We start from the raw sequence: 72,089 nt of genomic DNA on the forward strand, positions 1-72,089 counted from the left end.
ACAATTTAAAATGCTTTGTTTAGTCACTTGTAGTTCAATAGTCAAAGGTTTACTCTTTTCTTACTTTTGAAAGAGAAATCGATATCTCCAAAATAATTTGCTTCTCTATTTTAGATGATGCTGGATTTAAAATTTAGACATAAGGCTCTCACTCGTTTTATTGGCCTGATCAGGATTTGTCACTTAAGAGTGCGATCTCCAATAGTAGAAGATTTTGACAAAGATAACCCATAACACAGTATGACACACATTTATGAAGTGTGACGTGGGCAGGCCTGTTTGAACTCACTCCCTCTTACTTATGTAGTCTATTCTCATGTTGCTTGAACTCAAAAAGTACAATAATTAAACAAATCAATAAATATCCACTCTTTATCTGAGATGCTGTAATCTCGGACTGAAGTGAAACATCAAATTTTGGACCAAAAATAAAATAATAATGAGCAAATGCAAACTGTATCTGACATGCTTGAGTTGCAAAACAATAAAAATTATGTCCTAAGCAGCAGTAGGGGAACCATCTGCTATTATTAAATTGTCATGTCACTGTCTCTGGAATATAACTCAATTTGAGCACTAGATATTCTGGGGAAATCTGTCAGCAGTTGACTGGAGTTTTCCTGAGTCAGCTACTGCAACTTCCTTTACTTGGGGGTTATGAATATTGTGACTGATGGATTGCAGCTGAGGCAGAATTCTGGTGCATGTTTGTTAATGGCATGTTATCAGTACGTCACCAGGGAAGAGGGGGTGGGTTGTATTGTTAATATGAATGGTTGCATTTCCACTACATGCCCCATTAGAGGTTAAAATGCTTTTTAATGGAATGTGACTGATACTTAGTGAGCATGTATGGTCCCTACATAGGTACTGGGGGGAATGCACGGTCTTCCTATTGCTGTGGATACTATGATATGTATGTATGTATAACCCTCACGATATTAGCCACCAGAACTTTCTAGAGATGGACTGGGGACACATTGAATATTTTACTGGCTTTGGCCTTAAACATACTTCAGCAGACCCTGGATGTACTCTTGGCACATGTGGATCAGAACAGCTACTTCCGGTGCCACCTCAATACTGCACCCAGACTATGTATGCATTTGATGGAATAGCATGTTTCCCTAAATTGCTTGGTTTGATAAATTGCACCCATGTTGCAATTAGGGCCCCAACTGCTCCATGGGGGAAGTGTTGCCATAGTAGAAAGGGCAACCATTCCATCAACTGCCAGGTAATGTGCGATGCACAGGGGTTCATCATGAATGTGTTTCTCAAGCATCTTGTCAGTGCACATAATTCTCATATTTAGCACACTAGCTTACAGTAGCTCCTCTTCCTGCATGGTCAGATGCTCAGTGGTTATTTTGTGGGTAAGTGGAATTTTTTTATTATTTAAGTTTTTATTCATAGCAAAATGTATTGCTTAATACTAAACCACTTTTTAATTGTTTTGTTTCCCCTTTTTCATTTTTTTTTCTTCAGTTGATGCAGGTGCAGTGGTGCAGTGGTTAGCATTGTCACCTCACAGCAAGAGGCTCTCTGGTTTGATTCTCATCTGGGGTGCCTTCTGTGCAGAGGCTCCATGTCCTCCCTGCATTCGTGTAGGTTTCCACTGTGTGCTCTGGTTTCCTCCCACATTCCAAAGGCATGCATCTGGAGTATTTCTCCCTGGGCCTCCGCTGAAAATGAGCTCTGCCCAGTTGGACTTTTCCTGGTAAACAAATATTAAATAAATAAAATTCCATTGCAGCCATGGCTCATGGCACCAGTGAGAAATCCAAGTGGAGCTGCAAATGATAGTTTTAATACAGCCTTTTTCTAGACTTGTTTTGTCACTGAGAGGGTATTTGACATTCTGAAAAGCTGAATCACATGCTTGAATGGGTCTGGGGGTGCCTTTCAGTATGACCCAGCTACTGCATGCAGGATGTTTACTGCATATTGCATTCTGCATAACATGTTCGTACACTGGTCTGGAGAGGAAATGACCCATGCTGTCACTGCAGCCAGTTCCAGTACTATTATGACTAATGAAGACCAGATGGCAGATGCAGCAAGAGATGGGAACCCATGTGACAGCCTTGTGCACAGCATAAGGCTGCACAGGTAAAGAGGCAGCATCTAGCCCAGAACTATAGACAATAAAAATTCCAACTATTCGCTGTCTCAAATCACCTACTTAGAGGCGATCTCTGCTTGACTTACAAAGCCATGTCTGACCCAGCTCTGTTAGAAATGCTACATCTAAAGAAATCCCAATCTCTCCACACCACACGCTCCAGAGACCTCAGCCTCATTACCACAATCAACAGAACGTGCTGGAGGGACAGGTTCATTACCCAGAGACTGCCCATTCTATGGAACAGACTTCCCATACATGTCAAACAGAGCACTTCACTAGCCCTCTTCAAGAGAAATCTTGATGAGTGAATGGGAAATAGAAAATTCACCCTGGGGATCACTCCAGTGGCTCTACTCAACAGAGGTGCTGGGAATTAATGGGTGGCACAATGCCAGGGTAATCCTATGGGCTAGGCTTGTAAAGGCTCCAGTGCCATTAGCCTAGTACACACCTATGAACATATGAACCTATGACATTGAAGCTAGGATTTCATTTCTTATAACAAACATACAGAGTCTAATTAATGCATGCAGTGACATGTGCGAGCTATGCTGCATGGTGTATTATCTGCTGTCACTGCTCATCAGAGAGTCCCACTTACCTTTATATATATTTTTTCATTTACGAACAGGTACTCATATTATCGTTTACAAAAGTCATACCTGACTACTCACTGACACATATTCTGTGATACCATAAGGAATTGTATAAGGAGTAATTAATTTTTTTAACTGTTATGCACAAGACATTTTGCTTAGGGACTGTACTTACAAATGCATGTACTGAATCTCCTGACATGGTAAATGCAATAAAAAATGTTGTGTCTATATTTGACTGATTTGAATTTGCTAAAATGTCCAAGCTTGCATTTAAAATTAGCTCATACATTGAACTTGAATGGAAAATGTATAATGTTCTGTTTTTGTTATGCAATATTTTCTCAGTGTTAATTATTCCATATTAGAGATGGTTTATTGTTCTCTGTTAAGGTACTGCACATCAGATTATTTAATTTTGCCATACACAACTTCTGCCCTCAGAAATAAATCATCAGTTGTGCAGTGCTGAGGATGAAGTGGCAACATTGCTGGTGTAGATGGCAGGATATTCATGTAATCATTTTTTTTCTTAAGGAGTGTTTCTCTTAATAGTATGTAATATTACATACACAATAGTATGCAATATTTGTTTTATGTCCTGGGTAATTGTCAGCTGTACCATTGCTGCAGTGAAACTCTTGATAATGAATGGGCCATTAATGGTATAAATTAGCACAACTGAATGTCATACTCTACACTTTTCTTTCCGGATATTTCCTTTCATTGTAAGCACTGTCATTATTCAAATGAAATGCATGCACATGCAAAGTGTGTTACTACTGGGTTACATTGCGCACACATGTACTCTGCAGCATTTTTTTAATTAACTTATTGTATTTCAAGTTACATATTGACATCAGTATATAGAAGTCATATCCTATATTTCATATTGTAAGTACCTAAAATGTGTAGCCTGAATCACAGTAGGTCAAGGTCAAATGTGCCATATGCAACATCTCCTAAAGATAGGGTAGGTGAAGGTGCATGTGATGATAAGGAGGGTGTGTCATGTGAGCTGGATTGGGACTTGGTGCAATATTATGACCTACTTGATGCAGGGCATCCTACAGATTCTGATCTCACAGTCCTGCTGGACCAGAACCTCGAATGAGAACTTCTACTACATGTGGATGAATGCTGATGTGACCTGAATGAATTCTGTTGTGTTTGTTTTTTCACCCACTATTTCCCATACCTTCTTGTGAAACACTTGTAGTGTGATGTGATATGGTCCCTTATGTCTGGACAGTATCCTAACTAATCAGATGCTGGTATATGCTACTGTATGCTGTGTATGGAGTTGTGTAGTACACATACCATGCACACTCTAATCAATGTCATTATGTGTAGAACTGGAGGGTTCACCTGTTAACAGTAATTGTCATGTGTTACATGTAATCATTCCCCTTCAGCATTCATTTCTCTATGTAAACATGTTATGGTGTTCAAACCAAACTTCTTGAGCAGATATATGTTGATGTTGCAGATGTGAGTAATAGCCAGTGTCCACACCACTTCTGATTATGCCAGTACCATCAGCCATTTCATAGTTATCAACTGAATAGACAGGAAGTATTTCTTACCAGGTTTTAAAAGAAATAGTGTTTGATCCTCCAGTAGTGCTTTGGGCAATTACATTGTGTCTTGACTTTGCTCTGGCACATCCTACCATATCATTCACCCTCTTCATTCCACTGTGTTAATGTGCAGTTCCTTCCACCAACAGCATTTATGTCCATAACCACTTGGTTCCAGGCCTTTGCCTACTCAGACTGTTTGGGTCCCCCTTTTCCACAAGGACATTTGCCATATGTACTAAGGACGCAGTTCTTCTCTTAGCTAAAGTTATCCTTTCTCTGCCTGGATTCCTGCTGCTGCATCATTCATTTAACTAAAACAATGTGCAAAAAGTAATGTACTGAAGCTTGAGCCACTCATCAGCAAAACACCACTGCAATGAATGCTTGACAGCTTTCATCACAAATAAATCAAAGATGTGAGTACAAACACATTTACGGTGATACAACACACATATTTAACATGTACGCCATCATCCACAAACGCATAATATTATTGCAAACACTTATCATTAATTTGCCATGTTATCCCATTGCTGACAGAGTTGCTTGCTTTCCCTACCACTTTTTTGTATTTATACTGACATTTTTCACTCATGAGTGACATTCATAAATCTTAGAGTAAAGCAGCATGTATCCTGACATCACAAAACTTTGGCAAAAATGGAGAACATCAGACTTCACTCTCTTCAAATTATGTTCTTATATCCTGTGTAGCATAATGTACAAATTCCGAAAAAAAAATCTATTGCAAACATACCTTTCACATTGCCATCAGTACTAGTTCTCCATACATGTCTATTGGTGCTGTCATGAATTCCCATTTATATCTGACACTCATGCCATCAGTGTTAACATGAATCATCTGCATCTACAGTCAGATCAATAAAAGGCACAATTCTTCTATAAATATTGCTGCATAAACTCAATATGAACTGCTTCCCATTAATTTCTACCATTTACTGCTAGTTTTATCTTACTTTATAATGTTCATGCTTTCCTGAAATACTTGTTGCCTATATCGTGTAATTCCAGCTTAATATGGTGGTCTTAAACTTTCACAAAAATTCAGGTTCATTTAAGCATTTTGCATGTAACCTAGGCTGAATTGCACTTATTTCTATGATTCTCAGTAATATGTGAATGTATAAGTCAACAAATCCACCTAAGTAGGCCTCAAGTAGCTGCTGACAAGCTGCATACAGTGACACTGAGACAGGCTGTTCTTGGGAATACACAAACAAGCCTAATATATCTTAAATGCCCCTATGCATAGAAAAGGGAAATTTCAGCTACAGTTAAGTTTGCATAACCAGGATGCTTAATCCATACATATCCTGTATATTGTGGCACACTTCATTATCACCTCAAATCGCTCAGTAGTTTATATTACAGGATAATGACATCAACTAGAAGATTTGTTTATAAAGTAAAGCAAAAAAATAAGACATAGTAAAATAAAATAGTAAAAAAAAAAGACTGACTGATGTAGTACTGAAAAAGGCAAGCTTAAATGTAGGATTAATGTATGATCTTCTTGTTGGTAAGAAAACTTACATAAACAAACTAGATAGATGGTATAATACTATAGCAAAGTTGGCTACCGATGCCAGCTACGGATTCCATCACTGTCATGCTCTCAAAGAACTCTCATGGCTAGAATTCCCCAACCTACTAATTTTTAATCAGCTCTGCATGGCCCACCAACTACTCAACTAATCTGAAAAAACACCCAATTTCAAAGACCTACTTACTCACTATTCCAAAAACAGGACCCTGCGCTCCACTAACAAAAACCTAATAAACATCAATAAAAGTAGCAATAATGCTGGTGACTCACTATACTCAAACAGTATCGCCAAAATCTGGAACTCCCTACCCATTGATATTAGATCCACCTCCGGCACCACCAAGTTTAAGAAACTGCTAAAAGATCACCTAAGATCTACCTGGCTCTGGCTCATGTGCTAACCTTGGATAACGTTCCCTCACTCAGATACAACCTCTAACTACATCTCTATCCACTCTATAACTCCTGTAACCTCCTCCTCCCTTACCTATATCCCCTTGTCTTCCTCACTCAGATATAACCTCTAACTACACTTCTATCCACTCTATAACTCCTGTAACCTCCCCCTCCCTTACCTATATCCCCTTGTCTTCCTCACTCAGATATAACCTCTAACTACACTTCTATCCACTCTATAACTCCTGTAACCTCCTCCTCCCTTACCTATATCCCCTTGTCTTCCTCACCCAATATAACCTCTAACTACACTTCTATCCACTCTATAACTCCTGTAACCTCCTTCTCCCTTACCTATATCCCTTGTCTTCCTCACTCAGATATAACCTCTAACTACACTTCTATCCACTCTATAACTCCTGTAATCTCCTTCTCCCTTACCTATATCCCCTTGTCTTCCTCACCCAGATATAACCTCTAACTACACTTCTATCCACTCTATAACTCCTGTAACCTCCTTCTAACTTGCCTATATCCCCTTATCTTCCTCACTCAGATATAACCTCTAACTACACTTCTATCCACTCTATAATTCCTGTAACCTCCTCCTCCCTTACCTATATCCCCTTGTCATCCTCATAGTTGTAAACTGTATTCTGTCAGATGACATACTAAATGTACTGTAGAGGCTTAAGAAAATCTAAGACATGTTTTCCTGTATTTGTACTTTATGTGCTAATCTCATCTGCCATGTATATATTTTTGTTGATTAATCTCCTATGCATATAAATTGCTTTACTAATCTCTGCTAGACTGTCCATAGATACATATAATCTGTATATTAAACTTTTTCTTTGTTGTACTAGACATGTATTAGTAAAAACGTACTTTGCTGGAGCTTTTCTTTTCTGGCCTCTGCTGAAAATGGACACTGTTGTCCATCCCAGTAAACAAATGTTAAATAAATAAATAAATAAAAATTGTTTATAAAGTAAAGCAAAAATAAAATAAAACAGAAAAAAAGATTAACCGATGCAGCACTGAAAATGCAGAGAAAGGGAATATTCAGCTACAGTTAAGTTTGCATAATTACAATGCTTAATCCATATACTTCCTGTATATTGTGACAGACTTCATCACCTCAAATCACTCAGTAGTTTATATTAAAGGATAATAACATCAACAGGAAGATTTGTTTATAAAGTAAAACAAAATAAAATAAAATATAATAAAATAAAATAGTAAAAAAAAAAAGATTAACTGATGCAGCACTGAAAAAGGCAAGCTTAAATAAAGGATTAATGCATGATTTTCAGGTGTATTGTTCAAATAAAGACAACAACATTATATCACAGAAACAGAAATACATATAACCATCTTAAAAAATAATGATTTCATAACTGAATTTTATTTGATATGGCAAAGAAATGTAAAACTATTCCTTAAAAATATCTATGTGACAAGGCAGTTTACTAAAATGGCCCTATTTGGTAGATGGGTTTGGTTATGGTGATGTCATACCCTAAAGGGTGTGGTTCCAAACTGCACTTACATTCTTTATTCTGGTACTAGCACCTTGAAAGATAGCAGCACATGTGATGGTACAAGGCTGAGCTCCAAGCTGGTCTGACAAGGTGGCCAAAATCATGGTTTACCTCTTAAGGGAGTCATATCTGGACAAAACTGAGATATCAGTATGCAGCACTAAGTAGAAAAGATTGACATCTGGCAACAGTTGGGTGAGTACTTGTCATCCCTAACAGTTATCATCTGCTCTGGGCCCCACTGCTGCCACATCTACAATGACCCACAGAGGCACAGACCTGACTGGCTGGCTGAATGGGTAGACCAGGTAATGGTAATAATGTAATATTTCTATAGTAAGTATTTTTTTTTACATTTCTTATAAATATTATCAAAATGGGTTTAAAAAGCACACTAGATACATATTGCATAAATGCAATATGTATTCAATATGCATTGCATAAATGCAAGTTAATGCAAGAAAATGTATGTGTAAGTTCAAATATGTATCTATATGCAATTCAAAGGTATGAGAAGACTTAAACATATGTGTAAATAGAAAAGCATATGCATACAAATATGGTATGCTTATGTGCAGACATGATTTTGTGTATAAATACAAATGTATATGTATGAGTTAAAAATACATATATATATATATATATATATATATATATATATATATATATATATATATATTATATAGATATAGAAATATATACAATATATAATCAGTATCTAAGCAATCTAACTATATATAGATATATAGATATTTATACACAAACAGAAAAGAATATATTTGCATTGCCACATAATTTTATGTACTGTAGTTATTACATTGGTAATTACATGTATTACAGCCAGACAATTTATAGAAAAAATATTTAGTTTGTGCAGGCCACAAAATATTTATTTAAATGATAAATGTATAACACATTCATTTCTTGCAAAATATTAACTGCACATACAAAATGGCTGAAATCAGGTAGCCACCACACCATAGGCAGGGTGGAGGTAATGGCTAATATAGCAAATGAATGAGGATACTGAGAAATACACTGTTTGCTTATTTATGCATGTATGTGTTTCTACTCAATCCTCTGATTTGCTTACATTTATTAAATAGCAAAATATCAAAGCATGGATTGACATGAAAATGTTCAAATACATTCATTGATTCTCAGCTAGAGCGTTTTCTGTGTGGAGACATGCGTGAATGGGCGTACCTTCATTGAAGGCTGTGCGTCAGGGCCGGCAACTCGGCACATAAAAATCTACTGCCAATCATTAGTGGACCGGAGTTCCGCTGCGGCAACCCCTAACCGGAAAAAGCTGAAAGACTGAGAGAGAGAGAGAGATTCATCTGTAACAGTAAATATGTTTTTTGTTTACTTCAAGTATAATTGGAAGGATGTCATAACTTTTTTAAAGTGGTACATTTTTATTTGTGCATGGCTTGTGTTCAGCTCGTCTCTTTGAGGGGAAGGTAAAAGTGTTTTGCTTAGTGCAAATTCACATTACGTTACTTTAAACTGCAAGTACAGTATGCAAGGCATAGAAGAAAGCAGAACACTCAATCGCAATATATGCTAAAATCAAAGAAAGTACCCATGGAGACAAGCTATACCAGACATAAAAATGTAGCAGTTTGAAGGAAGTGATGATGTCCTTTTAGTTCAATGTGCAGTGAAGAAGGAATACTTATTAGCAGAGATGGATTTGGTACAATAAATTTATGAAAATCTGTGTTTTAATGGTTTCCTGCTTAATAAATGAAAGCATATAGTAAGATTCAATAGAAATGTGCACAGAAATAAGCACACATATTAAGAAAGTGCAAGAATAACTTCAGTGCCTTGGTGATTAGTATGTTTAATCATGGAAGAAAGATTTAACCACACAAGTAAGATAGTGAAGCAATCATCCTCCATGTCTTCTCTATGCAGCAGCAGAAGAGTTATCCTACGGTAGCTCTTAGGAGGAAAGGAGATTGAAGAGATTGACTTTTAAGTAATAAATGAAGATTTTTTTCTATGTTTTACATGTTTTGTAAGTGGAAATGCAGAACTAATTCATACAAAAAAGGTCATAAATATAGTAAAGTTCTTTTAGTAGACAATTGCAGCACAATCCATATCAGCCAGCAATTTAAAATATATTACCATTTCTTAGGTTACACCAGCATATCTGTAGAATCAACAGACTTCAAATGGAAAAATCACCAACACTTGATGCAATAAATTGATTGTTTCAGTTTTTCCAGTAGTATTTCCCAATTTTTTCCTAAATAAAGATTTAATAAAAATAAAAAATCACTATTAATAAAGATTGCACTGATGTTTTACATTATGAATCCATTTATTTCTCCATGTCTTGTTTGTTTCAACCCCTTTTTCCTTATTTTAATTATGCATTACTATGTCTTTCTTTATTTTCTTTCGCTCCCATTTCTGTTCATTTTTTACAGGTCCAGACTCTGTAGAAGCAGCCAAACTATGTTCCTCCAGGTCAGGAAGCATTCACCCTCTGCCCATCCAGGTAAGTCCCCATGGGGTCAGGGTTGTGGCATTGGTCTGGCATGTGGCAGTCTGGCAAGCCTCACAGACCATAGGATTCAGGACTTGGTTAAGGATAAGATGGAACAGGCAGTGTAAAGACATCCTCAGCCAGTCTGGGATGTTCTTCAGTGGGTTCAAGACTTGTTGCCCTGGTTGGCACACATCACTGCACCACTACAGGCCTCCACGCCCTCAACATCAGGGTCATCCACTGCAATATCATCAGGCAGTGGAAAAGATTGAGATCCTGTTAATTGGGTGTCCTCCTGAGCCTAACTCTCACTTCTCACCTTCCCTAATCCTCTATCCTACTTCCTACCCAACTACCCTCTTATATAAAAAATTGTAAAACACAGGGTTTATTCTCCACCAAAAATACAGTACTTCTCTCCTCTCCTACCTCCTCCAGCAAAACCTTCTTGATGTGTTTCTTCTGTGTTTCCCTCTTTGTTATGTCTCCTTTTTTTCAGCCTTTCTTATCTTCCTCCTTACTTTCGTTCAAAGAAACCAACAGGATGTCCACATAGGAATACCCCTACATAAAACATATGTTGTTGTTGTATCTTTCGGCTTTTTCTGGTTAGGGGTCACCACAGCGGAACTCCGGTCCACTAATGATTGGCAGCAGATTTTTACGTACCGAGTTGCCAGCCCTGACGTACAACCTTCAACAAAGGTACACCCATTCACGCATGTCTCCACACAGAAGGTGCTTTAGCTGAGAATCGAACAGGACAACGTCTTGCTGTGAGGTGACAATGCTACTGCAGCACCACCACCGCAGTCTCACCCCTACATAAAACATATAAAAACCCTTTATATTTTTAAAAGTTAATAAATATTGCTGCACTGCATGCTGCTTGCTTTAAATACTTCAAACATGTTTGCGCATAGCTGTTTTCATTCATAATACTCCCAAACTTCTGTAATTAAAAGAACACCTATGTTTTCATGCAATACTTTGCAAATACTTAAGAATTCACTTCAACAAGTTTTCACATTTGCCAAAAGTAGGCATTGTTTTCTAAACACTTTTGTGTTTACTTAATCAGAATGAATAATTTGCTATAACTGAATTTGCATATAGGTATAATGGTACTCTTCATGAATAAATGCTATGACAGTGTGAACCTCTGGACTATGAATACCATCCTAAGAGTTTAAACTGGGATAAGAAATTAATATCTGATGGCACAGAAAGGGACTCAGAAGTTATCCTTTAGATTATTAACCCAGTGAAGAACATGACAATTTAGCTACAACTTGACTGGTACTCTCTTAATATGTCTGAATACCTTGTGTTTGTAAAAACTATAAAAAAGTATTTTATTGTGTATTCAGCCATTGAGCTGTATATTTTCCTTACTGAAGTACTGTCATATTACTCTTAGTCTTCTAAGAAAAACATGAGCATCTTTTACACTTAAAATCTAATTGAAAATATTAGACAATTGCCCTAGTGTAGTTAGAAACTCCCTGTACATGTTTACTCATGTGCGCTAATCCTTACCTTATACCTGCTGTAATGCCAACCCTACAGATTACCTCCTGAAAAACACTTTCAATAACAGTACCACTACTCAAAGTATTAGTGGTGGTGTTAGGTGTTTGTGTTTTGTTTAACTGATTACAAAAATGAGACTGTTTTCCTTTTAAGATCAGTTCAATGTGGGGTGTAGGTGGTTTGTGTTGTTTTTGTTGTAGTGAATCTGGGATTCTGTTTTTCAAGGAAAGGATATTTTGTAAGTATTTTTCATGTTTTTAATTTTTGAGAAGTCATCTGTTGGGATTAGTGAATGCACTTGTATAGTTAGGTAGTCTGTCACCTTTGGCGCCCTCTACAGTTTCCCAAATTGATGCTACAGTAAAATTATGCAAACACTGCACACTGCAATGCTTTAGCTGTGACCACAAATGCAGGATCAACATTCATTTTTAAATGATGGCACTTTATTCTTGTACCATCAGCACCTGCAATTATTCTACCCAACATCTTTAGCCCAGGACATATGCCCCCTTTTCTCTGCCCTTGTATCATTTGCCAACTGCATACACAAGGAATGGTGTAGTGGCTTATATCAGAGGGTGTACAGTAGAAGCATAGTACAGATCTTTCATGCAGCCAAGTCAATGTGAGGCAGGTTTCCACAGTGATTAATAGGGGAACCACCTGCCTTTGGCAGTATAAGTTGGATATGTCAATTTAGCAAAAAAGATTTGCGATATTTTGGGGTATTAAAAGGATTCTAGATAACGAATCTACAGAAGACTGTGAGCGAAAATAAAAGGCAGACTAGTGGGGTTTCAGAAGATCTGAAGCTGTGTTGGATAGCTGTTGTCCTATAAGGACAACTTAAACTGAGTATGAGAAAATGTCTTGACAAGCCAGAGGGATTCCATCTGCCTGTATAAAAATCAGTTGCAACACTGACACTTGTAAGTACTGAACTCTGAACTGTTCTACAAATCAATATGAGAGTTTTCCAAAACTGTTCAACTGTGCTCTGAAAGTTTTACATGAACTGACTGGACTGGTATGAATTTGCAACTATGAAAAATATTCACAGTATATGTATGAGCTTTTTTTTCTGCTGATCCTCAAGCTATACAAGCACTGTTTTCATTATCTGTGTAAATAAACCAGCATTTAACAGCTGTCTGGCTGCCTCCTATGGCTGTTTCTGTGAATAGAACCCCGCTAAAGATAGTACTCTGTATGTGTGTGTGTGTGTGTGTGTGTGTGTGTGTGTGTGTGTCTATATATATATATATATATATATATATATATATATATATATATATATATATATATATATATGTATATGTATGCTCCCTATTGAAAAGTTGATGCTTGGAATGCAAAGTATCGAAATGCCAAAAAAAAAGGCAGGAAACACAGGAGAAGAGCGAATTTTGAAAATTCTTATCCTCCTTTACACTTCTTTTTGCAGGAGGGGTGGTCGCCCTGCAGCCACCCTATACCCCCCAAACATATACAGACCAACTTCAAGATCGTCATAGGTTCATAGGTTCATAGATAGGTACTACGCTATCAGCCCAAGGGCCTAAGTAAACCCAGTCAGCAAGGTTCCTTGGCTTACGCCACCCAAGAAAGTTAATTTCCTGTGCCCCTATCGAGCAAAGCCACAGAAGTGATCCCTGGGGTGTATTTCCTATTTCCCATCCACTCATCAAGATTTTTTTTGAAGAGTGCTAATGAGGAACTTTGCTTGACATAGATAGGTAGCTTGTTTCAAGGTATAGGAAGTCTCTGGGACAGGAATCTATCCCTCCAGCATGTTCTGTTTATTGTGGTGACAAGGTTTAGGTCCCTAGAGCGTTTAGCTCAGAGGGATTGGGATTTCTTTAGGTGTAGCATGTCCAACAGCTCTGGGTTTAATCTAGCTTTATATGTTAGGCAGAGATCTCCTCGGAGTAGGCAATATTTTTTTGAGATGGCCAGTATAGGGCATCTGTTTGAGGTCAGTAATCCTCTTTGTGAGGTACTTCTGTGGCCTTTCCAGCTGCTGCAGATGTCTTGTGAGGTACATTCCAAAAGGGGTGTTGTACTCTATAATAAGTTTAATGACTGCCGAGTAGAGGGGAACAATGACCTCGTTTTTCCTGGATGAGAACCCTTTTGTGATAAGGTGTGCCACATAGAAGTATTTCCTTACTATCGTGGTGATGTGATTATCAAAGGAGAGACTACTGTCCACCTGGGTCCCAAGGTCTCTTATCACACATTCGTCGTTAAGTAGACTGTGGTATTTCATGGGTACAGAGTTTTTACCAAAGGGGATGACAATGCACTTTTTGGCACTGAGCTTGAGGCCATGCCTCTGACAACAGGCATCTGTCTCAGTGAGGCCCTTCTGTGGGATGTCCACACCATTTGGGGACTCAACTATGGTCCTAGTTTGCAGTCATCTGTGAACTTCATTAGCCAGAGGCCTTCCGTGTTAGCCTGTACTTCAGAGAAGTAGATACCAAACAGGAGAGGTCCCAGGACTGAACCTTGTAGTACTCCACTTGTCACTGGTTTGAAGCCAAATTTGGAGTCTGCAACTTTTACAGTGTGGGTTCTGTCAGTGAGCCAGTTGGCAACCCATCTTGTGACATAGGGATTTATACCTAGTTTAATGTGTTTAGCTATAATTCCAGAATGGGGGATGGTGTTGACAGCCTTGGCGAGGTCAAGATGGGCTGTGTGAACCACCTTACCCTCGTCTACTGCTTTGGTGACTGCCTCAAAGAAGTCAATCACCTTCAGAAGGCATGATCTGCCTTTCACAAACCCGAACTGGATGGGGTACAGAGTTTGGAGGCTACCAATGTCTTTGTTTATGAGTTCCATGATGATATATTCCATGGCCTTGCAGAATAGGCTCGTCAGGCTAATAGGGCGATAGTTCCCAAGATCAGTGGTGGCTCACCTTTTGTGGAGTCGGATAACTGTTGCTGTGCGCCATTCAGTGGGCAAAAAGCCTGATGTGAGACTATAATTGAACATGGTGCTTAGGTTGGGAGCCAGTTCATTCTGAGGTTCATGTAAAACACAGCCTGGGATGTTGTCCGGTCTCATGGACGCTGTGTTTTTGGTTTTAGAGAGTGCAGCTTTTACCTGCATAGATGTGATTATATGGACTCTGCATTCTTCCTGTATAGATATGGGCCCTTTAGGGGGTGAGAGGGGGGGGGTAAATTTAGCACTGAACCTATCTGCCAGGATGTTGGCAATATCAGTTGGTTCTGTAATTTTCATGCCGTTGTGCTGTAATTCAGAGCAGATCTGGGTGTTGCCATTGAGATTCTTGACATAGCTATAGAATGCTTTGTGGTTGTCCCTAGAATCAGTGGCGATTTTGTTTTTGTAGCTAAATTTGGAGGCTCTTATAAGGGATTTCAGCTTCTTACTAAGGCTGACCAGGGAGCTCCTTCATTCAAAGGATTTTACTCACTTTTGCAACAGTTTCTTCCTTCTGTTGTAGAGTTTGTTTATGCAGGGGGACCACCAGATTGACTTCCTTTTTTTTGGAGGCTAGCGTCTTGGTTCTGTTTGGGATAGCACGATCCATGCACTTGTGTAAGTGCTTATAGAGTGCATTTGTGTAGGATTCAGCAGTCATAACTGTATTGCCCATCTGCATGGGTGTCATGAAGTTCATCACTTCTGTCTTAAAAAACATGAAGTTGGTTTTGGAGAATTTTTTTTACCATGGTTTACTTAATGGTGGGTGGGGGCAGGATGCAGATATCTAGGGTGATTAGCTCATGGTCATACATTGGAGAAAAGGGAATATTCTGAGAAATGGCATCTCAGACTTAGTATATATGTCTGATCTTTTGGCCATTCAATCTCTATACTTCCGGACTCACTTTAGCAGGACCCGACATTTCAAATGGTTAATATACACACATATATATTTGTAATTTAAGCTGAGGACTTCACAAGGATCAATTATCCAGACTATGTGGCAAGAACCTATGCTACTGACACAAATAACTTCATTATTCTAGCTTTATATCCTATCTTTTTATATTATAATTGTACAAACCACTTTATCCTTGATGTTGTAATCTAATAATGTAGCAAGATTTATACCTTTCTTATTCAATTGTACACTGCAACTAGTGCACAGCTATATACTTATCATGTTAATCTAGTGAAATGTATGTATTGTGTATTGTGTGTATTGTATGTATTGTATATTGGACTGTGGAGCTTTTCTTCCCTGGCCTCTACTGAAAATGAGCTCACTGTGGTCCGGTGGACCATCCTGGTAAACAAATGCAAATAAATAAATCTATATATATATATATATATATATATATATATATATATATATATATATCTACTAAAGTTAATCTAAACATCAGTAGACTGACACCAAAAACTAAAATTTCAGAAATAAATGATTGCACTCTAACATGCATGCTCCAGCACAATCTTGGACCATGCAAAAGAAGCTTACTGTTTTTTTTTTTTTTTTGCAGGGGTGTTTACTCCCTTGTGCCCTCCCATGTGATTGACTTTGCCCCACACCCCCTGCTAATTATATATACTAACTCCAAGACTGCATAATCTCCAGGGAAGGGGCATATTTCCCAACCCAAAGGAACATTTGGGAGTTTCAATTAATAAAAGCACTCATATATGTGTACAGAGAATTGAACTTTCAAGTATTCTATTTATGACAGTGAATGAGTCACTGGAAATATGCTAAGTAAATATTCTCCAAATATAATGCCCAAGCTCCACCCATAATATTTACATTGGGAAGACCAAGTGTAGATTAAGAGACAGGATGTACGAACATCGGTATGAAATCAACAAAAACAAAACTGCAAATATTTTATATTGACATATTTCAGAACAGCAAGGGCATAGTTTTAAATGTTTTGTTATTAAAAAGGTTGTACGGAATATTAGGGGTGGAGCTTGGGCATTATATTTGGAGAAATATGAAATTTATTGGATTGTACATTATTAATGCTGCTGGCTGGGTGGTGTTAATGATTTTGCATCCATTGGTTGCCTTCTAAAACTTAAAGCTCAAATGAGATAAATGATTAACAAATTTACATAATTTTTAGAGGGATATTACCATATGGTCTTAATTTCTGACTTGATATAAACTATTTTAAGGATTTTGTATAATGAAATGCTTTTAGTAGTTTTTTATTGTTTTAATTAAAATATCATGTGATTGGTTTTAAACTACTTATTCTGATTGTGCCTAAGATGGTTAGATCTGATGAAGTCTCCTTTGTATTGTACGTGAGACGAAAGCGATTGTTTCTTTTAGTAATAAAATTTAGGGCAACTTCCAATGTCTTTAAAACTCTAGATAAATGATGATGAAATATTAACTCAAGGGTATAATATTCAGACTTATAGATTAAATAAATGGGGTGGGGACAATGACAGTTTATCACAACATGTCTTCCGACCCAACCATAGAACAACTACAACCCTCTTAAGCTTCAGAAATACAGTCAACCAGTTTAGAAACAATGGACAACTAATTTCCTCCATGATTCTAGACATGTCCAAAGCATTTGATACAGTCTCAAACCAAAAACTGCTCAGTGAACTCTCTACCCTAAACCTAAGCCACTCTGCCCTGACTTGGTTCCATGACTACCTACCCGACAGACATCAAGCTGTCAAATGGGAACATGATTACTTCTCTTTACAACCTGTTGCAACAGGTGTTCCTCAGGACTCTATCTTAGGTCTACTGTTATTTACTATCTTCATGAACAAACTTCATGCAGCTACCCACCATGCCTCAATCATACAATATGCAGATGACTCCACACTTATCTGTGTAGCACCCACATACACACAAATCCAACATATTACTCAGGAGTCCTTCTCAGCTGTTGAATCTTGGCTCTCTGACTTTCAACTAATTCTCAATCCCAGCAAAACTAAACTAATGTTCTTTTCAAATAACAAAACCTCAGACCCTTGACCTCCTTCCAAATACAGTCTTACAGTAACACCACTATAGCCCCTGTAACTCATACTAAGCGTCTTGGTGTTACAATTGATAACAATATGAAATTTGATAAACACTTAACCATAAAAAAAGTTCATATAAAACTTGGCTTACTATGTAGAATCAAACCTTTCTTCACTGACTCTACAAGACAATCCTTTGGCTGGACTCACTTACTTTCTACCCTACTTTATGCTTCTCCTATCTTTACCAACTTAAAAGAAAACAGACTTTGCAAAACGAGATGTTTGTTATAATAAAACTGACAGATTTTACCACTAACTCTCCACATAGAACCCACCACTGTACTGTTCTATGCCAATTAAACTGGTGAGGACTACCCAACCTCCTAACATGTTCCCGACTCATAGTGACATAGTGTAGTTTACAAACTTGACAAGTGTCCAGCACTCCATAACCCACTTCATCCTCAAGTCAATAAAAGACACTTGAGATCCTATGACAGACTTCTACTACAAGTCACAAAGCCAACAACAAATATGGTGACTCTGTACTCAAATCAAATCTCCAAGATTTGGAATTCAGTACCCCCAGCACATTCTAACCAACCCCAATCCCTCACAATTTGAAATACTTCTCAAGGCTCACCTAACTCTTGGCTTTGCTCCTGTCTAACTCCTAGCTGATCCTTACCTTCTACACTGCACTCCTCTTCTTTGCCTTTTTTGACATCCCCACTACATACTGTTAGTTCCTTCATAGAGATACCATCTCATCTTGCCCACCCTGTCTTTTTTTCCCTACCCATTTATGTCTCACTGTACCTTCTATCTTCCTTGCCTATTCTCACCCCAATTTATCATCTTGGTCCTATATTCCACCTTGTACCTCTATCTAAATTTAATATACTCTAAGCACATCCTTTGTTTCCCTCTCCATCTAAATATATTGATATTATTTACATGTTTTTAAATATTTCTGTATATAAGATAAAGTCATTTATATTTTTGACAATTTTATTTAGTACCAGCTCTGTTTAGGTTATATTTATATTGTTTTGAACTGTTTGGTTTTGCATGTAATGGAGCTTTTCTCCCCGGGCTTCCGCTGAAAATGGGCTTTTGCCCAGTCAGACCATCCCGGTAAACCGATGTCAAATAAATAAACAGGAATACCACTATGAGTGCTTCACTGAGGTGCCATAAAACAACATCCAACATATTAATGCTATTCAACAGACACCCCAGTTTAATTATTGGCTTATGCTATCTACCAAGAGAATATGGCTTTAAGATGTTACCTGAGGCTGTAACAGTTGGAAACATACCAAGAAGAATCCCAAGAACATTTAGAAGCAGAATGGAACAGGAGCAGGAGCCTTTGGAAGCTGTGAACCCATAAGCATTAAGTAAATGGAACTGATGGAATGGGTAAATAGCATGATGATAGTAATGAAGCAACACATTGTAGAATACAGACAGATCCTGACCTTAAACAAATGGCATATAGTGGAACATTACCCATTTCAAACAGCTGAAGAAGCTGTTGCAGATATGCTTAATGTTAAGATTTTCTTTATAGTAAATACAGATCATGGATTTTTGCAAATTATGCTAGATGAATCTAGTTCAAAACGTTGCATATTCAGCACCCCTCTGAATAGACAAAGGTTTCCAGTGATTGCATTTTTGGAATATCTTCTCCTGTATCAGCACTTCAAAGGGTAATAGTTGGAAAGACTGAATGGATAAAAGTAGTAGAAAATATAAGTGATGATCTCCTAGTGTGAGGAGCTATGAAGTAGGAGTAGGACTTGTGATGTCTATTTCAATATAAAATGCCCATTACATTCTCTCTTTTGGTTATTACTCAAAGGACGTAGAAGTATACAACAGTGTCAAACTACTTATTATAGTGTCAAAGTAACAACAAACTCTTAGTCATGATATACTAAATGAAATTATATCAAATGATGGCCAATAACAGAAAACAAAGTGAGGAGGAGGAGGAGAAGAAGAAATACAAGAAGAAGAAGAATATTTTGCTAAACAGTGGGAATTTAAACATACTACCTAAAATGTAAGACATTCTCGAAGAAATTAGCAAGCAGAATAGAAAGCCCTGTGTATAAATTACCAAATCAAGGAATATAACAGGTTATGGGTACAGAAATACTTCATTGTAATCAGTGGGAATTTTTCCAGCACAACTGCTGATGGAAAGATGTTATACGTCTTGTAATTTGTTAATTCCAGAAAACCAAGAAAATACTATTAAAGTAGAATTAACTAAAATTCTAGCATGATAGAAAGACAAGTCTCTCACAACTGTAAAAAGGGAAAAAGTGAGGAATAGTATGAATTTTGGAATTAATGCTGTGAAAAGTATTTTTTCAGTTACACTGGTTTATCAAACAGAATGACTAAGACAATACTAACTTCAGGGTTGAAAAATGCAGATCTACCAGTGGGACAGAAACGTTTAATTAAAAAAGGTTCTAAAAATTTCAGTTGTTAATGTTTTCTAAGTTATAAGTGGCGCTTCCTGCTTCAAAGGTTCATATGTAAATACTAGGCTAGCAGGTCTGCAGAATATTACAAGCCTAGCCAATCACCAGCTGTCAGAATCAAATCCTGTACTTTGTAACTGTGAGGTTAAGACCTTAAGCATTATGTCAACCCTCCTCCAAATTATTAATATTTATTAACTAGGATAGAGCACTGATCTTCATTAACTTTTTTCAGACTCAACCCAGGAGTTCTGTCTGATTTAGTAACTTGTGCTGAGTCAAACAGGCAATGGAGGATGAGGGAATTAAACCCTGGACCACAGCAAGCAGCCCATTAGTAGTAGCTCCTTAATCCTCTAGGCCAACAGCCAGACTAATGCACTGAGCCAGGTAAAACCCTACTGGCTTCTCAGTGTGAAAGTATTTCTCAGTGTACTACTGAAACTCAAATTAAAGATTTGGAAAGTATGGAAGTTATTCAGAATGAGACTGTAACTAGCATCAGTCCTCCAGAAGTTGTTGTTAAGGAAAATACTGTAATTAAACAAGCAACTTACTTCAAATCATGGCTCAGGGTTTGGAAGACACATAACAACCCGACACATTTTAGTGACAGTGCATAGTGTATACAGACACTGTATATACCAAAGTCACAGTTTTCTAGAACTTATTACTAAAAAGGCGTAAGTACGGTCTCTTGACTGTATTGCTGCATACCAAGTGACACACAGTTTAACTACACTTTATTCTTAATCAGCTGTAATGCTTTGTATATTTGACATTTCTTTTAGAGAAAGGGAAACATAGTGTGTATCCCTATGTATTTATAACAATGATACCGTTACATGTGTATCTGCATATTTAAGCAAGAGTTACCAGTAAGTGGCTCCAGGTACCTTGTGACTTTTCTGTTAGAATGCAGCTCAGGAAAGCTACTGCTGACGGCATGATGTGTGAAATGTCTATTAGTTATTCACAGGCTCATCAGTTTATACCGTGTTACTAGGCAATAGACCAGTTAAGCTATTTGAAGCCTAACTGCCTAGCTAATGCAGTGCCCCTGGTGTACCCAACTATTGTTATCCTTGTCCATAAAGGATGAGAGTTAGGCCTGAGGTAAATCTTTGCTAGGGAGCAAAAAGGGACTGTTTTGATAAAGACAAGACTGAGCATGTTGCTGCCTGTAGTGGGGGAGGGTATTACTTGATCAAAGGAATTTGCATTGATAAAGTCAATAAAACCGTGCAAATGTTTTGTTGATGTGTAGGCATGCCAGTTGATGTAGACATAAATAAAATCCCTAGAATGATGGTGCTTGGGTCAATGGAGAGGAAATGTAGTTTATTAAAATATGCCTTGTGATTTGCAGTTCTTATGGAAGGGATTCTGCATTCACCCATACTAGGGCATAGAGGAGCTAAAGGTCACTGTCCTGCTCAGCTATTCCAGAGGTAATAGCATTTCAGATGAATATAGACACACTATGAGAAGAATTACTACTATCTACATTTGTGGGCTTAAATGAATGGTAGGCAGTAAAAGCTGGTAAGGAGGGGGAGTGCTATCCCTCAGCTGGAACCAGGTTTCAGTGGCAACAGAATATCATTTTCAACAGTTAGGTCAGCCTAGAGGAGGGGCATTTTCTTACTTAGACTTATAACATTGAGCATCGCTACTCAGATACTTTCTAGACTAAAATCTGGATTCACTAGGCTGGGTAGCCTGAGTAAACAGATGTTTTTTGGCTTTTCCTGGTTAGGAGTTGCCACATTGGATCACTGGTTCACAGATTGATTGGTAGTGGATTTTTACAGTGCCAAGTTGCCAGCCCAACACCCAACCTTCACGGAAGGCACACCCACATGCACACTCACCTACCTGCATGTCTTTAAAGCTCACTCAGCTGCAGGGAGGACATGCAGACTTTGCACAGAAGGAACTCCAGCTGAGAATCAAACCGAAGAACCTCTTGCTGTGAGGCGACAATGCACCACCACGGCCATAGCCTCAGTAAACAGGTATTGCATTGAAAAGGCACCATGGCATAGAGACAATCTTACCCAGTATTGCAAAGCCCTAGGAATACAGATGCAGACCATCCCTGGTGAAACAGATGGGAATGTCTTCCATTTCAGTCCAGGCAGGCACACATTTGACCCCCCCCCCCAAGAGTGACATCAATAACTAAGCTGATTATTACAGGCAGCAAAAGCATAGCTAGCTCAGACAGTGCCCTGTGGCCAGTCTTCATGTGAACAGCAAAAGAAAAAAAAAAAAAAGATTTCTGCACAACATGCAGGATGTTTTCTGCAATCCTGCAGACAGTACCCAATTAGCCCAAGGAAAAAAAAGTCCATTCCTTTTACTGGTACACCAAGCAGGTAGCCCGATACAAGACATGCCCTCCTCCTTGCTGCTCCAGCCATTCGGGTCCTGTTTCTGTGCCCTGTTCTTGTTTACATTAAAGGAAAAAACAAATAATAATAATAATAATAATAAAAAAAAACTTTTCTCCGTTAAACTGTAGCAGCACAAAGCATTAGGGCATTAGCTCTACAGATGTCAGATTTTAGTTAAAAAATACATTTTTACATTGAAATTGTAGCAAACTGCTTGTGACAATGTAGCAAGCAGTTGCTACAGAGCTCAGGTTTGACTGCAAATAAAATACTGGCTTTTAAATGTCGTATTGCATTAAGAGTGATGGAGATGATGGATGGCTGATCCAACACTCCCTCTAACATTATGCTTCCAGGGCTCTTTTGCCCCACCCTAACTATGCTACTGGTAGTCAGTCAGTTTTGATTACATTGTTTCTTTCTAGTCTTAGAAGCATATTCAGAGGCAGCTCCATTATGCCCTTTTTCATACAGTTAGAGGGGTGCATTTTAGTCATTCTCATCCACAGCAACAATGACCATGTCATATTCATACTTGAGCATCCTAATGATATCAAATTCTAGGCCCTGACAATCAATTGAATGTTACCCTGTCTTTGCTCAGCCTTATGAGTGGTGCACTTGTATGAGACACTGTGGAGGCATCTATAAAGTTACTATGGCAAGTGGACTGCTCTTGTAGCCTGTCCGGCCTGGCCAAATTACTCTGGTGGTGGTGGAAGTATGTGTAGCTGGGAATGGGTCATTGTGTATTGCTCAAGTTTAGCTATACTGCATGTATTTGCAGTTCCATGCCTAAGAGGTCTTTGTGGTTTTGAAAGTGTTTGTTAAACATCTCAGCAAGGGATGATGTTTCCTTTGTGGTGTGGTGTAGTGTAGTGTTAATATGGGTAATGCCAACCTGTTTGTGTGAGAGAGTTGTAATAAGTATTTGCATCTGTCATATCTAGACTCATTTTTGGTAATAACAGATGACTGTTAGTAAGCATGTGGCAGTACATACACTACCTTAGAGTGTATGTTGCTAAAATATGGGCAATAGATGCGCATATATATATATATATATATATATATATATATATATATATATGGCAATCTGAAGATCCATTTCTGATCATGCCTGGTGGTATACAATTAGTGATATTATGGAATTTTGGTGACTCTTGGTCTATCTAGAAGGGTGGGTGGGGTTACTCTATGATATATAGTGGCAGTGGAAATACCTGGTGGTATACGGTTTGTGATGTTATGGAATTTTTATGACCCTTCGCCTATCTAGAGGGGAGGGGAAGCTGAATGATATTTAAGTGCTGCAGAATCACCTGGTGGTATGTTTTTTGATGTTATATGGTATTTTGTTGACTATTGGTCAATACAGAAAGGCATGAAGGGGAGCTCTATGACATACTAAGGGGCAGTACAAAACAGTATAACATGGTATGGTACAGCACAGAACAATACAATGCAATACAGTATAGCTCAATATAGGTCAGTACAGTTCAGTAATGTCTAATATTATCTGTGTTAACTGAACAGCAGGAACACATATGACAACACAATAATCAAAGGCACTTTTGATATAGTGTAAGAACACCTAAGCAGTAGGTAGATGCACCAAAGCCCAGTATTCCAATGTGATGTTTAATGCAATAAGAAATTATTAGTGAATGTCTGAACAGCAGGCATGGATGTCACAGCACACAGTTTAATGATATGTAGGTAACAAGTGATGTCAAAATTCGAAGAGGCAGATTATACAGCAGGTAAAATGTTCCAGGAGACATTTGGTACAACAGGCACCAGTGCCACAGCAGAATACTCAATGGATACTACAGTATTAAATACACTGCAAAAAAAAAGTATAAGTACTGCAGCAAAGAATGTGCCAAAGGAATGTTTAATATAACAGGAATGGAGGTACAATGTGACAATGATAATGAACAGTAGAGTAGATACTAACACAGCAAAGTTACGGTTTAGCAGAGTGTAGTAAAACAATTGGCTACATCTGAGAAATACATACAACCGTAGCAGCAATGCTAAATCTAAAAGATACTGCCATGAACTATCTGCACACGTAACCAATAACAGTCAGGTGCAGGCAAACACTAGAGTGCATTGGCTCAAGTATAAAGAGAGTACAACAGCTGGAGCTGTGCTAAATACCTCTTAAACAGCACAGAAATTGAGTCTAAATGTTTCTTCTTGATTAGTTTGCCTCTGATTCCTACAAATTGGTTATAACTGTAATAGCAGAGAAGTCACCAGTGTCCTAATTCTCATCAGAAATGACTTAAATTCAAACTTACAAGGATAAATAGTAAGTTAATGTTCATAACAGTGAACAGTGTGCCCAGTGGCTACCCTAATAACTGTCTTCATCTTTTTAGTGATGCGTGGTAAACAAAGGGATGCATCTTAAAAGGCGCCAATAACTCTTTCGGTATTGCATTATTTCACCCTTCTAACATTTCATGTAATTAATAGCGTCTGCTGTACACTTCTGATCATGCAAGGGATAATATATTACATCTGATGTCAATTAACGTTATGTTTTATGAAGCTCTGCAACTATCTTTTTTGCTGTTCTAATGACATCATTCCTGGCTTTAGAATTGATTATTTAATGAATATTCATGAGTTATTTCATTTAAGAGTACTTGCTAATATTCTAAAGACGAAAAATGAAACATGATTACAAATTAAATGAATTATCATGGGCACAGAGCAGATGAATAATATGACAATACTAATTCATAAATGTATTCATACTTCATTTAATGCATTAGGGACAAATACTAAAGAAAGAGCAACGCCAGTAAACAGAATAAGTAAAAGAGAAATGAAAAGGAGCAAACAGCCTTTTTTATTTATTAATTTATTTTTTTCCTGACAAAGATATCTGACTTCATCAATGGAGCAGCACTCAGTTTGGGACAAGACTGTCGGCCCTCTGTGCATTTACCACTTGCAAGCTACTAATCACCCTTAACCCTTTCATTTGCTGTCTATAGTTACATCAGGGTGGACCATAAACCTTTTAGTCAGTTCTGGGCACATTGCGAGTGATGCAAAGAACACTTTTGGCTAACATCAAAGAATGAAACAATACTAATTTCATGAACTTTAATCATACTTTGACTTAGTAATGGGGTCAATTCCCATCATGCTACTAGAAACTCAAAAGACTTGGAGAAATGAAACTTTCAGCAGGATTTCAGTAGCTGTTTTCTCTTGGATTTATTTACTACAGATTTCATCCATTTCAGCACTTCACTGCCACTCTCATCCTGACTTCCTTGTACAGCACTTTCCCAGTACAGAACTCACAGAATCTTTTTGTACTTCCTACATGGTAATAATGTGACTCCCCCACATTTGTCACCATACCCTACATTTTGTAAGCTAGTCTGCACCTCTTCCATCACATAATAATATCTGGGGGTACTGCACATTTTAATTCTGCCCCCAAAATCCATTAATCTCCTTCTTGTTCTACATATTATTTATCCTGACACTGCTGAAGGTTGGCAGGAATCTGGAGATCCAAAGTTCTTAGGCAGTCAGTCTTCGTCCTTTTGAGGCAGTACATTTATCACATTCTCCACCACTACTCTAGCAGCAACCATCTCTCTTTCTCTCTCTGATTTGAAGGTTCTGCTTAACAACTATCCAGTTTCATTACAAATCTACTACATGGTACAGCTTACAAAGTCCTGTTCCTCCTGACAGTTGTTAAGTGGGTCATATTTGTCACCCCAGTTCAGGCTACCTTCTGCATATCAAGTCAAAAAATAAATGTTGTTTTAGACATTTTTCCCATGAATCTTTGCTGCCAAGTACTGCACTTGATTTAAACTAATGCTTGCATATTTTTCCTAAAAGCAACTCCATTAACATTCACATTGCTGGCATCATACTAACAGGTCTGTGCTTACCAGCTTCTTCTCTGTCCAGACAGTTTGTATCATTTCCCATCACAGCTCTCAGCTGCTAATCAGGAACAAAGTCAAAACTAATGGAGGAACAAGGGTCCATCATCAGAAATATTTTTAAATATTTTAGTTCATTTAAAAAATAAATAGAACGACTGGTTTGGCATCATCATACATTTTCTGAACAATAAGTACAAAACGTTAATGATTGGCATTACTGACTGACTATAATCCTCTGTGATTTACCAGAAAATCAAAATCAGGGACATCCTGTAAAAGCACAAACAGTGGAGAGGAATGTCCTTTATTTCTCTGGTTGGACCATCTACCTTTAAGAAGCTGATTACTGAAGATGGTTGTCAGAAGATGAGGCATTAGTTATTTGATTTATCTTGGCTGTTTTTATTTTATTCTCTGCAAAGCCCAATTATTTTACCACTTTATATATATATATATATATATATATATATATATATATATATATATATATATATATATATAGTTAATTTTGTTCATGTATTATTTATTTAATAATCAATGTCTTTGGTGCTAGAAGATCAGAGGGCTGTGGGTTCTATTCCCACCCCCAGATGATTGGATTAATTTTCAAACTACTGATAATGTAGTGCAGAGTTAGGGGTCACTGCATCATAAGTGTACTGTCCTTCAGACGAGATGTTAAATCGAGATCCCATCTGTTTGAATTGTTGTTAGATCAGATGGATGTAAAAGATCCCATGGCACCTATCGAAAAGGGTAAGGGAAGTTCCCCAATACCCTGGCTAAATTTCCTGTGGTAGTATAAATACTGCCTCAGGTATCCTGTGAAAAAGAAGCCACTAGCCCAATGGGACTAAGCTAGTTAAAAAGGATAATAAATGCAATAAAATCAATCATTTGTCAACTGGTTAAATGGATTAATCCTTACTGACGTTTTTTTTTAGATATAACCCAGATAAAAAGGGCAGAAGTTACACAGCTGAATGAAGAGAAAAATAGAATATATGGTAATACAGATAATATTTTTACTTAGATTGGTAACTTAAGCATTATTTGCACTGGTAGCACTCCTTTAAGGATAATCCTATGAGTAAACTGTGTGTAATTTCGAATGAGCAGTGCTCTATTATAAAGAGTTATTCATCTTCAAATACTGCTGAATAAAGCCCCCATTACCGATGTGTGCAGTTCCCTCATATTATTTTTTGCAGTTTCCCACTCTTCTCAATAGCATAGTCATACTTAAACAAAGGTGCTAGAGTCAAATACATCATAAGCTTCTAAGTATGCGTTGTTTCCTTTGAAGTCTATTGCCTTTTACCCTCAAGTCTTGGATTTCTCTTATTTCCCCAATCATTTGCCACATTTAATGCATTTGTCTATTTAGCTCATTGTTCTTGCTAAATAACTACTGCTGTATCATTTGCCTCTGGAATTCAGGGATCACCAGTCTTCGGCCAGGGTGTGGAGGTTTCTTGGCAAGCTGCTAGATCTAGCTGGCAGGGTCATTATCTTGGCAGCATGTGGATAATGGATTACCAATGCTCACTAGTCCTCCTTCCTTAGGCATTTCATCTCCCTTTGTGACCATATCCAAAGTAGGCTATGAGGGACATAGGCATGCAGTATATTGTTTCCCTGCTGTTGTCGTCTGAGTTTATGTGGATGTGTCAGGTATTGTACGATGATTGCCTTTTCATTACAGAGTATAGTATTAACCATTAATGATGCAGTTAGCAAGACATTTTACCTACACAAATGTGTATACTGTTATGCAGATTGGAGAAGGAATGTGTTTTGTATTTCCATACAGTACAGATGTTTTTAGCTATGTGGATTTTGTCCAGCATTAGAGTGCAAACTGCATAGTTGTTCTGTGCCCACAGGCTGCAACAGTCAGTTTACTAGAAACATCATTACAGAATGAGCCAGACTTTTCCAAGTTTCATACACTAATTTCTTTATATCATGTACTAATTTCTTTATACCATGTTGTTTATCTGTACAGCACGTCAATACATAGTCACCATATGCAACTCTTGGCTGACTCAGGAATCAGCCTTTTAAACACCAGAACCAATTATCAGTGTTCAAAGCTCAATTAAAATAACACTTACTCTAGAAAATAACTGCTGTGATCTTAGTTTAGGAAATGTGATCTTTTTATATGCGTGCAAAAAAATGTATATATTTTAAAAAAATTACATTATCTATCTTGGGAATTATATTAGTGCACTTGCATCGTAGCTTGTTGCAGAAATCTGGATTATAGCCATCTTCACAACAGATGGTCGGAGGGTTAATGGAAGCTGTTAGATCATTTACAATTAAGCTGTCTTCCTTCATGAGAACTGTATTAAAACCGGGGTTTCAGCTAACATACCTCATTCAAAATACATGAACATACAAAAAGTGGATATAATTTAATTACTCGTTATGTTCACTTGACCAAGTATATTCATTCAATTGCCCTTTTTTATCAAATTTTCACACACTTCCTTTACCAATATCAGCTTGGTGGCTGCTGCATTACAGAGAAAGGGAGTGTAACCCTAAAGTAACCTCATTTAAGCAAGATGCACTTTGCACTCTAACATTGTAGGCCAAGTGGCTGTATGTCAAGTGTTCAGCTCTCAAGTCCACTTAATGTGCAGTAGGGTTTCACATCTGGCCTGCCTTTTTAACCTTATAATGCTGTTTTCTGTACAATATGCTGTATTCCTGGCTCATATCTTCCAAAGGTTGGAACACATCATCTAGTCACCTTTCTTAAACATGGGGATCAATGCAGAGCTGCTCTCCATGCTTTCCATTCCAGACTGAACAGAGGTGTTTGTTCTCTTACCCCAGTCCTGTCCACTACCTTCAATAACTCCATCTGAATCTCATCCACACCTGCAGCCTTACTACTGCAGAGGCCTGTACAGCGATGGACTCCCCCACCCCAGAGATTTCAGGCAATATCCACTGGCAGGTTGTCAAGTCCAACTTGTTAACGAGTTCCTCAAAATATTCCTTTCAACTCCTAATAATCTCATAGCAGTGGTCATAACTTCACACCCTTTTGCTTAATATACCTTGAATGAGTTTCTTCTTGAATCAATGAATGGTTCACCAGAACCTTTTTAAAGCTTACCAATACTAGTTCTTCATGGTCTTTCCAAACTACATTCATGCCAAACTTTCTGCTTTGGCAACTTCTACTGAACAGCCATCTTGGCTTGCTGGTACCTCTCAGCTGACTCAGTAGAGCCCTCTGCTGGCATGGGAAAGAAGGCCTTCTACTTCAAAATGACAGCTTCCCTCACTGGTGGTACCCCCAATAGCAAATCCTATGATTATCAATATGAGAGGCACTGGCCATCTCCTTCCTGCCACCTTAACAAATGAGGACTTGAACATGATCCATTCAGACACAGTGTCTCTAGTATCACTTGCAACACAGGCAAATTCTTTCTTGAATAGAGGGAGACCACATTCCTCAGCTTTGTTGGAAAATGTTAATGCTGGAGGAGAGAAGAACCAAGCTGATAGAAGAATCTTATATTCAAGGTTCAGTGCAGATCATTTCAGCCCATTGTAGAATAGACCAGATCTTTAGCAGTCATGCAGCTGTTTGTGGAGCTGCAGGAGTTTGCTAACTTAGCCTATACTTGTTTTGTGGACTTAGACAAGGTTTCTCAAGGTTTAATTTCTCCAAGTCTTTTGGGTTTTAAATGCCATGATGGGAATGGACATCATTCCTAAGTCAAAGCATGATTAAAGTTCATGAAATTAGTATTGTTTCAGTCTTTGATGTTAGCCAAAAGTGCTCTTAGCAGCATCCCCAATGTGATCAGAACTGACTCCTTCTGCAAGTCATGTGGAGTTATGTGTATCGGTAGCACATCTAAATAAGACTGTAAATTCTTTATTACAAGACCATACTATTGGAACTGTCTGTGTATCCTTCTTCCATATTGTCCTCATTTCTGCATGCAAATCCTGATATTTTATGACTTTCTGTCTCTCTGTACGTAAGACACTGTAATCACTAGGTGTAGCAGTTTCAATGATCAATGCTACTTTTGCTTCTTTTCATGGACTACTATATCCGGTTTTCTCGCATCTATTTTATGAACTGTTGGTAATGGGTAATCCCATGGGATATAAACTTCATCATTCTCTATAATGCTTTGTAGCTCATGGTCCCAATGCTTCTCAGCTACTTCAATATTGTAATGTTTGCACAATCTCCAATGGAATAGTCTTGCCACATTATTATGCCTTTCAGTGTACAGGCCCTCTGCCATTAGTGTATCACACTCAGCAACAAAATGCGTGACTGTATCCAGTTCTGTTTTACAGAACCTACATTTGTCTGTTTCTCCTGTATGTTCAATGGACCTTGTAAACCAACATGTACATTGTCCACTATCTTGGACCTCTAATATCAACCTTTCATATTTTGTTTAAATTCACCCCTCCTTAACATTTCTGTGTCAGATTCTGATTGGCAAGAGGTTGTTCCAGAAGTGTTCAATAATTGCAACAATATTTATACCTTTTCCACATTTCTTGCCTTTTCACCTGATCTTTTTCTTTATATTCTTTTGTTTTTTGGTATATTCAGTTGCTGCCTGATTTGTGTCTATTACTTGTATGGTTTCCATTCCCGACTGACACTAATACAGTTCTGCTAAACTAAATAGGGAAGTCATCTTAGATTTGTTCTCTTCATGTTTCAAAACTTTCACTATGTTTGGGTCTGGTGAGGTTGGCAGATATGTATGTAGTCCTATGATTATAGATCTATACGTGAAATCAATTTTGAGGAGGTCCATACCTCCTTCAGAGAAAGGAATGCATAATCTAGGTATACATGGATTTTTATATATCATTTGATAAGGGTGAAGCATTTTTCTTCCTTTCCTGTTCAACAGAACACAAAAAACAAATTGTTTTATAGCTTGGACTTTATTCCTAGATGTCAAGGCTGTTTTCAATACTAGTTTTAGTCTTCTGAAGTATTCATTAATGAATTTTATTCACATTTGTTCATGTTTTATTGCTGATTCTTCATCAGTTCTACGCATGTAGTCAAATTCAAGGAGGCCCATACCTCCTTCAGAACGAGGAATATATAACCTTGTTATACAGTGATTTTTATATATCATCTGATGAGCATGAAACATTTTTCTTGTTTTCCTGTCCAACTGATCCAATACCTTTTGGGGCCAGTCAATTCCACAAAATTGTAGTTACAACAAGAAGAGGAAATTGGTTTATAGTTTGGACTTTATTCCTAGATGTCAGGGCTGTTTTCAGTATTAATTTTAGTCTTCTAAAATATTCCTTTCTGAGTTTTGTTCACGTTTGTTCATTTTTTATTGTTGATCATTCAACAAGTCGCAAATATTTATACACTCCCGCCTGCTCAAGTTCCTTTATATCAGATTCCTGTCCAAGACTGATTTTCTTGGTGCTGCAGCTTTTCTGCTTTAAATGTTGCTTCTGCACATTTATCAAGACCAAATGACATTCTTATATCATCTAAGAAAGTTTTGACCACTTCCAATTGTGCTTTCAGCTCCTCATCTGATGAACTATTCAGTTTTAAATCATCCACAAAAGAAAATGAGAAGTCTTTACACATTGTTGTTGTCTGTGAGCCAAATTGGAACCATGACCTAATCTGTTAAGTGGACAGCTCAATCGGTTAAGTGCAAGACAAAAGAGCAGCAGTGACAAAGAGTCACCCTGGAATATCCCTCTTTGAATTTTTATCCATGGGATAATAATTTTCTTTATCATGTCTTAGCTGCAAAGTGGTTTGCCACTGTTTCATGGACACTGTGATGTAATTGATCAATGTAGGGTGTATCTTATACATCTGTAAGCCCTCTTTTATCCACGAATGTGGAACATTGTCAAGTGTTTTGTACTCTATCCATGCCATACCTTGATTCTTCCTCTTTTCACAATTCTCTATTATGACTTTATTTCACAACAAATTATCCTTTTTTCCATATGACTTTCTTTTGTTATTATTTTTTCTATTGCCACAATTGAGTTTTCTTCTTAATGACTATAAATTATGTCTGCATCAGTTCCAGTGTATAGTTTATTGTCAGAAGGCAAGTTATTGGTCTGTAGCTTTTAGGATAGTTTGCAAGTTCACTTTTAAGGAGGAGTATTGTTTTTTCCTGTAGTTAACATGGTTGGTGTCTGTTTGGGGAGTGTATATAATTAGATCTTAAACAGAGCTAAATCTTCATGCAAAGATTTTAATACTTTTAGCCAGAGGTTAGCTGCTGCATCTGGATCTGGGGTTTTCCATTTAAGGGGTTTTCTTAACTTTGTTTCAATTTCTCTAGCTGTTATTTCATCCCATTTCATATCCTATATTTGAACTGCTGTTTCTTTAATTTTTCTATCCATTCAGCATCTCTGTTACATTCCACAGGGTCTTCATAGATATTTCTCCAAAATGTGTCTATTTCTTTTTTTTTTAGGTGGTATTTCTATTCCTTTTGCTTTATTTCCCAATTCTCTATAAAACGTTTTGGGCCATCAATGAATTGCTTATTTTGTACTTTTCATTTGTATTTATCTGCATATCTTCTAAGTTTTTCTGCCTGTGCTGATATGTTTAGTTTATTATTTGTAATAGTGTACACTAGATCCTGGTCTGTTTTAAATGACGTCTATCTTTCTAAGTATTTTGTTGATCTGTTCCCTCTTCTATGCTCTTCTAACAGTAACACTTCTTGTCTTAATTGCTTTATAGTTTTCCCTGTTCGATACTTCAACTATGGCATTTGATATAGTCCCTTCCTTTGCATCATTGCCCTGTCTTTCTGTGGTAAGACTTTATATGTTATTAATTTGGCTGTACAGTAACATATCCTATTTACTTCTGTTATATCACATGGATTTCTGTTAGTACTCTTCATTACTGTGCTCATTTGTTTTATCAGACTTCTAACAATCTGGGTCTTATTTACTTTCTGTAATCTATTTCTTTAATCGATCTTAATATGTTCATCCATCTCTATTAAATAAAGCAACTCTTCCCTTAGATCTTTTTCTTCTAAACTGATGGCACATTCCTTAGTCTCCATTCCATGTGGGCATTCTATAGAAGGTTCCACAACATCTTCCTGTAACTTATTCTCTTCAGCTGCATGCTGCATAATCCGTTGCTATTTTATATGGGAATGCACTGGCCTATCATTCCAGAATTGCCAACGTTTCCTGCTCCTTCCCCTTGCTGTGCAGTCCCAGCTGAACTTCTGCATTGGCTTCCAACTGAAGGCTCCAGAGTATCTTCATATGGCAACTGATCAGATGCTTCCCTTTCCACCTGTTTCTTCTTAATTTGGGGACTCACTGTTCCATCATGCTGTGATGTTACTAGCATCATATTTTCTACACTAAATCCTTTATTTCACAGGTAATCCATAACTTCAGTTGCTATTTCTTTAACTTCTCCATGACTAATCCTCTCATCTACTTCCCCCTTTGTTTTATTTTTTGTATTGTACATTTTTTCATATCCATATGCCTTTGCCTGAACTTCCCTTCAAATACCTTTGGTGCTGCATTTTTGTATTGATTAGTTTTGCTTTCTCCTTTGCATAAATATTGCATACTATTAAATCTCTTTTTTTTTATTTCCCATGTTCATATTTCTTCTTCAGATGTCTCACACAGAACCATTTTCTCCTTACTTTGGGGACTTATTGTTACATGATGTTTTGGCATAACCTGTATTACACTTTCTACACTAAAGCCTTCACTTCACAGGTATTTCATAAGTTCAGTTTCCTGTTTGTTTAGCTTTACTTTTCTTTATTTCCCTTTTGTGATCTTATTTTTGCATTGTGAAATTTTCCCTATATGGGTGCCTTTGCCTGTATTTTCTTCAATTATCTTCGGAGCTTCTTTTTCGTATCAATTAGTTTGGTTTTCTCCTTCGCATACACATAGCACCATATCAGATCTCTCTACTTCTTTTCCATGTCCACTCTTCCTTTTTATATCTTTCAAAAATCTTTAGGTTTTGTTGTTTATATTTTCACTCTTCCTTGGTCAATTCTTTTTCCAAATGGCCCAAGGTTTCTTAAATATGTAATATTTTCATAGATCTGTTGTATTAATGAACAGAGTTTTGCATTTGAAGCTTTTGACAGTTTTCCTTGCAAGTATTTTTCCTTCATCTAATTTCTCTCTTTATCTTTTTGAATATCTTCTGTCTGGAAATTCTGGGCTTCTTGCATAATAGTAACAATACACAACTTATTTCTTATCCTCAGTAGTCTACTTTATCATCTTTATGGCTCTTTTTTGGCTTGTCAGTTTTTGTGATTTTTGTAGACTACTACTTCCTTCTACAACGTGGAGGGGACATCCCTCCAAGCCTGGCCTAATTGCATTGTAGGGATGTTTCCATGTCTTGAGGGTTTTACACTGTCATTTTTCCAGTCCTGGCATCAGTGCGCCTACAAGAACTGGGCACTTTTTTTATCCTGGGACTTGCCCACCCAGCTGTCTTATTTTTAACCTACTTCTGTCCATGACATATGCTATACAAGTACAGTCTATATATCAGTATTGTCCTGGTGAGATTTTGTAAAAACAAGGTCCACCTCATGAAGGTACTCACTAAGACTTGAGGATAAATTCAGTTCCAGTGATACTATACTCCTTTGTTTGCTGATTTTATAATTTCTCCATTTGGACCTCTATAATTTCCTCATTTAGACCCCTCTCACAATATTTTCACAATATGGTCTAGCATGTGCTTGGACAGACTCTGCTGGAGTATGGAGTACTGTAACCACTGTTATATGTTATCCAGCCCCTGCATGAACACAGTGAGAGTTGCATTTGCGTTCTTAGCATGAAGTTTTGTTTAAAGTGGGTCTTGTCAGCTCTCCTGATCATGATTTTCAATGATAAGAAAGGAAAACACAGATATGGATGCAGGGACCTAGAGGTGTCATATGTGTTTATGTGTCAAGGGTCAGCTCCCCACTTTAGAAAAACAGAAGAATATAAGTACTTTGAGGTTTTTCTTCATGAACGATGGCAAGGCAGATCATGAGACTGCAAAATAGGCAGGAACAATAGCTGCAATACGGTGGACATTCTGTGCAGTTGAATAGGGAACTGAGTTCTCAGACAAAACTTTCAGTTTCATGATTAAGCTACATCCACATCTACAACTCTGGTTAAGAGCCATGTGTAATGACTAGAGGACTGCGACCAGAGATAAAGTGGTGATTAGGTTCCTTTGCAAATTAGTCTGGTTTATTATAAGCAGTTTGGTGACCTGGAACAGTTTAGGAATGCAGCTGCTGTATTTTCAGTTTGAAAGAAGCTAAATAACATTATTTAGGTTTGCTACAAATGTGCCCCCTGGTGGTTTCCTTTAAAGTTGTTCTACGCATGCTCCACTAAGGAGAGGCCTCAGAACATGACAAAGAGATTTTATTTTATTTATTTTATTTAACATTTGTTTACTGGGAAAGTCTCACTTGGAACAAAGCCAATTTTCAGTGGAGGCTCGGGGGAAAAACACTCCAGATGCATGTCTTCTCTCTTTTTTGGCACAAGAGTGCATAAGGTTTGTCAGAGCAACCTGCAGTCAGTGGCTGTAGAAGGGAAATTTGGTCTGTTATGCTTAGTCTGCTGTCACCATGAACTTAAATGGGAAAAAAATGAAAGAACTCTAGAGTGAAGTTTGTATTTCCCAATCCCCCTTTACCTCAATTGAAAACATCCTCAAAGCTTGCACACTTTTTTATACTACATGCAGTCATCCCACAACTATTATGCTAAGCCATACTTCTATCATTTTGTCCACAGTTCTCATGATGTTTCATACTATGTATAACCTTTTCTATGGATCAAAGTACTCTAGTTAGGTCTAGCAATGTCCTATAGTATGATGAATAACTTCAGGATACATTGGCATCTCTTATTTCCATCGACAACTTGTGAGGCAGACCATCAGTTCACTGTGCACTTACCATAAGTTAAAGTTCCAAACTATTTTGCTGGCTTCTTTTCATTTTAATTACAATCTTGTTGATACAGAGAGATAAAACTTTGATTGTGACACAAGTAACTTGGTTTAATTACCACATCACAAGACACTGTAGGGTCTAGCCAGGGAGTCTGGGAGTGTACAGCTGACACTACATTACTCATGCTTGGGGTGAAATAGAAAGACAGCCCAGACTACTGCAATATTGGGTAGGTATGCAGTGAATTGGCACAGAACTTGCATATGTATGCCCATTAAACAGTATACACCTTAGATGAGGATAAACATTAGTATAAGTAGGGATCCGCGTTTTTGCACATTGAAAGTTAGGGTGCTATAAATGTCTCCATAATGGCTGCCTGGAAAATGGTCTCTTCTGAAGGATCTTGCCCTAGGGAACAAATGGGACAGAGGGAGAGCTGCTGGTCAGTAAGCACAGGTAGAAAAATTATAGAGAAAAAAATGTTCAACCTCTGTACCTACAGAATGAATGCACAGAGCTTCTCTCTTGCCAAAGTCTCTCTATGAGCATTATTATCAGAAAAAAGAGAGGCAGAGTCCCCTTCTGTTTGTTGACTCACTTTTTGTTGGACAAACTTTTGTATGGCCTCTTTAGCCTGTCCTAGTTCAAAAAAAAGACTTTGATCCTTCAAAAAATATTTTTATATTCCAAAGACAGCTGGATACAGCAGCTTGAATCTCACACCGGCTTCTTGACATTCCCTGATTGCTGGGATAATTTGCTTCTCTTCTGCCTGGTCTACAGTGAATAATCATTTTCCAAAAACACACTGCTATCTCCATTTATTAATAATTTTCCTTCTGCCACAGTTTTATCAGGATCAATTCTTTCACTTGGTATGATTGCATCTTTACTACCACAGGTCTTGGCTGCTTTATCATGGCCAGGTTTGGAGCATCCACATGGCGTGCCCTTTCAGTTAACAAATTCTGCTGTAGACTACCAGTCCAACTGCTTATTTGTGCTTTCATAAAATTAATATAGTCTTTCCTTCCAGTTTCTCTGGTACTGCATAAAATCTCATGTTTTCCCTGTGTGTTCTGTCCTTTAATTCTACCATTTTTGAAGCAGCTCTTTTTGAGGAGTCTAATGCTCAGCTAGCCTTTTCTTCATTTCAACCTCTGATTTTGTTTTCAGTTTTATCAGTTCATCTGAATACCTGTTTAAATCTTCTTCCATTTTCCAGCCTTTTGATATTTGAGTTTATATACTTTTCAGTTTGTTTTTATTTCAATTAGCTCTGAACACATTTTGATTTTTTTTTACTCTAGATTACTGTAAGCCGTGTCTTGCACAAAAGCTGGAACTTGAAATGTTTTTTTCCTGAAGAACTGCAAGATTCTTCATAGTCTGTGTTTTCTCTTCAAGTTTTCTAAAACATTTTTTTCCAGTTCTCTATGTTTTTCTACTTTGCAGGCATCCATAAATTGTACTTACTAGCCAGTAACCGAATTTACTAAAACTGGCATAGTTACTGGTTCTTGTCTTGCCATTTCTTAATTTCACATTAGGAGAGCTGAGATTAAGCTATTGATCAGTGTGCAGCCATTTTGGTAGTTTGAAAAACATAGATCTCTCTTAAGAGACAGTGAAAGAGACAGAGAGACACAGAGAGTGAGAGACAGAGGGAGAAAATAGAAGTTATGTTCTTACCATAACGTTCCATGTTAGTTGTCTTCTTCTCGCCTTCTTCTTGCTGGATGGGTTCGGAGCCGACCTCGGCTCCGACTCGGCCACTCTAAAAGCTCGAGAGTTGGTTCCACCGGCTCGAGGCTCCCCTTATATCCCACAATGCTAGGCGAGAGTTACCTCAGATCTCGTTTGTAAGCTAACCCCAGCTTATAATAGTAACAGAATAACTCTAACAGAGTCCACCTCTAACAACAGGAAGAAAGAAGGGTGACCTACATCCTGATCCAGGAAATATGCACAACAGCATATGCCTAAGAAAGAGGTGGTAGAAAGAGAGGTCACAATCACAACTCCTCTAGGTCTGTCCAGGCCAGGGGGAAGGAGGGTGGGACGCAAGAAGAAGGCGAGAAGAAGACAACTAACATGGAATGTTATGGTAAGAACATAACTTCTATATGTTAAGTTGTCTATCTCGCCTTCATTCTTGCTGGATGGGACCGCGTCCCTAGCACTTTGTCCCGGGTGGCCTAACGGAACAGACTCCTGAGAACAGTGGAACCAAAGTTAGCTCTATGCCTAGAAGCTAAGTCCAACTTATAATGAGAAATGAAAGTGTGAAGAGTAGCCCAAGTAGCCACTGCACAAATGGTGTCAATAGGCAGTCTGTCTTGGAAGGCTAAAGAAGTAGCCAAAGCTCTGGTGGAATGGGCCTTAGGTTTATTAGGCAGTTTTTGGTGTCTAATTTCATATACAAGGGAAATCAAAGATGTTAGCCATCTGGATAATGATACCTTTGAAACTGAAAGTCCCTTTCTGCTTTCCGCATAGGAGACAAACAGCTGATCAGATTTTCTGAATTGCTTTGTTCTATCCAAGTAGTACCTCAATTGACGATGAACATCCAGGCAGTGTAATTTTTGTTCAGACCTATTGGAATATTCTGGAAAAAAGACAGGGAGGTCAATGCTTTGATTTAGATTTGACGTCGAGACCACCTTAGGCAAAAAGGATGGGTTAGTTCGTAAGGATACTCTGTCCTTATGAAACAATAGATAAGGAGGTCGACAGCTGAGTGCTTGAAGCTCTGAAACTCTTCTAGCTGAAGCAATAGCCACCAGAAAGAGAGTCTTCCATGATAGTAGTTTTAAAGAACAGGATGCTGCAGGTTCGAAAGGGGGTAGAATCAAAGAAGTAAGAACTAAATTTAGGTCCCAAGGAGAAGGAGGATTTCTTATAGGAGGTCTGAGCAGAAAAACTCCTTTCAAAAATGCTTTGCAAAGCTTGTGGGACATTAAGGCAGATTCAGAAATACCCACATGAAAGTTAGAAATAGCTGCCAATTGAACTTTAAGAGTAGAGGGAGATGAACCTGCATGGAAGAGTTCAGCTAGAAAATCAAGGACTATTTGGATGGAAGCAGTGAAAGGATCTATGTCCCTTCCTTGAGCCCAATATGTGAAGCGTTTCCACTTACTCAAATAAATCTTCCGAGTGGAAGATTTATGGGAAGCTATCAATATATCTCGAACAGAGTGAGATAATTGAGGAAGCCTGGCTAAGGTTGGAACTGGAGGAACCAAGCAGTGAGGTTCAGAGAGGGAGGGAGCGATGTAACTGACCCGACTGATGGATCAAAAGATCTGGAACTAGGTCCAGATGCCACGGTCGCTCCAATAGAAATTGATGTAGAAAGGGGAACCACACCTGTCGAGGCCAGTAAGGAGCAATGAGGATCAATGAGGCCTTCTGAGCGATAGCTTTCTGTATCACTTGAGAGATTAGTGGGAAGGGAGGAAATGCATACAGAAGTCCCCAGGCCAAACTTGGACTAGAGCGTCTCTGCTGGGTTGGCCTGGTAAAGGGAATAGAGTGAAATATTCTCTGCACTTGCTGTTTTGGGGAGTAGCAAAAAGATTGCAGCAAGGCTGACCCCACTTGAGAAAAATTTCTCTCACAACAGAGTCTTTCAGAGACCACTCGTGAGGCATGAGGATAGCTCTGCTCAACTTGTCCGCAATTTGATTGGACTTCCCGGGGATGTGCGTTGCTATCAGAAACCGCTGAGAAGAAATCGCCCATTGCCACACTCTGAGTGCTTCTCGACACAGGGGGTATGACCTGGTTCCGCCTTGTTTGTTGATGTACCACACTACAGACATATTGTCTGTCTGGATTGCAATCGTTCCCAAGGGAAGAGAGTCTTGAAGGGCTTGCAACGCTAAAAGCACTGCTCTCATCTCCAGAACATTTATGTGCAAGTGGCATTCATCTGGTTGCCATGTGCCCTGGACCGTCCTGCCCTGATAATGCCCCCCCCACCCGATCAGGGAGGCATCCGTTGTCAGAGTAGCAACCGGAGGGGGTGGAACAAAGGGTCTTCCCAGCAAGAGCTGAGGGGAAGATATCCACCACATGAGATGATTTTTGCACGCTTGCGTGATCATAATGGTGTGATACATTGGAAGTTGCTGGTATGACCATTGAGTAAAGAGCATCCATTGAAGGATCCGCATGTGGAATCTGGCTAATGGAAGCAGAGGTATGGCCGCAGCCATAATTCCCAACACTTTCAGAACTAACCTGGCTTTGATTCTGTTGTTGTTGAAAAGGAGTGAGACCAGTCTGTGTATGTCTGTTATTCTCTGATCTGTTAGCCTCGCAGACATGTCTACTGTGTCTAGATTTGCGCCTATGTAGGTAATAGTACGACAAGGCGACAAAACAGACTTTTCGCAATTTATTGAAATGCCTAACTTTTGACAAATGCGAAAAGTGTAATCCCTGGCCATCAGAAGGAGATGCTTGGTGGGAGCTGTGAGGAGCCAGTCGTCCAAATATGGAAACACCTGGAATCCTTGTCGTCTCAGGTGAGAAGCTACCACTGCCATGCATTTGGTAAACACCGGGGCAGTGGTGAGACCAAAGGGCAGGGCCCTGAACTGAAAATGACTGGTTCCCAGCCTGAAGCGGAGGAATCTTCTGGAGCATCTGTTCATTTTTATGTGATAGTACGCATCCTGAAGGTCTATAGAGCACATCCAGTTTCCTTTGCCCAAAAGGGGAAGGATGGATTGCAGTGTGACCATCCGAAATCTTGTTTTCTTGACTGATCTGTTCAAGATACTGAGATCCAAAATTGGTCTCCAGTCCCCTGTTTTCTTTGGAACTAAAAAGAACCTTGAGTAAATTCCGGATCCTTGCTGGTCTGCTGGAACTGGCTGAATTGCTCTTTTTGCAAGCAGTTTTGAAATCTCCAAAACCGCTAGATCCCTTTGAGCGGGTGGAACATCTGGAAGGGATTTTTTTGATTGGTTTGGAATGCGAAGAAAGGGGATAGAATAGCCTTCGGAAATGATGGACTGTACCCATTTGTCTTGAGTCAGGGATAGCCAGGCTTCTGGGTACAGTGACAACCTTCCCCCGACTGCCTCCGAAGATGGGCAGTCGGGCAACACTTCAGGGATGCTGAAAGGGCTTGTCAGAGAAAGCTTCCCGATTGCCCTGGTTTTGCGGACCCCCCCTGCCCCTAGGGCGACATCTACCATTGTTATTCCCGCCTCTGCCTCTGGCGGGGAAACGACTCTGTGCGTCAGGTGAAGTCCCTTGAGATTGTTTACGGAACCACATCTTTCCACCCTTCTGGCCTTTGGGGTAAGGCCTAGAAGGAGTAGAAAAACGGACTCCGACGGCAGAAAGGGTCTTGCCATCAGTTTCGCACCTAGTCAGGGTTTCTTTCACTTGAGGACCAAAAAGAGATGATCCATCAAATGGGGAGTTAGTGAAAGACGTCTTGAAGGGGTCCGCAAAATTGCATAGCCGCATCCAGGCATGCCTACGTAAGGCCACACCTGTCCTTGCGGCCCTACTCGCTCCATCAGCCGCATAAGAAAGGAGGCGCATGGAGGAGTTGGTTATGGAGTTAAGGGTAGCCAGCTGCGTGTTCATCTTATCTTGAAAACCTGCAGCTGTAGGGTCCTTTAACATTTCACTCGCTTCCTTGATCAAGTCCCTTTGAAGACGAGTAAAATGGCATAGGTAGTTCAGCGAACACATGGTAAATGTCGCTGACGAGAACATCCACTTCCCGTACCTGTCCATGGACCTAGATTCCTTGTTAGGTGGATGGACAGGTACTGAAGGATCAGCTAGCTCCTTCTTAGTGGCAGCAGCTACCACCATAGCATCCACAGAGACTCCTTTCGTCAAGAACTGTTTGTCTGCTGGTGCCGTTATAAACTTGGAGGGTCTCCTGGGAGTGGGGTCCACTGAATCAGGAGCCGTCCATGCCTTCTTAGCAACCACCTGCATGAGGGGGTCAAGGGGAGACACCCAGGAGGTGGAAGGGCGAGAGCCAAACGCCTCAAGATACACAGATTCATCCTCCGAAGGGTTGAGGACTGGCCAATTTCCCTCTGCTTCAGGATCTCTAGAATGTCTGCAAATGAGACATCTTCAGAAGGGGAACGGGGAACCCTCAGAATCATCTAAATCTGTGTCAGACGTGATGGACTCAGGTGAGTCAATGTGTTTCCTCTTACACTTCCTCTTCCGAGGGGCTCTTCTGCCAAATCAGGAGAGGCCTCGGAAGAGGATGAAATCCCACAGGGGTTCCTGAGGAGCTGGCTCTCTGCGGTCCGGGATGAGGGAGTGAGTCGACTTGACCTGAGGCACCGTGAGGGAGGGCGGACGGAGCCGACTGTGGAGTAGAGCCAGGCTCTAACACACTCCGCATGACCTCGAATGCACCCCTGTCAGGCAAAGCCAGAGGTCCCGCTCCGAAGCTAAGAACCCCCTCGGCACCGACAGTGATGGCTCGAGGCCGATGTCGGAGCCGAACTCACCAGCGCAAGCTCCGAGAGGAAGAGCGGGTCGGACAAGGGTCCGATGCCACTCACCCTCGAGCCGACGAGGGAAGTCCGGCGCCGAGATTCTTCCAATGAAGAAATCGAGCCGACGGAGCCGAAGACAATTGTATCGGCTCCGACGCTACCACAGTCTCGGTTCCGACGACCGGCTCCGAACTCAAGACAGTCGAAGGAGGAATATAATGATGGACCGGGGCAGGCATCGACTGATGAGTCAGGCTCTGAAGCATCTGGGCCAGTGCCTCGGACTTAAGAAGTCGACTCACTACCCTCTGAAGGTCATGGTCCGACAGCCTCGATGACCTAGAGGAGTGAGATCTTTGGCTCCATTCAGACAGCAGGGGAGATCCTGGAGCCGAGTGAACGGAGCCAAGGGATGGTGACCTGGACCTCTTCCTAGTTGTCGGCTCCGAAGGTCTGGTCGGAGCCGACACGGGAATTTCTAATACCTCGGCTCCAGCCAGAGCCGAGGGAACCACAGAAACTGTGGACTGAGACTCATCGGCTCCAGCCGGAGCCGATGTAGGCAGAGGCTTAGAAACCTTAGGTCTCGGCTCAGTTGTCGGAGCCGAAGACCTAGATGCCTTAGAGGGCTTCCCAGTAGAAACAGAGAGGGAATCCTCTGGCTTGAGTAAGCCCCTTAAAATTAATTTATTTTTTCTTTCCTGCAGGACCCTGGGGCTGAAGCCATGGCACACAGCACAGGAGTCCTGCAGGTGCAAAGGTCCCAGACAGTAGACACAAGAAGTGTGAGCGTCTGTCAGAGACATTTTCTGACAGCACGCATCACACTTCTTGAATCCGGAGACCTTTGCTTCTTTAGACATGTCTAAAGGTGTAATCACACACACACAAAAAACACACTAATTACACCCTGTCAAGTTTAAATTATAATAAAACACTAACTAGGTTTTTTAAAATAACACACACACTCCACTAGGGAAGAACCTGTAGGCCCAAGGGAAGAACTTAAAGTTCTTGAGGGAAAAAAACGGGAATTTTTTAGAAGGGGATAAAAATTTCTCTAAACTAAGGGAAATAAGTAAAAATATTAAAATTAAAGGGGTTTAAATAGACTAACTTACACAAGAAAAGTCACTTACCAAGAACCGGTAGAAAACCAACACCTCGATAGCTGTAGCGGCAAACGAGATCTGAGGTAACTCTCGCCTAGCATTGTGGGATATAAGGGGAGCCTCGAGCCGGTGGAACCAACTCTCGAGCTTTTAGAGTGGCCGAGTCGGAGCCGAGGTTGGCTCCGAACCCATCCAGCAAGAATGAAGGCGAGATAGACAACTTAACATCTGTAGTTTTCATAAGAAGGAGTTGATTTTTTTTTCTGAAGGTTCCATCAGATATGCAAGAAAATCTATGGGAAAAAACATATATCCACATATCTTGAACATGTGTTGTCACATTCCTTGCATTCTTTTTGTGGTGCTGGACTAGATCCACTGACTTTCTTACCAGTGGTTTTAGTATGGCACTAGCTGCTACTTCCCATCCTTTTAGGGAAGAACAACTGGTCAGTGCCTCTCATTGTCTACCCAGGCTGGCCCTCTGGGTTCAGTCTTAATTTTTCTACCTGGGTCACAAATATTATAGACACGAATGCTTCCTTTGTGAAGGATTTTGCTTCAATCTTACTTCCAAGCCAATCAATGTATTGAAAGTGATGGCCACTTTCTAAAAAAAATGTTCAGTCTCTCTCACATGTGAACACACTGAAGCAAATTATGTAATATTTATGCTTTTCCTAAAGCTTCTCTATTTTTATCACACATATATCTGGCAGTGTGATTTCTGGGTCTGTTTCCTTGCTGACACTTTCATATCAGTCTGCTGAAATGTTCTCTCCGTATGCTAGTATCATTGTTTAGTTTTTTAAAAATTTGATTTAGTTTTCCTGGGCAGAAAAAATGCTTCCTTGTTTATCATTACACAGATATCCTTTTTTATTGTTAGCCATTCTTCTTTCTGTACTGATACCCTACAGCTGAGGTACTCCTCACCTAATATTTGTCTTTTTTATGATATGATCACTGTTTATGACCTGGCAGCTTCATCACTGCCCACTGGCACGGAAATTTTTCTGGTATTTCTTATGAATCTATTTACCTCTTAGAATGAGAGCATGGTAGTCTTCTGTTACTGAATGTCTTCTTCTTCCATTCCATTGAAGTCTGCTTTGTGGAACATATGCCAGCACCAATCCTTATCTTATTGTGTTAGTAGGCATTCTGCAGCTCTTGTGGTCTCCACCAGGGTATTAATGAAGTGGATCTTGGAAATCTATCCTCCCCCCAAACCGATGCAAACCAGCAAATGCCTCTCCATTCCCTTCATACATTTGGCTAGTTCTCAAGTGTTTAGATTGTTATTATAACAGGACCTGTACACCAATGGACCAGCCATAAAGACTTTCATCCTTTGGGAGTGCACTGACAGAACTCCTTTTAAGTGAGTAGCCAAAGCCATGTCACATGTAAATCACTGCTGCTGGGTTCCAGCTCTGATAATGAATCACCATCATGATCCTGCTTACCCATAGCTAATGTATAACATCATATGCATGCCTAACTCCTCTGCAAACTTTGGTTGTTTCACTCAAATAATCTAAGCTACATTTCCTATGTAAAGTCCAGCTGATGAAGGTGTTCCCTACAGTTACCCAATCAACCACTTTTTATCTCATAACTTTCTGATATTCACTGCCACATTACCACTTAATTGCTAGCCTAATAGTAAATGTAACCTCATTAAATCTCAGCTGCATAGCACCTGACAAGCACCTAGATATAAATGTCAGAATCTTACATTTTCATGATAAGTCAGCTGATTTCCATATTTAAATAAGCAATAACACACAACAGGGGTGCAGATCATCTTGTGAATGATATGCAGCTCATGGAGGGGTATTCAGAATGATTGGTAATGTTACCCTCTTAGTAGCACATTGTTGGTAGTATGATGTGGCCTGTTGCAGATTATGTGTGCATTTGTGCAGGGGACTGCTCAGAGATGCAAGAGGTTGTGCAGGGCCATGAATAATTTACAGTCATACTACCAGCAGCAATCACACTACAACATAGGCCATGTTACCACTGACACGTGACCCAAAGGACACAGTGATGGGAAGTAGAGAGTGCTATGGTGGAACTGCCAATCTGCTCAAGAGGTGAATCCTTCCCAAAATCAGTCAGCTTTTTCCATGACATCAGGGCAGGGCCGAGCTCTGATGGCCTGATGGTCAGGATGAGCCAAGCACATAACTCTACAATCCATGTTAGGAACACTCCATGGTGCCAGTCTGGGCATCAAGCCACTAGTCCACCTTCCTGTTGAATGACTCAGGCAGGCCATTCCACACTGCCCTTAGAAGAGGAGCTTTTGTTCCCCCTCCTGAGATATTGCTATAAAGGCTACCAGCAAGTCTTCCAGGTCACCTTCCACAGAGTGATCTTCATCACCCTGGACTGAGGTAGCCCAAGGGATTACTAGGGAATCAGTGGTAGGTGTACATGCAGATGCAGGGCAGGGTGGCTGCCTCCTCAACTCTTCCTGCACCACAGATGATCATGTAGGTAATGAAAGTTAATGAGGAGAAGAAAGAAGACAAAACAAATAACAGCACATAAGCACATGAAATATAATGTAATGCCATACCACACAACCCCCAGCAATATCCTGCACATATATCATGGCCTGTCTCTGCCAGAAGGCCAATCAATTCATTTCAATATTTTGTGATGCTGAAAACAGAAACACATCCAAAACACACAAGCATATCCCTGGCAAATTAAACAAAAAAACAAGTCAATCTACATGACCTCTCTAACAGTTCCAATGCAACTCAAAATGATTTACAAAATGTAGGTGGCTCTCTTTTCCTAATTTCTTACTCTCATTGGTGGAGAAGGTCTGGGTGGTATTCTCACAAGTCAATATATTTAAGGTGACACTGCACACCAGACAAAGAGATGCCAGTGACAACATTCAGCTCTCCAGCAAGCTGCTGACATGCATCCACATTATAACGTAGGCTGTTATACCTGCCTAGCAAATGCTCCTGGTGATTCTTGTGTAAAACATGCTGGAAAATCCAGCACACCTTCTTGCATCAAGCTGGAATCTTTCCATAAGCAGTGGTCAATGAAGCCATAGCCACTCTGCAGGTTGTGCAAACATGCACTCTAATCATAGTTGTATCAACAGGTGTACAGGCACCAAAAACTGTCAATGTCTGGAGAGACACACCACAGCAGAGATGGCAGTTGACATACAGATCTTATGAACCTGTGGTTAGCAGACACTGAATAAGGACAAGGGTGACAAAACCTTCTGTAATAAGATGTAGCAGGGACTTGTGCATAATGTCAATGCTATGGGTGGCATTAACAGGAAACCACAGCAAGTCTGACATAGGGTGACTGATACGACCCTGCATCCATGGAAAAAGGTACGTTTCATCACCAGGGAGGGAATGGCCATGGGAGGAGGAGGAGGACCATCTACATGGAACACCTTCACTGAGATGGTGGAGCTCCTGTTCTCACTGGCTGCGGATAATGATCATAAATTTATATCAGAAGAAGGCCTGGATGTGGGGCTGGACTGGTAGTGACACCAAATGTATTGCTCAAGAAATCACCAGCTTGGTAAACCAGAGTACCAGTACCACAGCATAGTGGCTCACCACTGTCACTACAGTATCAATGGTAAATGTACACAAATTTGTCTTCCAGGTACATCAGAAATGCAACAGCCATAATTTGCACTGCAAGATACAAATGTGTCCTTTGACATGTACTAGTATGTGTATGTGTGCCACAGGGTGGTGTGGTACTGCTTATGTTTCACCATAATTACAAGACTTTATTATTCTGAATTCAAAGGTTCCACTCATATGGGTCAAGCATAACAAGATGGGACATGCCTGATGTCGTACCACCAATGTCAGATAATGCTGTCAGCCTGCTGATTGCGCAGACAATTCAGTGAGACTGTCAACAGTATTAACAGTATGGAAGCTACTACCACCCACAACTACAGATATGCCTGTGGAGGGTGTTCATGGCTGCCTTTTATCCCATGCATTTAGTGGTAGTCAGCCTATTCATGGAAGCTAGTCACAGAGTGCTCAGTCTTGTGCATATGGGAGAAGCAAGTTGGTGGCTGATACTGCCATGACTCCCACTCATTTCCAGACCTGGGTGTCACTCTGGACATCAATCAGTGATCCAGACTCAGACAGATGACAGCCACACTCTGCCAGAGATAAGTGTGATGCATCACACATGATGATATACATGAGCTAGCAGTGAGTGCACACTGGTATAGCATATAGGGAAAGAGAGCACACATGCATCCTGAGAGAAGTAGAGGGCCACTTGACATCCCTTGTAACTACCATGAGGTATGGGGCTACTTCTTTCTTGGTGCACTGTCACAGGGCAGTCCTCCACAGCTGTCTCATACCAATTGGGCCTGCTTAGAATAAATACTTTAGTGGTAGCCTCCACTCCTAGGCATGGGTGCACCCACACTTGTGGCCAATGTTCCTCTAGCTCCACTGTGGTTACACCCCACAGGGCCAGCAAGTCAGGTTCATGCAGTTCCACATCTTCCATTAAACTGGTGCTGTCCAGAATACAGTGCCAAAACAAGGCTGCCTGCAGGAGTGTGGTTAGTGCACACTCCACAGGGCCACTGTCCATAGTCATAACCAATGTCCCTCTGTGTGGACATGGTATTCCACAGTGTACTAACCCCACCTGTAGGACTAAAACAAGTGCCACATAAATGGTCACAAAGTACCAGATCATATACCATGCAGGAGGCCTTACATGCTGGTACTGTGGGGCCATCCACACCATCCATCCAACATTTCTCCTCAGGAAGCTGAACTGCATCCCTAGATAATGTGCTACCTAATTCCCCCCATCCACTCAGCAATGTGCCTAGCTACCACATCTAGTTGGCATAACCCATTCAAATTTCTACCGAGGTTAAAGTTGCTGTATGCTGCCACTATGTCTCACCCTATCTGTGCAAGTGATGATGAGTATGCCTGCCCACACTCAGACTTGTGTGTCTTAGGCAGCATGGGCAAACAATGCAACACTTCACTCACTAGGTACAGTATTGCATGCAGCAATTATATTCGGTGCGGTTTCTATCATAGCCCATATGTGTGGACCAGATGTTGCCACTTTGCCAGTGCCACAGTATACTGCACCCACCTCAGCCTCACATGGGATTCATAGGCAGCTGCTTCCTACAAAGACTCTTCATTGAGCTCCTTTTCTGCTGCTGCCTCAGGTCTGTCTGAGACTCCGATGGTGCAGCCATGCTGTACGTATTTATTTAGAATTATGCTGTGTAGCATGATACAAATAATAAACATCATTCTGCAGGTCTCTAAAGTGTACTACAGCACATTACCAGAGGTATCTAGGCAATAGGTGTGGGCCTTCAGCACCCCAAAAAACAATCTCAACAACATTATGGGCCTATAACAGTGCAGTGTTGTACGTCATCTCCACCATGGTTTGAGAACTTCAGAGAGGTGTCATTAGCTATGGCTTTGAGGCATCTCCTGCATCATCTGAACCACACAGTTGTGGACAGCATTGTGTAAAGACTGCAGCCAACATACCTTTGGGCATGTTTTATTAGCCTGGGGATGAGGGGAATGTGTGCACTTACAATTAAGATGATACTGTAGAAAATCACCTTACCCAAACCAAAGGGATAGATTGCACATGTGCTAGATGCAGGAATCATGGAAACTAAGCACAGCAAAAAAGGGTACAGCAACCAAAAGGAATTCATAAAATGAATGAGTTTGTCTTGAAAGCTTTGTGTTGTGTTATTAAACTTTGAAAACTGGTGGATTGGAGCTCCCTGTGGTGTATTTTGTGTAATAATTGGACTTGCCAGGAAGGGACACATACACATTGTAAATAATAACCTGTGCATGTCACACCACCTGGTAGGTGATGATGGAAGCCTTTCTGGTTGATAGGATGCTATGTGGAGTAGGTTAGGGTTTTAGGTTGCATGTGGATACAATCAGTGGCTTTTAGAATCTCAGGGAAATGAGCTATATCATAGAATGACCATATAGTGGTGTTTCTTTACTTTGGTGTCTGTTGGAACCACATATGCTCCTCCACATGTTGAAACATCATGTCAAGGAAAACATTAGAGGAGGCAAGAGGCTGAGGTCCGCAAAACTCCTAGTGCTCCTTGTCAGATGCTGGAAAGTCTCTGTAACAATGATGGTTAATGCTACAAAGTCCATAGTCCCCCCCATGATAGACATTTCATGCATCCTGTGCCATTTTGTGTGAGGTTAACATGTCTTTAAGTCCCCATATGGTATCTCTGCTTTCACATGGTATACATAAACTATGTCTCCATACAGCAGGGAACTGTAAGTCAGGCATTGCTGTACCCATCTGTGACATGGTGGGTGTCAGTGTATAACATCACTACCACTGGCTGTGAGTGACTACTAACAAATGTTGCTCACTTAGTATATATGCTGCTCATAGCACCTTAACAAGGAAAATTATCCTTTTCACCAAGAAATCACATTGCTCAGAACTGATTTCCACAAGTCATTGTGCTATTTTAATCTGTTTCTGAATCATTTATCCATGTTTGATGCAATCATGTGCATTTAGCGGCCACGGTGGTGCAGCGGTTAGCATTGTCACCTCATAGCAAGAGGTTCTCTGGTTCGATTCTCGGCTGGGGTACCTTCTGTGCAGAGTCTGCATGTTCTCCCTGTGGTTGCGTGGGTTTCCTCCGGGTGCTCCGGTTTCCTAGCACATCCTAAAGACATGCTGTAGGTGGATTGGACACTCTTAAATTGGCCCTAGGTGTGAGTGTGTGCCTTCTGTGGAAGGATGGGCACCGGGCTGGCAACTCGACACTGTAAAACTCCACTGCCAATCATGAGCAGACAGATGATCTGCTGTGGCAACCCCTAACCGGGAAAAGCCGAAAGAAGAAGAAGAAGATGCAATCATGTGCATTTGCAATGGCTTAATTTCCATAATATCTCTCCTTTGCATATCATTATTGATGCATACCATGTTATTTTCTCAGCAGCTAGACCGGGCAATGTGTCGCTCTGAATCACCCCCTACCTGTGCACTGCCTCTCACTGTATTATTTCATGTAACATAATATGTTATGTGAAAAACTTGGAAAACATTGTAAAACTCAAAACGAACCACAAACAGAACCAGTCCTGTAACACAAATTCAAATACCACACTAGGACAGTATGTTTAACACTTTCATCCACTTTTTATTGCGTGAACTTCTTCAGAAAAAACAATTACCCAAACATTCTTTTTATACCTTGTCTGTAATAACATACAGGAAATTACATCAAATAAATTTGAAATAAAAAAAAAGTCTTTTCTGCATAAATAAATAAATGTATCTATGTGTCTTAGGTTATATAAAATGCATTTCTTTCTGTTTTTCTTTGTAGTTAATTTTTTTTATACAGATAAATGTAAAAATATATACATATGTAAATTCATCTATATAATAAAAAGCATTTTAAATTTATCGATTCATTTAGTCCGGGTGCACTATCTGCACCTACATACAAGTGCCAAAATACTTCTTTACACTCTAAAATGTTGTTAAGATCACCTTCAAACAAAACCTTGTCCATCTTCTCTAAGACAAAATATACAAAATTTTTAAAATCAGGAGAAATGAGCGAATGTCTAGTGAGAGAGTTTGTTTTGTCTTTCTTTTTAATGGCTAAATTGTGCTCGTATATCCTGCGTTTTAAGCTTCTTACAATTTTTGCGATGTAATAACTTTCACAGGACATACATGTAGCAATGTATACAACATATTCACTATTACAATTGTAATAGTTTTTTGCCCAAAAAGTTTTGTTTGGATGATTGAGTCACAAAAGAAGAGCTGCTAATGAACCTGCATTGTTTGCAGTTTCTACAAGCATAAGTGCCCTTTTTGTTACATCCTGTTCTGATCATACTAGAGGTTGTGTTGTTTCCAAATTCTACCATGTTCTTAATGTTGGTTACATTCTTATATGTAAATCTGGGTGCCAGTCCTAATGTCGCCACTAACTCTTTGTTCCCAAGTATAACTCTCCAGTTGTTCTCTATGATGTTTTTAATGTGCCACATTTCATTGACTATAGGTATAGGAAATGCACTCATGTACCTCTGTGATTTATTTTTAAACTCACTTGATGTGTTGTCCTTCACCGGACCGACCTACCATTATGTCAGTGGAGTGCAAAATAGGAGAAGCCACCCCCCCTTCTTAATACCGTAACTTCATTTTCTATCTTTTTCAACCACTCCTTAGTGTAATCTCTGGATATAAAAAGTGATCTCAAAAACTGAACTTCTTCTGTGTAAATTTCATTATCAGATGTTAGTCTACTTAATCTGATGATTTGTCCTTTGATAACTCCCCTTTGCATGTGCTGTGGATGTAAACTGTCTTTATGCAAATATTGGTTGGCAAATACTGATTTTCTATAAACCCTACTCACAAACTTTTTTCTCTCCATGTCTATGCTTACATGTAAATCTAAAAAGTTGATAGAATCCCCAAATCCACTGATTTTAAATTCCAAAAAATCTGTAGTGGAATTGAGGTCCCTTACCTACTCCACAAATTCCTTATAGTTTCCTTTCCAAATACAGAACAAATCATCTATATATCTGTAGTAAACTTGAACTTTGTTGAAACTGGGATGTTGATTTAAAAACTTCAATTCCCAGTTGGCCATAACCAGGTTTGCAAACGCAGGTGCTACCCTTGCCCCCATTGCTACTCCGGACACTTGTTTGTACAAAATTCTGTTAAATTTGAAAAGGTTATTATTTAAAACTAGATCTATCAAACTACAGACAGTGTTAACTTTTTCACCTGTGAAGTTAGTGTTGGTGGTTAAGTATTCTCTAAGGTGTTCAATACCCCTTTCTTGATCAATCGAAGTGTATAGGAATCTAACATCTAAAGTACCAAAATAAATTTGTTCATCTGTTATGTTATAATCTCTCAAAATTTCTAACAAGTGCCATGAATCACTGAGATAGTATCTTGATTTCTGAACAATGGGATTAAGGATGTAATCTAACCATACTGATATGTTTCTGTTTTAGAATGTTTAGCAAAAATAATCGGTCTAAATGGAGGATTTTTCTGGTCAGTTTGAATTTTTGGGATGCCAAAAAATGAAGCCATCTGTGGATGTTCAACCAATAAAAAGTTATAATTTTCATTGTCAATTTCACCTTGACTGAACATGTCAAAAAGTGTAACATCCACCTTTTTGTAACTCTTAGTGACTTCTTCACAACTGACCCTCTTATAAGTGTCTGTGTCTTCTAACATAGCCTCCATAGAACTTTCATAGTCTTTTGTGCTCATAATGACTATTTTTCCACCTTTCTCTGCTCTCATAGTTCTAATGTCTGTGTTCTTACTTAAACTATGTAGTGCATTGTGCTCATTTTTGGTGAGGTTGTCTTTATAATCTCCATAACTAATTTTTCTAAATTCACTCTCACATATACTCCAAAAAACTTGAAGAGTGGTTTGTAGGGAGGGTTGAAAGTGCTAGGCTTACCTGGCCTGTCATCTAGATTTTTGTTTGTTTGCTTTAATACATCCTGCATAATGTAACTTAGATTCAATTTTCTTAAATATAATCTAAAGTCTATTAACAGTTTGCCTATATTCATTTTACCAGCAGGAATGAAAGAAAAAGCTTTTTTCAACACACTTTCTAATTCTAATGACAAAGAAATGTTAGATAAATTAAGAATGTCAAGACAATAGTTTTGTGCACTGCACTTTTATAATTTACCATTTTTTCTTGTTTTTCCCCCTCCCCTTCCCTTTGTTTTGAGTGGAATTGTACCACTTCGTAGTCCGTTTGTTCTCTGATTTGTCCATCAGAAAAGGGCCGTTGTTATAACCAGTACCAGTGTTGTCCAAAGAAACAGCCTGTGCATAACTGGCCTTATTTTCATTGTTGTTTCTGTTTTGATCCATCAATGAACCTTCACTTTGTGTAACTATACCATTGTTACTGTCCGTTTCTGAATTTAACATATTTTGGTCAGATGTCACCTTTTCAGGGTTAGTTGCGCTACTATTAGAAGGTTGTGTCAATACCTGATTGTTCCCAGGACCATAGTTGTTTGTCACTGGTTTCTCATGTGTACCTTCATGAACAATGTAAGCCTGGTTTAGTTTGTAGGCAAAGATGTCTCTTTTTAATTTAGACTGCTTTCTGGAAATGATCGTAGCCCTGTGTCTATCAGCCTTTGCTTCTAGACTGTTGTATAATTCAATAAAGTCTTTAAAGCAGCCATAATTGTTTATTCTTTCATCCATTGATTTAATAATCTCCTTGATTCTAATGATTTCCTTGCCATAATGTACCACTAGGATATGCATCATATTTAAGCCAGTCTCATTGTATAAATCTATGACAGTTTTACTTAATTCATCCCCAGGCAAAACACAGTTTGGAAATTTCGCTGTTCATAACCCCTAAGGCACAACCTTACGTGTAATGCACTCTTCCAAGTAATGTATTTCTAAGTCTAGTGTCACATACTTGAAAACATGATTCTCCATTTCGTAAATTGCTTTTTTACAATTCACAGTGTCCAAATGGTTACTTACATTAGTATTTGTTGTAATCTCTGCTACCATAGTGAAGGGGTTACCATTCTGTTTGCACACATAATTCCATATGTTTGCTTCAGTGGAACATGCTCGCCCATTCGAAATGCCATGTCCGTTGATATACGTATTTGATTTTCCATCATTTGTGTGATGTTGTAAGATGTTACAACACGCCTGTCTCACACCAATAGCATCATTCTTGTTTAGCTGTGTGTTAGCATGATGATCCAAACTGTCTTTTACTGTTTTAGTGATAGTGTTTACCAGTTCGTCTTTAAGGTTAAACACATGAGAATCACTCACACCACTTTCAGGAATCAGGTAGGTAGACAGATTCAATAGTGTTTCTTGACTTGAAACTTTTGAGGCCATTGGATAGTGCCCAGTCACTGGAAATAGTAAGACCAAAAACTTGAAAAAACTTTTAAAACTCAAAACAAACCACAAACAGCATCACTCCTGTAACACAAATCCAAATACCACACTAGGACAGTATATTTAGCGCTTTCATACACTTTTTATTCTGTGAACTTCTTCAGAAAAAACAATTTGCCCTATCCAAACTTCCTTTTTATACCATGTCTCTAATAACATACAGGAAATGACAGCAAATAAATTTGAAATAAAAAAATCTTTTCTGCTTAAATAAATAAATGCATCTATGTGTCTTTGGTTATATAAAATACATTTCTTTTTGTTTTTCTTTGTAGTTAACATTTTTTTCATACAGATAAATGTAAAAATATATACATATGTAAATTCATCTATATAATAAAAAGCATTTTAAATTTATCGATTCATTTAGTCCGGGTGCACTATCTGCACCTAAATACAACTGCCAAAATGTTTCTTTACACTTTAAAATGTTGTTAAGGTCACCTAGAGGTTGTGTTGTTTCCAAATTCTACCATGTTCTTAATGTTGGTTACCTTCTTATATGTAAATCTGGGTACCAATCCTAATGTCGCCACTAACTCTTTGTTCCCAAGTATAACTCTCTTGGAATTTAAAATCAGTGGATTTGGGGATTCTTTCAACTTTTTAGATTTACATGTAAGGATAGACATGGACAGAAAAAAGTTTGTGAGTAGGGTTTATAGAAAACCAATATTTGCCAACCAATACTTGCATAAAGACAGTTTACATCCACAGCACATGAAAAGGGGAGTTATCAAAGGACAAATCATCAGATTAAGTAGACTAACATCTGATAATGACATTTACACAGAAGAAGTTCAGTTTTTGAGATCACTTTTTAAATTCAGAGATTACACTCAGGAGTAGTTGAAAAAGATAGAAAATGAAGTTACAGTGTTAAGAAAAGGGGTGGCTTCTCCTATTTTGCACTCCACTGACATAATGGTAGGTCCGGTGAAGGACAACACATCAAGTGAATTTAAAAATAAATCACAGAGGTACATGAGTGCATTTCCTATACCTATAGTCAATGAAATGTGGCACATTAAAAACATCATAGAGAACAATTGGAGAGTTATACTTGGGAACAAAGAGTTAGTGGCGACATTAGGACTGGCACCCAGATTTACATATAAGAAGGTAACCAACATTAAGAACATGGTAGAATCTGGAAACAACACAACCTCTAGTATGATCAGAACAGGATGTAACAAAAGGGCACTTATGCTCGTAGAAACTGCAAACAATGCAGGTTCATTAGCAACTCTTCTTTTGTGACTCTTAGTCATTCAAACAAAACCTTTTGGGCAAAAAACTATTACAACTGTAATAGTGAATATGTTGTATACATTGCTACATGTATGTCCTGCAAAAGTTATTACATCGGAAAAACTGCAACAAGCTTAAAACGCAGGATATACAAGCACAATTTGGCCATTAAAAAGAAAGATAAAACAAACTCTCTCGCTAGACATGCGCTCATTTGTCCAGATTTTTAAAAAAAATGTATTTTTTTGTCTTAGAGAAGATAAACAAGGTTTTGTTTGAAGGTGATCTTAACAACATTTTAGAGTGTAAAGGAACATTTTGGCAGTTGTATTTAGGTGCAGATAGTGCACCCAGACTAAATGAATCGATAAATTTAAAATGCTTTTTATTATATAGATGAATTTACATATGTATATATTTTTACATTTATCTGTATAAAAAATTTTTTAACTACAAAGAAAAACATAAAGAAATGTATTTTATATAACCAAAGACACATAAGTGCATTTATTTATTTATGCAGAAAAGATTTTTTTATTTCAAATTTATTTGATGTCATTTCCTAAATGTTATTAGAGACAACGTATAAAAAGGAAGTTTGGGTAGGGCAAATTGTTTTTTCTGAAGAAGTTCATGCAATAAAAAGTGGATGAAAGCGCTAAATATACTGTCCTAGTGTGGTATTTGGATTTGTGTTACAGAACTGGTTTTGTTTGTGGTTCGTTTTGAGTTTTAATAATATGTTATATGTTTCTGAATACCCTCCTTCATGTTTTGTTGAGAAGACCTTATCATGAGATTTCAAAAAATGCATCAAATATACAGATCTTTTCAAACAGACAGTGAAATATTCCTGGTAAACATAGAAAAAGGTAATATATGTTTAAGGCATTATATTTGAAAATACTATTTTGCTGTAAGACAGCTATTTTCTCACAAAAGGACTAAGTCTGTTTTCTATTTATTATAGCTGTTAGACAGATGGAAAATTTTCAGTATAATTTTGCAGCACAATGGTGCACAGTAGGACACCAAATTAATGTGGTGTTTGAGTGAGTGAATCAATGAATGATTGTATAATGAAATTTATAAATTAACCTTCAAAGCAATGTTGAAAATAATTTAGGGTCATTAAATTGCAATAAAGAGAACTTGCTTTTAAATAAGGAATTTTCTTCAACTATGATACAAAAAAATGCAGATTTAAATAATGAAGAGGAAAAAGTACAATATACAAAGTAGTTGTGATTCTTTCAGCAAACTCAAAGATTGAGCAGAAACTATAAGTTATACAAGCCAAATTAGCAGTTCCAACAGCCTTATTCTTCAACAGGCTTTGAGTTTTATAATGTCACAGTAAAAGAAAAACAAAGCAAACAAACAAAAAATAAATATCTCCTCAGATGTTGATGTCAGCTCAGGGAACATGAGGGAAGCTTGTCATTGTTTTACATATATCAATGCTGGAGTTCATGCATTATAAGAAAAATAAGAGGGAGCACTATTAAAATGATTTAATTTAGAGATGGGGATTTCTAGCAAATCAGCATATCTGAAGTGACATTTCATTTCTTATATAATGTAAGCCATTTTCAAGCTGTAACTTATCATCAGTTCATATAACAGGCACTGCTAATATTTAAAAAGAAGTTGCAGTGTCTGCCTGAAAACACCCTTTGCTATATATACTTTTCCTGTAAACATGTATCATGGCTAATATGATGGTGACTTTTTTGTATTAGTTTTAAGTTAACTGTTAAAGGATGTCTTAATTTGTGCCTTTTGGTCTGGATTCCAGAACAATTCGAGCACAGGCAAGGCGCTGCAATCAGTTTATCATGGCAACCAAGAGAATTGTGATTCTGAAACAAGGCTCATGCACTTCCCTGTTTTTGTAGAATTGCTTTGTTATCATTCTTGATTAGAAAATGAGTGCCGTCACTGTCCTGATCCACTGTGTAAGTAAAAAGTGAGCAGTCATGCTATAAATAACATACTGTGACATGCTACATATGGGTGTGTGTGGCTATAGAATTTAGCTGCATCATATTTCTATGACATATGCAGTGTGGGGATGTTTGCTTCTTAGTATCCAGTATATATATATTTCATCATTCTGTAATTCAGTCCAACTACCAGTTGTACTGCATGTGGTCACTGCACAGCTACTACTCTCCAATCATAGTTAAGCATGTTGCAGAACACTTTACTGGATGTCACTGTTCTCCCTGGCACTGCCACATACTTTATTACATGATGTGGATGACTGGCACCTTCACTGATAAATCGCACCAATGTAGCATCCATGTCACAGAAGTGCACATCAGGGCCTATTCAGATACGTCATGTGCATGAAAGCACACATTTTTTGTTTTAAATTATTAATTTAAAAAATCAACACTAAGTTGGCACGCTTGTCTGCACTATGCCTTTTAAGTATCTTAAAAAAGTAAAGATGTAATGGAAATCTGGTTTGCTAGAATTCTGTGTGAGACGTAGTTTGGTGTGCTATACTGGCACTGGCAGAGCAGGTCTGTATCATAGCAGGATGGTATCCCACCTGAATACTACTGAGTCCAATGCACTAGAACTGGTCCCTGGTGTGGAGGAACAGTCATGTTTCACAATCAGTAAAATACATACTCACACATCAACAAAGTTTTTATATCTACATGAATGCGATGTGAAGGCCATTATTATGCAGTCAAATGACTTCCTTACTTCCTTTCTGTTATATGTGGTTATTTACGTCTACAGTACAGTGTTATGCATGGTACAACTCAAGCATAATTTGCTAACCTTAGACAGTTCAAGTGACATGCTACTCTGAACACAATCAGAAGAGTCGGACAGAGCAACAAGTATAACCTCACTGTGAGCTAATGACCAACCATTCACTTTAAACTAGTAACTGTCATGAGATCTGGCTTTGCTGCCTGATTTTGTGGTTTTGGAATACCACAGTAAAGAAACAGTCCCAATTGTGTAGTGTAGCATGAAGAGAAGACTGTAGCAATTTGAACTTTACCTGAATACTGCAAAATCTCTAGAATGTCCACAGCCAGACAGACAATACTGTGTCTATCATAAATCCTTCATGAGTATTATACCACAACACTACAGTATTCTAAGCATATCTCACCTTTTATCTCATAGAAGCAGTTTTTTTTCATATTACTCAGCTCAAACCTCCAAAAGATTTATACTCTGTAGTAGTGCATGCTGTTTTAAGTACAACCTTTGTGATTAGTTAATAACTAGTGGAATGCCACTAATGCCACTGCACTAAATGACATGCCTTTTGTTTGTGTGACCACTGAAAAAAGAATCAGAGTGCTGGGTACTAACAATACATGGCTGTACACGGTGAACATCCCATGACTGCTACTTGGTTAGGAGGTTCATTCTGGATACTGATGTACAGGTTAGAGTTCATTTTGGATTATCCTGACTCTGACTCTACATGCAGACTGTTCCTCATAACTAACACACACACACACACACACACACACACACACACACACACACACACACACACACACAGTGCCCATCACCAACAACCTAGTAAATGCATCTACTAACCTATAGAGAAGGAAGACATAGACTCTGGGACAAAGCACTAAATGAGATTCAAAGATTCCATTGTTTCTCTGGTACTTGCCAGACTATGCAATATGCACAGATAATGTAGCTCATTTCCATGGCATGTTTCTAAACTACATCATGTATGGCCTGGGTTAGGCAGACACTTTGGGCAGTGACTACAGACATGCACAGGGAGCTCTCACCTCAAGAGGCAGTGCTACTCCTCAATAGTCATCCTCTTACCTATGATTTTAAAATGCATGATCCCTTTAACACTCACGGGACATGCCTCACCCATTTGATGCTCCTTCACGTCATTCATACTGCCTGTCACCAGTAACTGTCTTTCACATACATTTTCTTACTGAAATTGACATTGGCATAACTGCCTTTGTGTAGGCATCATGAACCCATAAATCCAGCTCAGCAGTTTTCACAAAGACTAGAAGATGTAAATTTAGAGCCTCAGAAATAAGGATAACTGTTCAGATTGTCAGATCCTGGCCAAACCTAACTTAGCAAAAGTACATAAAGACCTCTTTCCAGAGGGAGAAACAAACCAATTATGGGTTTAAGCAGATCTTTATTCTACAATGGACGAGCTTACAATGATCTATATTCAGCAAATGCAGACTAAACAGCATCAAGATAGCTGGTGAAGGCTATGGGAAGCCTGCAGCCAAGTACACAAACAAACAGTGCTTCTGTTAAACACATTAAAGGCACAGGCAATGATACCTATGGTTTGACAATGCGGACATTAAACTAGGCAGTGGTTTTAGGAAAATAGCATACATACTAGCAAACAGTGGCGCAAGCATGCAAGTTTCAAAAGAGCAGAAAAAAAAAATTGTATCACTGAATATGGAGGTGTAGTGACTACAGGATATACAACTTCATTAAATAACACTTCATTCTGTTATCTGATTTAACAATGGTGCACTTGCATTTATTGTACAGCACTGAATGAGACAGTGGTAAGGTATACTAAGAGATGGTATTGGTAAGGGAGAAGAAAACACGTAAGCTACAACTTGAACTGGATCATTTTCTACACATGCATAAGAGGTGCTATGGTTTATCAGCCATTGCTTGTCTGTGAATGCCATTAGCTGCCTTACTTCTTCAGTGCTGTCAAAATCTATTTTAATCTGTTCTTGGCTATTGCTCAAGTAGGGCAATGATTCACCAGTGACTGAAAGAGTATTTGTATGCTAGGCAAAATGCAGTGCCTGTCATTAGAATATAGACATGTATTCTGAATCTATTCAGGAGTCAAGAACTCTGCAGAGTGAGTAGGAAATGCATGCATACATTTTTTAATAACATTAAACATTTGGAATGCTTTATTTAGCAATGCACTATAAAATACTATCCTGTAATCAATAATTAAGATTACAAGATGTATTTTTGTGCTGACTTGAACGCTTGCAAAATGAATGTATTTTGTTGAGAGTAGGGGGTCTTTAGCAGTGGTCTTACAAAACTTGCTCCAAGGGTGTTTTTCACCCATGCCAGATTAAGATTTAGCTATGCTGACTGTTGTATAGCATATCCAGTTCTCATCAGTGAGTGATTCTTCACTGTCATGCATCAGACAACAGGCTACAGTCATAGGGTCCATAACAAAATGATGCTCCATGCAAGTAGGAAGTGCTAGGTGTCCTTTGACCTGAGCCCTGTTATGAGTGCAGGTTGCATGTGGATCCTTGTTAGTGAAGAACCATATTATGGGAGGAGTTTATGAAATAACTGTTCTTACACAAACACACACAAGCATACATACATAAATACAAGCTTTCATTTCACCCACTATAGTTTCTCAGCTGCACAAACTTAGATCCCTTTATGATGACATGATGTTGCTGGATGCCTAATACCGATAGGTTACACATGGAAATGAGAAATTTCTGAATACTTCTGTGCATTTTGTTAATGATTAAAACCCTCATCATTGTTCACCTGTTTGAGTTTCACAGAGAAAAAGAAGTTATGTACGTACCATAATGTTCCATGTGAGTTGCCCATCTTGCCTTCATTCTTTACTGATGGGTTCAGAACCAATCCTCGGTTCTGACTCGGCCGTTTACTAAAGCTCGAGGTCTTCAGCTAGCTCGTGGCTCACTCCCTATCCCATGATGCTGCAGGCATTCCCCAGATTTTGTTTGCTGAAATAGAAAAAGCTAGTATGTAATCAAATATACTTGCATAGAGAAAAAAGGAATTATTGTAAGCTGGTAAGCTAAGAGAAAAGGGTAAAAAAAATTAGGTGTCAAACTGTGACCTCTCGTTCCTACAGGAGCCAAAGGAAGGGGGTTAGGAGGATGGGACATAAGAATGAAGGCAGGATGGACCACTCACATGGAACATTATGGTAGGTACATCATTTCTTTATGTGAAGTTGTCCTATCTCACCTTCATTCTTTACTGATGGGACAGCATCCCTAGCACCATTTTTCTTGGGTGGCGCACAGGAGTATATTCTACAGAACAGTGGCCCCAAAGCAGGCACTGTCCCTAGAGGCTAAATCTACTTTGTAATGAGTGAAAAAGGTATGAGGTCTCATCCAGCACAGATGGTATCTATTGGTAGTTTAGCACGAAATGCAGAGGAGGTAGAAACAGTTCTAGTAGAATGAGCTTTTACCTTGTCTGGTAGCTGTTTATTTACTGAGTTATAAATGAATGAAATGCAGTCTGACAGCCACCTTGCTAGAGTAGTTTTTGCTACGGGCATGCCTTTTTTGCATTCTGAAAATGATACAATAGTTGGTCAGTTTTCCTGAATTCTTTTGTCCTGTGTAGGTAGAAACGCAACTGCCTATGAACATCAAGTTGATGAAGCATATATTCTGCCTTATTGTCATTCTTGGGAAAGAAAACTGGCAAATCTATAGACTGGTTCAAATTAGAATCTGAACATACTTTTGTTAGAAAGGTTGGGTTTATTTAGAGTGACACCCTGTCATTGTGGAAAAAGAAATATGGTGGTTTTATAGATAAGGCTTGTAACTTTGAAACTCTCCTAGCCTATGTAATTGGCACTAGGAAAAGGGGCTTCCATGTTAAGAACTTTAAATCATATGATGCTGATGGCTCAAAGGGTGGAAGAATTAATCTTGATAGTACCAGGTTTAGGTTCCATGGTGGTAGCGGAAGCCTGATGGGTGGTCTTAAAAGATTAGTGCCTCTCAGAAAAGCCTTTGATAGTCTATGGGACATAATATTTGGACCTTCGTTCCCAAAGTGAAAATTTGAGATTGCTACTAGTTGTACTCAAATAGTAGCTGCAGCTGCCTCCTCATTAAACAGTTTTGTCAAGAACTCTAGGATGGAAGATATACAGTGGATATAAACCCCCAGATTTACTATTCATGGAGGCAGCCATTTAGGAGCAGGATGGCAGAGCGCCATGCATAGTAATGAGGCACGCTGCCTGAGCTCCTAGGCTTACACGGAACATGTAAGAGTGCAGGGGGAGTGTCTGAGAGCAGAGCTCCCAGAATATACATGCCCCCACAATGAAGAACAGCAGAAAGGGGTATGAAATGAGTGAGACCACTCATAGGTAACCGCATATCCCCACCAACAGCCCCCATTGTGTACAACAGTAACAGTATATATAAATAAAATGAAGAAACCCTTTATTTATTTATTTTTTAAATCCGATTAAAGCTAACTGTAGGTGTGCGGGTGTGCCCATCACTAAGCTACGGTTAATGCAGCTTAAATGGCTGAAGAGGATAACAAGGAAGATATATGCAAATGAAGCAGCATAGCAATAGTGTAGTGGGCAGAGCATTCACCTTATGAGCAGGCATTCCCGGTTCGAGTCCCACTGCAGCACATTTCATTTCCCATGGCAAAGCACGTTATGAGCAATATTTATGTTGCATAACCCACTAAATAACATATTTTCATGAACTGGAGTACTGCAGTAAATGCACACGTGAGATGTCAGTGTCATAATGAATAAGGCACTAGTAAGCAGGTTTAAGCACAAATAAGCAGTAGTAAGCATATTTAAGCAGTAGTAAGTGGGCTTAAGCCTGTTTGCATGGCAGTAAGCAATGCATACAATGGTTAAGCAATTGTAAAGCTAACTCCCTGTAAGCATATGTAACTTAAGGTTAGCATTGCTTACCATCGCGCAAACCCGCTTACAAATGCTCAAAAGTGCCTTAATCACTCTGTATCCAACGGCCCTTGTTCTGCCCATCAACAAAATAAACAACCATGCAGGTCTCGAACCCAAGACCCTATACACCATAGTCACAGTAGTTAACCACCAAGCCATCACAGAAGTACAGAAGAATGAGGTATCAGCAAACAAGTCCTCACCATAGTAAAACAAAAGTGAACACATGAATGGAATCAGTATACAGTCATATGTTTTATAACCCACTACGTAATATACCTAAGGGGTGGTGAAAGCCACACAACTCTGGCTAGGCTTATAAATGCCCTAGGGCAGATAGCCTAGTATGAATCTATGAACATATGAACCTATAAATATGTGAACTGGAGTACAGCAGTAAATCCAGAAGTGAGGTGAAATTATAACAGAGTGTTGAAGTCCCCAGTAAAACACAAAGACCCCATAGAGTGTACGTACTCATTAATCATGGATACCAGGCATATCATATAAGGTGTAATGAATAATAACTCAATGCCAAAAAGGAATTATACTGCAAAGTCTAATGTAAGCAATGCTAAGCATTGCACAGGGAAGCTTAGGAGGTGTAAGCAATGTGTAGGGCAGCTAACTCATTGTGCCCAGTGGTATACCCCTTTAAACAATGCCAACCATAGGTAAGCAGGTTTGCCCATAGCTTAGCCTATTCAAAACCGGCCAATCACAAAAAAGTGTGGGAAATCAGCCCTACTTAAACCCAAGAGGCGGGAATACATCTCATAACTGATTGTAGCTTCCCCTTGCAGGCACTATGGCAGTAAGGGGAGAAGGTGTGCGCTTTTGGGCGCAGTGCTGGTGCATCCAGGAGTCCAAGGTCATGGCAGGATTCCTTGTCAAAGACCATGATCAGAGACTGCTGCAGGGCCAGTACCAGAGCTCCCAATATAAGGCGGAGGCCTGGGACCATCTCGCTCGTGACCTCACCAGTGCCACTGGCATACCCCAAACTGGTGAGCAGGTCAGGCACCACTATGCTGACCTGAAGCGGCATAAGGGGGACCTCTTGGAGGAGTGGCTCTAAGAGGCTAGAGCAGCAAGGGATGTCCCAGTCATGTGTAAGTATCACCCCAGTATGTGTGTAATAATTGCCATCTCAGGTATTTCATGGATATGTATGGCTAAATATTCCTCTTATGTTCCCCACAGCTGCAATGGAGTGGACCACGAACCAGGAGGCCCACATCAGTCACCTGGTGAGGTTGCGATGCGAGGCAGGTCAGTAATACTCAAGCATTTACTGTCATAGGAAATAAAACTAAAAGTAGTAGTAAATTAATTGCCTGTATAAAACCTGTATTGTTCAAGGCAAGTACTACATACACTAGAGAATATGGCATGTTTGTATGTCAGTAAAATTGTCATAGCCTGAGAAAACAGGTCAAACTGCTGGACTGCATTTGTATATTCTGGTATCATATGGTAATTTAGATTTGCAATCATGTAATAGCACTGTTGTAGTAAGCACTCTGTTACCCACACCGTGCACCATAAATTGAATGTGTAGGAATGCCTGTATATGACAGGTGTAATCCCCAGAGGCCATTCAGTACAACTGAGAAACACATAGACAGTAAACAGGGAAAATGCAGACAACAAAAACTGAATAGCACATGCAACTGAAATGTGAACTGTTGTTTTTTTAGCGCACACAGCCAGGGTTTGAATCCTACCAGTGGTAGTAGTCTGCATACAGAATCACACCCCACAACTGTACAGATATGTCAAGAATGTCCAGTAAAGTGGCCCATATCTGTTGCCTATCAACCTGTCCCCCTGGGAAATCAGTGGGATGATCCCAGATGGATAGTCAGCAAACAGAAAATACAACTGATTGACACACATCTATGAGTACAAAGCTGGCACACTAGCATCTCCCCAATACCTTATGTGAGTAAGAAGTCACGTATGTCCCATTTACACCTGAACTTGTCAGGCTGTGGTTAGAGTGTGTATAGTAACAGAGTGAGACGTATGTGCATAATAGTAATGTGGAATCTGGTACTGTGTGTGGGAATATTCAGGTAGTGCTAATAGACATTCCCCCACAGGTCTATTAGATACCAACACTGTGCCCAGAAATACAAGAATGATATGCAGTTGCTCTGAATAATGAGGTATTACACATCACTGTCACCCACACTGTCCTACAACATATAACTGTCTAGGAAATCTGTATAAGAGTGTTGTAATACAAGGTCAGAATGCAAAACCACAGTGGATTAATAAGACAGAAAGCAAATAGGAGATATACAGCAATATCTATATAGCAGACACAACTGTGATGGACAGTGTTTAAGTTGTAGCAGACACAGCCATGGTCTGAATCCTGGGAGGGGAATTAGGCTGCATACAGAATCATACCCCACAACTGTACAGATGAGGCCAGAATGTCCAGTATACGTGCCCAAATCTGCTGCCTGTCCCCCTGGTAAGTCTGTGGGATGATTCCAGATGTTTTGCCAGCAAAAGGGAATATAAGTCACTGTCAAACATCTGTGAGAACACTGTCACTGTAGCAACCCTTGAAACTGTTAGGGAGAGTAATATTTCAAGTATGTCCTATCTACACTCCCATGTTGTCAAGCTGTGACCACAGTGTGTACATTAACAGAGTGAGATGTATGTGCATAATAGTAAAGTGTAATCTGGAACTTTGTGTAGCAACAGTCAGGTAGTGCTAATAAACATTGCTCCCACAGGTACATTGGATACGAACACTGTGCTGAGGAATACAGACCAATATAACCTGCACTGGTACTGTTCACTCTGGCATTGCAGGGTATTGTGAGTGTTGCAGTTTCTCTGAATAATAAAGTATCACTGGTCACTGTCACCCACACCGTGCTACATAATATAACTGTGTAGGAAAGCATGTATATGTGTGTATCAGGTCACTAAAGGTGGAAGAGGGCAATATTCTAGATATGTCCCAGAACACCAGCATGTGGTCAACCCATAGCCAGAGTCTGTGCAAAAAGAGTTGGATAGCTCTGTGCAAACCATCAACCCAGAATCCAGGAGTATGTATAGAAACAGTTAGTTAGTGTTAACAAACAGTCCCTTCACAGGTATACCAGGTAAGAGGTGTATACTGCAGGTAAAACTGGTACATGTGTAATGATGACGACAGCCATATCACTGTCCAAACTAAGGCAATAGGGTAGTGTAGTAAGACTTGTAAGGTACAGATAACAGCACTGACTAGGAAAGTAATGTGGACTACAGGAATGTACTAGTTGTTAATTGACATCTTTCTCTCCCCCCACCATATCTCCAACAATAATCAACATACCCATCCCAACTGGTATGTAATGACTCTGATAATGTCCAGTTGTTTGATAAGTATGTTAATGGTTCCCATGCATGTGATATAGTGAATTATTCCAACATTGGTGGCATGGTGCCATCAATGTACCTGCATGCTGTTCTTATTACCACTGTGGTCCCATATATGCATGTGCTCTGTTTGCCATGCAACTGTTCTGTATCTGGTGTCTGGGTTAATGGGAATATCTATGCATGCTGTTATACTTAACCCTGGAATGTGTTGACTGTTACTAACCCACATATGATGGTGAAATCTAAACATTATAGCACGCTTGGGAAGGCCCGTCCCAGAGGACCCACCTGTCCCACCTCAGCTGGCCGTGGCACCAGACACCAGCATGTCCGGGGCCCAACTTGGGACCTCCATGTCCATTGGTCCTGCACCACCTTTGAGTGGAACCGCCTCACGGGACGGGGCTTGCCCCCCCCCAGGAGTGGGAACGGTCAGGCACCTGTCACCCATCGCCAGGTCAGGGCCGTGGTGCGTAGACAGATCGACCAGCAGTTTGGTGATCTACACCAGCTCGAGGGCCGCATGTCACGATTAGAGAGTCAGCCTGGCTCTGCGACTCAGCCCCCAGAACAGCCAACTTCAGGGCTGTGAAGGTGCAGTGGTGACTGCCCATGGGTGGGGACCTCAGTCGCACTGTTACCACTAGGGGGCTTGTGGGCTTCCAATATCCCAACACCCCTCCCCATCAAGGTGTTTACCCCCACATGTCATATACCACCCCTGTATGCATCTTGTTTGTCTTGTCTGTTGACCTACTGAACCTACCTCCTCAAATATACCTACTACCCCTCCCCAACATCCCACTCTCACCTGAAAAAAAAAGGGCAATCTGTTCCCACAAAAAAATCTCGCCCCATACATAGCTGTCCATTTCACACAGATGTACACTGGCCACATGTAATCCGGTCTAATTGGCATCACAAGGTATTATTGTTGTCCTCACCCACTCCCAGGGGTTTGAGTGTCCAAGCTTACCTCTAAATTCAGTGTATATGCACAGCTGTTGCTGTAGAAGAAATGGGCAGCTATGGACCTTCCCTACATGCTTCCTGCACATCCCTGGTGATTTTCCCTACTGTGTTTCCCTCTGTGTGCCCCTTTTTCACCACTTTCCAATTAACCCTTTTTTCTTTTCTTTTAAAGAAATTAGCACAGGGGTAAGCAGGAGTAAGCACTTGTAAGCAGCAGTAAACAGGTTTAAGCCTGTTTGTGCAGTGGTAAGCAATGCTTACACAGGTTAAGCAAGTCAGAAGCTAACAGATTATAAGAAACTGTAACCGGAAGTTAGCAGTGCTTACCTCCATGCAAACCCGCTTACAACTGCTTTAAAGTGCCTTAAACACTCTGTATCTAACAGCTCATGTTTTGCCCAGCAACAAAATAAACAGCTTCTGCAAGGCTCAAACCCAGGACACTGCACACCATAGCCGAGCTGATTTACCACTAAGCCATGTAAGATATACATAACCCTGATGTTCTCAAAAACATATCATCCAGCCCAGTCATTCAATAGTACAGAGAATGTATTCCAACATTTAGATGTATGTGTGTGTGTGTGTGTGTAAATATATTAATATCTAAACAGATAAAACATATCTATATATGTAGATATATAATATATATATATATATATATAGATAGATATATATTTATATATATCTATAGAAATATATATATATATATATATATATATATATATATATATATATATATATATATATATATATATATATATATATATATATATATATATATATATATATGAACATATATACATGCAAATGCCTACATCTATAGATATGTATGTCTACATCTATATGTCTAATGTTTACAGCAAGTTATATATATGTCAAAGCAGATATATGTATATATATATATATATATATATATATATATATATATATATATATATATATGTAGGTATATAAGGACATACATCCATAGATAACACTGGGGAAATAACAGAAACATATATGTCCACATTCAACATTAATGGGGTTGAGGGAGCCCAAATATACATCTTGTACGAATATGTATACCCCCTAACAGCCAAACATGTCCCCCCTGCAATACATCACCAAGTGTTGCAGATCCCATAACCAGGACCAGACATGGCATGGGCACCCCTAGGATACATATATGCAGATACAGATATACATATATATGTATACATATATATATAGATATATATGTAACTACACATACACATGCAGAGATATGTACATTAAGTTACATATGTAGTACGTGCACACAATATGGAACAGCCACTATTCCTACAGTTACCACGTTACCAACTGGAGAGTGTATGAGCCACCCATACAAATGACATTCATTGCTTGCAACATATAACCACAGAGATATCAAAGGCTATAACACCATACATAGGTGTGCATAAATGGGAAAGCTTTGTATACTATTACAGTTGTATATGCCATGTCATATAGCTGTTTAGACACAGACATCCATATAAACTCAGTAATGCAACTGTGAAACAGGTATAGTAATACAGTAGTCCGGAAATGTTAACAAATGTTGCTGTCCAGGCCAAGGCCATCAAGTAGTACAATAGTAAAGACAGACTGGGCCACAGAATACCAAACAATCAATGGTAAGTAATGCAGGTGTATAGTTCAGCAGCCTCTAACTACACTCTGCAGACAATCCCTAGGGGGTAAAGTACTCAGTTGACACACTGGGATGTAACTGTTGCATAACAAGGCACAATTGACACCATCACAAGCACACTAACAAACAGAACAGTCTGTATGGCATAGCAGGCTCTGCAGGCATGCCACTGCACAGAGTAGCATACACCTGTGTGTAAGTGCATCACCACAACCAAAGTGAACATAGCCACAGCTACACATGGCATGCTAGCATATTATTATAATATATGGACTAATACTGACCTCATATGTGCCACCCACACAATAACCTACATATACTGGGCCGCTACACAGTGTGGTCCACTGCCTGTCTGTGGTATGGGACATGTGTGTGTATGGCCCTACAAGCATGTAAGCCAATAGGGTAACATATAGTGGAGCAGCATGTAACATCAGTTAGAACAGGACCAAGAACAATGACATCTACCACAGTCTGTACACAGGCCAAGGTACATATTAACAATATACACACTGCCGACAATTACCATAAGTATACAGAGCTCAGTACTGTACACACAACCACAGATTGTCCAGGTTATGTCATCAAATATAACCCCTACTGTACACAACATGTGTGGCAGTCTGATATCTCACTGGGTTGTTACCAGATATGATGTCACTAATTATGGTGTACAGTACATATGCAGCCCTTACTGCATGACATATGTACAAAGGCCAGTATTGACATGTTGCTGTGATACCCTCATACATTTACTGTTGTAACAGGGTTTGTTGCATCATATGTCCTTTGAGGGATTTGAAGTCAGTAACTCTCACGGCTGTCACCATCTACAGACTGCAATCCTCACACTACCTTCTGCAGTTCACAGATAGGTTCTCAGTGGGTGACACCTGAAACAAAAGGCACCACACACTGGCCAGTCTGCAGATGGCCCTACAAATGGGTGTTCCCTCATTAACATAGCATTGACATGGCAGGTATATAAACATGTAGGACAGCCATATCCACATACACCCTGTTAAACCAACATTACTCCAAATACAGTATAGCAGCACTTAAAGTCTGTAGTCAAGTCAGGCACAGCCCCCTCCTGTGTGTTGGCCTGTCTCCAAAGTGTATGTTGTTAGAGGTACACCCCAATCCATCTGAGATGCTGTTTGCCAAAAAACAGATCGCATTCCTGCTCACAGTGAATGAAAGGCCCAACAGCAACATGATGTTCCTAGATATTGGTGTGTGTTTCTATGCAGTTGGCTATGGGAATGTTACCACAGCTGTTCCACATGCAATCAGCTAGAGGAGGGCTGCAATTTGTGCAGAGACTGTCAGCTGATCCTGAGCATCACTTAAAGTACACATGCTGCTGCCTAAGCAAAGCAGGTGTAAGTCTCCATATCCACCAGAGAGGGAGTAAGAAAGGCAGACAAAGGCAGAGAAAAGCCAGGGAGGGGTGGGAGAGTAAAACTTATGCATGTTTGTGTCACACACCTACCAGTGCAGGGTATCAAACCCCCGAAGACTATGCAGTGCTATCATATGTCTATGCAGTTATTGGATGCGCCACATAGGTTACATATTGGGGAGCCTCAAAACATATATGTGATGATGATTGACATCTGCAACAGGGATACGGTAGCTATGTGGTAGGTGTAGTATTTGTGCCTGCCCGCATGAACAGGTGGCAGCGTCAACACAGCCACACTCTCACAGGGATGCACACAC

The sequence above is a fragment of the Protopterus annectens genome, chromosome 16.part0, assembly GCF_019279795.1.
Source record: "Protopterus annectens isolate FY-2018-M chromosome 16.part0, PAN1.0, whole genome shotgun sequence".
Lineage (NCBI taxonomy): Eukaryota > Metazoa > Chordata > Ceratodontiformes > Protopteridae > Protopterus > Protopterus annectens.